This window comes from Phocoena phocoena, chromosome 1, assembly GCF_963924675.1.
Source record: "Phocoena phocoena chromosome 1, mPhoPho1.1, whole genome shotgun sequence".
NCBI classification, from domain to species: domain Eukaryota; kingdom Metazoa; phylum Chordata; class Mammalia; order Artiodactyla; family Phocoenidae; genus Phocoena; species Phocoena phocoena.
In genome coordinates, this window is record NC_089219.1 from 125,763,186 (window position 1) to 125,835,274 (window position 72,089).

The 72,089-nt window shown below is 40.4% G+C and overlaps 1 protein-coding gene and 1 pseudogene across 1 annotated transcript; both read right to left on the reverse strand.

Annotated features, from left to right (window-relative positions):
- Nucleotides 1-14,083: 14,083 nt before the first annotated feature.
- LOC136136714 (riboflavin kinase pseudogene) lies at nt 14,084-14,549 on the reverse strand (annotated as a pseudogene).
- A 5,890-nt stretch (nt 14,550-20,439) lies between these two features.
- Nucleotides 20,440-59,870, reverse strand: DPT (dermatopontin). Its single transcript, XM_065885161.1, has 4 exons — nt 59,464-59,870; nt 37,405-37,530; nt 25,186-25,293; nt 20,440-21,590 (listed from the first exon to the last, which is right to left on the reverse strand). The coding sequence occupies exons 1-4, from the start codon at nt 59,766-59,768 to the stop codon at nt 21,524-21,526; spliced, it is 606 nt and encodes a 201-aa protein (XP_065741233.1). The 5' UTR covers nt 59,769-59,870; the 3' UTR covers nt 20,440-21,523.
- Between the last annotated feature and the right edge of the window lie 12,219 nt (nt 59,871-72,089).

A 72,089-nucleotide genomic window follows, 5' to 3' on the forward strand; every position in this document is an offset into this window, starting at 1 on the left:
TGTGAACATTTAGTAATTATGTAATGCTCAAGTCATAGCAATAATAACACATTCAGCAGTGTATTAAAAATTAAACAAATAATAGGGTATTGTGTGAGAGTATAGAGATATGAAAGAAACCAGAAGAGACTAATGTGAATATTTTTGAGTAGCCAAAGTGAATTTTTTTAGAACCTCTAATCGCCAAAATTCAGTTTTAATGAGGGCATGGTGCTGTTTACAAACAGGAATCCAGCGTATTGTATGTCATAACACTGAAAGAATGAGGTAATACAAAGCTTGGCCAAAAACTATGGTTTTGTTTCACTCTTAAATGGTTTAACCATTGTGCTTAAATCACCCAGTTAAATAAATCAGATATATCGTTTGTTTCTTCATTGCCCTGATTGGTTGCTTGATGGAACAGTTCAGTCATAATGGCTGAATTATGGCAGAATTGGTGCCCATAAATACGGTCTAGAGAGGATTATATACTTTTTAGATTGGAAAACACAGTATAGATTTCCTTGTCCAATGTTTGTAATCAACTCTACTTTTACAAGTATCATCTATAAAATCTCATGCTGGAAGGAATTTGGAAGGACCAATGATACTTTTGGGAAAAATTTGACATTTGCCTCTTGCACAATGCTGGAAAGAGCTTGGGCTTTGGAATCAGAAGTCTTGAGTTCAAGTCTTAGTCCTATCTCATGTAACTATGTAAACTCAGTCAAGTCACAATCTCTGGGTGTCTACTTCCTCATTTGTAAAATAGGGGCAATAATACCTACCACACAGGTCTGTAGAAGAGCTATATGGTTGTTATTTTTTTCATTTGTATTATTTTTAGATTCCACATATAAATAATATCATTTAGAAATGATATGTATTAGTGATACATATCACTAAATGATTTAGTATTTATCTTTTTCTGTCTGACTTACTTCACTAAGTATAATATTCCCTAGGTCCATTCATGCTGCTGCAAAAGGCAATATTTCATTCCTTTTTATGGCTGAATAATATTCAATTATATATATATATATATATATAGTGCTGCTATGAACACTGGGGTACATGTACATTTTTGAATTAAAGTTTTTGTTTTCTTCTGGGTATATACCCAGGAGTGGAATTGCTGGATCATATGATAGGTCTATTTTTAGTTTTTAAAGGAACCTCCCTCCTTTTTTCCATAGTGGCTGCACCAATTTACATTCCTACTAGCAGTGTAGGAGGGTTCACTTTTCTCCACACCCTCCCCAGAATTTATTGTTTGTAGACTTTTTGATGATGGCCATTCTGACAGGTGTGAGGTGACACCTCATTGTGGTTTTGATTTGCGTTTCTCTAATAATTAGTGATGTTGAGCATCTTTTCATGTACCTGTTGGCCATCTGTATGTCTTCTTTGGAAAAGTGTCTATTTAGGTCTTCTGACCATTTTTTGATTGGGTTCTTTGTTTTTTTGATATTGAGTTATATGATGTGTTTGTATATTTTGGAGATTAATCCCTTGTTGGCTGCATCATTTGCAAATATTTTCTCCCATTCCATAGATTGTCTTTTCGTTTTGTTGATGGTTTCCTTTGCTGTCCAAAAGCTTTTAAGTTTGATTATGTCCCATTTGTTTATTTTTGCTTTTATTTCTTTTGCCTTGGGAGGCTGATCTAAGTAAATATTGCTATGATTTATGTCAGAGAATATTTTGCCTATGCTCTCTTCTAGAAGTTTTATGGTGTCATGTCTTATATATAGGTCTTTAAATCATTTTGAGTTTATCTTTGTATATGGTGGGAGAGAATGTTCTAATTTCATTGATTTACATGTAGCTGTCCAGGTTATTTGTTATGTTTGCATTCTTTGGTAATAAGCATGAATAGAATAGACATGACTGGGACCGAACTAGCCCTTGGATCTGGAGATGAATTTGCACTGGACTCTTAGTTTCAATGCATACTTGATAGATGAATAAAGAGAGAAACCAATGAAGCATATATTGACTCTCAAATCCTGTAAGAGCTGTTTTTTCTATTCCAAATTATCCAAATCCTTTCCATTTCCTCCTTAAGCTTTCAGTGATTGCCTCCTTTCATCAGATCTGCAGTGGTCAGCTTCTGCATTTTGAATTTATATATTATCTTTTATTGCTATTGGGTATCTTTTTTCTATCGAAATACTGCTTGAGTGCTGTTATTTCATTATTCCCCCACTGCAACCAAAAAGGTGCTGTCCCCACAAGATGTTTTTAATAAATACGTGCTGACCAATTGACTGGAAGCTTACCTGATGATGGGGGACATTGTGTGGTGGCAAACAGTGGCACAGAGCATGTAATGGAATGCAATCCACTGCTGTGCATACTAACTGATAAGTGCAATGATGTTAATGTTACATGTGGTTATTTTGAAAATGCATATTAAAAACTTCTTGCTTTATAAAATTCATTGAATTTTATGAAGATTACCTGTACTTTTATGGTATGATCAAATTTCAATTTGTACCAGAGTATTGTCTTCAGTTGAAAACTTTGGTGAGAAATACAAGTCCCCTACCATTCTGGGATACATTAAATTTAAAGTCTCCTGGAAGGCCTGATCTTTGTTCAAAAGTTTGCTTTCTTTTGCAACACTTTTCCTGCCTTCTAACTACTCTGTCTCTTGTCAGATAATATTAATTCAACACCCATTGGTGAACACCTGCTATAGGTCATAAACTGTAGTAGCTACCAAGGATTCAGAGATAAATATGACACAATCCCTGTCCTCAAGGATTTTACTGTCTGAGGGTGGGAATATCATTTTAAATAGTTACCATAAAGCATAGTGGCAAAGGCAGTGATGGTTCTGTACACAGTATTGTATGATGTCCCATGAAGGCCTCCTAACCAGCCTGGGAGAGATCAAGGAAGGCAAGGAATGGGGAGACAAGAAGCAGAGGACAATCCCATGGAAGACAGTGATGCTTTATTAGGAAATGGAACTTAAACCCATGAACTATAGGGAGCATAGAAAGTAAGAGTTAAAGATCACTATAGATCACTCTCCCAGCCATGAGTAAGTGGAATTTGAAGGAGGCAAGTCAGAATGGAGATAAGGAGACCAAATAGAAAAATGTTGCAGTAGCTTGGAAAAGAGATGATGAGTTCTACTTGTAGTTATTTTTCATGGAACTGTAGACTGTCTGGTGTCGGAAGGTACTTCTTTCATAGTTTAAATATTTATATAGTTAATAGTTAATAAATACCTACTGTATGTGGGACAGTGGGTACAAAGGGACAAAGAGAACATTTAGTCTTTGTCAAAATAGGAAAAATGCAAAAGTATGACAAATGCTGTGAAGTCGGTATAGTTAGGTATTATGGCAGCACCAGTGAAGGACTACTGATTCACCCTGGGGAATCAGGGGTACAGCACTGTGAGACAGCCAGGGAAAGAAGGTGCAGGTACAGAGGCATCCGGGAAATATAGGAATGGGAAATAATATATAAAAGACACAAAGTCATAGAGGGACATGTCATGTTCTCTTCAGGGAAATGTGAATAATTCTGCATGGCTGGAGCAGAATTATACCCGAGGGGCACAGTGTCATAGAATATATGTCACTGGTAGGAATATGTTTAGGAATCATGTGAAGATTTTAAGCAAGGACAAAACATATTAGATTTATGTTTAGAAAAATCTTCTTCCAGCAGATGGGTAGATTTCAAAAGAAAACTGTAGCTAAGGAGACTGTGAGGCAATGATAAGGGTTTAAATAAATGTAGTAGTTGGAGATTAAATAAAATAGGTCAAATCCAAGAATTGCTCAGGAGGCAAAAATTATAACTGATGATTCCATAGTACTGGGAGCAAATGTGAATGTATGGCCCCCATTCAAGAGGAATGCAGGGAAAACCAGGAGTTACTGAAAACAAGGAGGAGGCGAGGTATGAGTCTATGAAAATGATGGAAAATGTATGTTTATTTATTTTATTTTTTTGAGCCATGGGATAGAAGTTCTAAGAGCTTAGGTAGTAAAAACATTTGGGGATGTGAGAATGAAAGCAATAGTGAGATAATATGATTGGAAGAATATGAATAAAGAGTATGGGAGAGAAGGTATAAATAAAGGGGCTGCCACTGAGGGCATTAGCCAAGAATAATCAACTGAGTAAGCCATTCATTCACTCAACAAATACGTTTTGATCTCCTATAATGTACTAAGTACTCTGCTAGGTGTTGGGAATACAGTAATGGGCCATGTTTACCAGGGGAAGACTGACTGGCTTTATAGTTTCAGATGTTGAGTTGATTTGGTACTCTTGCTGGCTGAGGCCTCAAGTGGGGAGAGAAAGAATGAAATTAGCGGTCCACAGCATCACCTACAAAGAGCAGCATAGTGCAGTCTACATTACAATACTCATGCACTGGACTCAGTCAGGTCTGAGTCAGCTCTGCTGTGTAGGGTATGTGGCCTTGAAAAAGTAATTCAATTTCTCTGTTGTTTTTCTTGTTTATAGAATGAGAATAATGATAGTCACCTTGTAAGTCTACTATAAGTATTCAAATGAGGTGCATTTAAGGGCTAAGTACCCGGCTCAGAGTATGTACAAAATAATTTTATCATCATCACAATTTGGTACCTATATTTAGAGCCACATGTAAATCAAAGACCTGGTTACCTCAGGACATGGAGACGGACGCTGAATTCACTGAGGCCTGTGTGGGCTGAAGTGACACGTAAGGTCAAAGGCAGCTTCTTTAAGGACGACTGACTTCATGTGCAAGGACCTCAAAATTGCCACTACTGTTAACTTGCTTGTTTTCTGCTTTTCTTTTAGCAAGTGAGATCTTTACAATGTTTGATGGAGCTGGGACACTTTATTCTACTTGTTTAGATTAGGGGTCCAAATTCCTTCACTGGGATTAAAGCTAATAAAGAAAATAATTTATATTTTTATTGAATAGGTTGTGATTACCAAATTCTAGTGATCAATTTGGTTTATGATGCAGGTAACCTTCATCCCTCAAGATAATGTTGGAAAAGAGCCTCATGATAATGTTGGAAAGAACCTCTCTTCTCATGGAAAAAGAGCCTCATGAGAAGAGCTTTGATATCAGCCCAACACAGTTATCAGTCTGCTAACACACTGGGTATCCTGGGGTTTAATCAACTGAAGAGAACAGTAGTACTTATTAAGCATGATGATTCTCTAGGCAGAAATCTTCCCAGGGCACATGTGGTAAAGAAAAATGAGGCTGTGACTCTGTGTGGAGCTGAAATAATTGGGGAGGCTGGGGGACCGAGCAAAGATAATTATTGTCTCAGTTGTCAGAATAATCCTGCTTACTTGGGTTAGATTCAGCTTATGGAATTGAAGGTTTGTGATGTAGGAGTCATTTTAGAAGGCAGGCAACAAAGAGTTATTGTAACTACAGGAGATGTTGAATCTGTTCCTGATTTTACTATGATGCGTAAAGTCTACAGTAATATGAAAAAGTAGAGTAGTAATGCTATGATTTTCAGACCACTCATCTGGCTTTTTAGACCTCCAACAACATTCTTCCACTTACTGTACAATGTATCTCTCTGTCCAAGGGTAATATGTAAAATATTGGAATACATCTCTAAATCTTTTCTTTATATTGTACAACATTCAGCTATGGAAAAATAAAACACAGAGTCTAAAAACTTTCTGTCTCCTTACTCTCACTGGAAACCCTTGACTCCAAGTTGATACAGCAGAGAGAAACTGGGTTTTGCAAACAGCCTGACTTGGGTTCCAAGTCCACTCTCACTAGCTGTGTGACCTTGGGCAAGTTACATTCTATTTCAGAAACCCTTGAACCCATCTAAAAAATGACAGTAAGCAAGCCTACCTAGAGTAGCTGCAAGTGTTAAATAGGAAAGCCTGTTAGAGAGGAAAGCCTGTTAGAGCACAGAGTTCAAGGGCCTAAATCACCCTTTCATTTAACCTCACTAAACTACTGAACAGGGACCTGGGAGTGTACATAACCAAGCTAATATCCCAGAGCCTTGAATTCTAGATCCAACTTTGCCACTTATTCATGGGGTGTCCTTGAGCAAGTCGTTTACCTCAGTGGGTTCCAGCCTTCCATGGGTAAGAGGTAAGAATTGGACTAATGGGCCCCAGGGTTTCCCTCAGCTCCTTGAGAAGCACCTCACTTCCATAGGTATGCCCAGACAATCTCCACTACTGGCATGACTCTTATTCTTTTTTCACTTGTCCCAATGTCTTCTATTTCATCAGCCCATAGTGATCCTCCTACCTCTGCAATAGCATGAGATTTCCTGGGTGTATCACTCACCGTACCTTTGATTGTCACTCACTGGACACTTGATCATAAGCAGCCTTCTTTTAATTTTTAACCTTTCTTGAATTTTAGATCTTGGCTCCTTATCTAGAACAAAAATCTTCCTGATGAAAGGAGCCTGTGTGTGTGTGTGTGTTTTGCTTTTTTGTTTTTTTAATAACATCATTTGGTCAAGATTAACTTCAAGGCCTGAAAATATTGACTAATCAAAAATGGCCCTACTGCAATTTCTTATAATATATAAATACTTAATAAAAAACTTAAAAAAATGTAGACACTATTAACTAATTCCTAAACCACACACTATAGGTTTTTCAAAAAGCAATAGTAATTTAACAAAATGTAAGGTGACAACACAATATCAAAGAATTTTCACACTTAATGAGGACAGGATCAGCAGCAAGGTACTCGAACAAACACAGATATGTTTTACACTTTCCATGTTCGTTTTTAACTTTGTTTCATAGAGCCACTGATAATTGAGGCTTCTTTCAAGTATAGGATTTCTAACATTAAATTACATTTTCTAAGTATTTCTATAGGGGATAAATGAAAAGAACACAAACTACATTGTTTGCTGTAAATTCACACACCAAAAATTCAAAGTAATCCAGCTGAATTTATTGCTGCTTCCCCCTTCTCCAACATTAGCTTTAGATGGTTTTCTAATTATTATATAAACTGTTTTGTTAAAATCAGTTCTCTCATTTATATGGATTAGGGGAAAATGGTTTTATAAAGAGTTACCTTTAAAATTAGCTTCTAGATAGCACTCTTTAGCCTTAAATTAATTGTGCACACACAACTACAACAGTTCGCATTTGCTCAGGAACATATAACCACATTAAAAACAAATAACTTTGTATTTCAGAGTCTCGTTGGCTCTTCAATAGTTTTCCTAAGGGGGAAACAAGTATTTTGTGTTGTTTAAGAGACTGGTATATATAAATGAACTGCTAGGTGCTCGTTTAAACTTTGAGGAAACCTAAACATGAAGTTTTAGGTGTTTTTTCTAAAATGTAAGAGATATGCACTTGAGTGCTGCCAGAGGTCTGCGGAGAGAAAGATGCTGCTGTGTGGAGGTGAAGGGAATGACAACCACATGCATAGAAAGATAGACAAAATGAAAAGGTGGAGGACTATGTACCAGATGAAGGAACAAGATAAAACCCCAGAAAAAACAACTAAATGAAGTGGAGATAGGCAACCTTCCAGAAAAATAATTCAGAATAATGATAGTGAAGATGATCCAGGACCTTGGAAAAAGAATGGACACAAAGATTGAGAAGATGCAATAAATGTTTAACAAAGACCTAGAGGATTAAAGAACAAACACCTAGAAGAATTAAAGAACAAACAAACAGAGATGAACAATACAATAACTGAAAAGAAAAATACACTAGAAGTGATCAATAGCAGAATAACTGAGGCAGAAGAAGGATAAGTGACTTGGAATACAGGATGGTGGAATTCACTGCTGCAGAACAGAACAAACAGAAAAGAATGAAAAGAAATGAAAACAGAATAAGAGACCTCTGGGACAATATTAAATGAAAAAAAATTCGCATTATAGGGGTCCCAGAAGGAGAAGGGAGAGAAAGGACCTGAGAAAATATATAAAGAGGTTATAGTCGAAAACTTCCCGAACATGGGAAACAAAATACCCACACAAGTCCAGGAAGCACAGAGAGTCCCAGGCAGGATAAACCCAAGGATAAACATGCTGATTACTATAAACGCATGTTGATAGTAACCAAATTAACAAAAATTAAAGACAAAGAAAAATTATTGAAAGCAACAAGGGAAAAACGACAAATAACAGACCAGGGAACTCCCATAAGGTTAATAGATGATTTCTCAGCAGAAAGCCAGAAGGGAGAGGCACCATATATTTAAAGTGATGAAAGGGAAGAACCTACAACCAAGATTACTCTACTCGGCAAGGATCTCATTCAGATTAGATGTAGAAATCAAAAGCTTTACAGACAAGCAAAAGCTAAGAGAATTCAGCACCACCAAACTAGCTCTACAACAAATGCTAAAGGAACTTCTCTAAGTGGGAAACACAAGAGAAGAAAAGGAAATACAAAAACAAACCCATAACAATTAAGAAAATGGGAATAGGTACATACGTATTGATAACTACCTTAAACGTGAATGGATTAAATGCTCCAACCAAAAGACAAAGGCTCACTGAATGAATGCAAAAACAAGACCCATATATATGCTGTCTACAAGAGACCCACTTCAAACCTAGGGACACATACAGATTGAAAGTGAGGGGATGGAAAAAGATATTCTATGCAAATGGAAATCAAAAGAAGGCTGGAGTAGCAATACTCATATCAGACAAAATGACTTTAAAATAAAGAATGTTACAAGAGTCAAGGAAGGACACTACATAATGATCAAGGGATCAATCCAAGAAGAAGATATAACAATTATAAATACATATGCACCCAACATAGGAGCACCTCAATATATAAGGCAAATGCTAACAGCTATAAAAGAGGAAATTAAAGATAACACAATAATAGTGGGGGACTTTAACACCTCACTTATACCTATGGACAGATCATCCAGACAGAAAATTAATAAGGAAACACAGGCTTTAAATGATACAACAGACCAGATAGATTTAATTGGTATTTATAGGACATTCCATCCAAAAACAACAGATTACACCTCCTTCTCAAGGGCACACAGATCATTCTCCAGGATAGATCACATGTTGGGTCACAAATCAGGCCTCGGTAAATTTAAGAAATGTGAAATCATATCAAGCATCTTTTCTAAATGCAACACTATGAGATTAGAAATCAATTACAGGGAAAAAAATGTAAAAAGTACAAACACATGGAGGATAAACAATACATTACTAAATAACCAAGAGATCACTGAAGAAATCAAAGAGGAAATCAAAAAATACTTACAGACAAATGACAATGAAAACATGATGATCCAAAATCTATGGGATACAGCAAAAGCACTTCTACGAGAGAAGTTTAGAGCAATACAATCCTACCTCAAGAAACAAGAAAAATCTCAAATAAACAGTCTAAACTTGCACCTAACAGAATTAGAGAAAGAAGAACAAACAAAACCCAGAGTTAGTAGAAGGAAAGAAATCATACAGATCAGAGCAGAAATAAATGAAACAGAAGCAATGGCAAAGATCAATGAAACTAAAAGCTGGTTCTTTGAGAAGATAAACAAAATTGATAAACCTTTAGCCAGACTCATCAAGGAAAAGAGGGACAGGACTCAAGTCAATAAAACTAGAAATAAAAAGGAGAAGTTACAACGGATACCACAGAAATACAAAGCATCATAAGAGACTACTACAAGCAACTCTCTGCCAATAAAATGGATAATCTGGAAGAAATGGACAAATTCTTAGAGAGGTATAATCTTTCAAGACTGAACCAGGAAGAAATAGAAAATATGAACAGAAGAATCACAAGTAATGAAATTGAAACTGTGATTTAAAATCTTCCAAGAAACAAAAGTCAAGGACCAGATGGCTTCACAGGTGAATTATATCAAACATTTAGAGAAGAGCTAACACCCATCCTTCTCAAAATCTTCCCAAAAACTGCAGAGGGAATAACACTCCCAAACTCCTTCTATGAGGCCACCATCACCTTGATACCAATACCAGAGAAAGATACTACAAAAAAAGAAAATTACAGACCAATGACGCTGATGAGTATAGATGCAAAAATCCTCAACAAAATACTAGCAAACATAATCCAACAACACATTAAAAGGATCATAAATTATGATCAAGTGGGGTTTATCCTAGGAATGCAAGGATTCTTCAATATATGCAAATCAATCAATGTGATACACCATATTAACAAATTGAAGAATAAAAACTATATGATCATCTCAATAGATGCAGAAAAAGCTTTTGACAAAATTCAACACCGATTTATGAAAAAAACTCTTCAGAAAGTGGGCATAGAGGGAACCTACCTCAACATAATAAAGGCCATATATGACAAACCACCAGCAAACATCATTCTCAATGGTGAAAAACTGAAAGCATTTCCTCTAAGATCAGGAATGAGACAAGGATGTCCACTCTCACCACTATTATTCAACATAGTTTTGGAAGTCTTAGCCATGGAAAACAGAGAAGAAAAATAAATAAAAGGAATACAAACTGGAAAAGAAGAAGTAAAACTGTCACTGTTTTCCAATGATATGATACTATACATAGAGAAACCTAAAGATGCCCCAGAAAACTACTAGAGCTAATCAATGAATTTGGTAAAGTATCAGGAAACAAAATTAATGCACAGAAATCTCTTGCATTCCTATACACTAACAACAAAAGATCAGAAAGAGAAATTAAGGAAACAGTCCCATTCACCATTGCAACTAAAAGAATAAAATACCTAGGAATAAACCTAGCTAAGAAGGTAAACGACCTGTACTCAGAAAAATATAAGACACTGATGAAAGAAATCAAAGATGACACAAACAGATGGAGAGATATACCATGTTCTTGGATTGGAAGAATCAATATTGTGAAAATGACTCTACTACTCAAAGCAATCTACAGATTCAATGCAATCCCTATCAAATTGCCAGTGGCATTTTTTACAGAATAGAACAAAAAAATCTTAAAATTTGTATGGAGACACAAAAGACCCCGAATAGCAAAAGCTGCCTTGAGGGAAAAGAACAGAGCTGGAAGAATCAGACTCCCTGACTTTAGATTATACTACAAAGCTACAGTAATCAAGACAATATGGCACTGGCACAAAAACAGAAATATAGATCATTGGAACAGGATAGAAAGCCCAACGATAAACCCACACACCTCTCGTCAACTAATCTATGACAAAGGAGGCAAGGATATACAATGGAGAAAAGACAGTTTCTTCAATAAGTGGTGCTGGGAGAACAGGACAGCTACATGTACAAGAATGAAATTAGAACACTCCTTAACACCATACACAAAAATAAACTCAAAATGGATTAGAGACCTAAATGTAACACCGGACACTATAAAACTCTTAGAGGAAAACATAGGAAGGAGACATTTTGTCATAAATCACAGCAAGATCTTTTTTGACCCACCTCCTAGAGTAATGGAAATAAAAGCAATAATAAACAAACGGGACCTAATGAAACTTAAAAGCTTTTGGAAAGCAAAGGCAACTATAAACAAGATGAAAAGACAACCCTCATAATAGGAGAAAATATTTGCAAATGAATCAATGGAGAATGGTTAATCTCCAAAATATATAAACAGCTCATGCAGCTCAATATTAAAAAAACAAACAACCCAATCCAAAAATGGGCAGAAGACCTAAATAGACGTTTCTCCAAAGAAGACATACAGATGGCCAAGAAGCACATGAAAAACTGCTCAACATCACTAATTATTAGAGAAATTCAAATCAAAACGACAATGAGGTATCACCTCACACCAGGCAGAATGGGCAGCATCAGAAAATCTACAAACAACAAATGCTGGAGAGGGTGTGGAGAAAAGGGAACCCTCTTGCACTGTTGGTGGGAATGTAAATTGATACAGCCACTATGGAGAACAGTATGGAGGTTCCTTAAAAACTAAAAATAGAACTACCATATGATCCAGCAATCCCACTACTGGGCATATACCCTGAGAAAAGCATAATTCAAAAAGAGTCATGTACCAAAATGTTCATTGCAGCTCTATTTACAATAGCCAGGACATGGAAGCAACCTAAGTGTTCATCATTGGATGAATGGATAAAGAAGATGTGGCACATATATACAATGGAATATTACTCAGCCATAAAAAGAAACAAAATTGAGTTATTTGTAGTGAGGTGGTTGGACCTAGAGTCTGTCATACAGAGTGAAGTAAGTCAGAAAGAGAAAAACAAATACCATATGCTGACACATATATATAGAATCTAAAAAAAAAAAAAAAAAGGTTATGAAGTACCTAGGGGTAAGACGGGAATAAAGACACAGACCTACTGGAGCATGGACTTGAGGATATGGGGAGGGGGAAGGGTAAGCTATGACAAAGTGAGAGAGTGACATGGACATATATACACTACCAAATGTAAAATAGATAGCTAGTGGGAAGCAGCCGCATAGCACAGGAAGATCAGCTAGGTGGTTTGTGACCACTTAGAGGGGTGGGATAGGAAGTGGGGGAGGGAGGGAGACGCAAGAGGGAAGAGATATTGGAACATATAACTGATTCAGTTTGTTATAAAGCAGAAACTAACATGCCATTGTAAAGCAATTATACTCCAACAAAGATGTTAAAAACAACAATAACAAAAAAAACAAAAAGACACATGCACCCCAATGTTCATTGCAGCACTATTTACAACAACCAGGTCATGGAAGCAACCTAAATGCCTATCAACAGACGAATGGATAAAGAAGATGTGGTATGTACATACAATGGAATATTACTCAGACATAAAAAGGAATGAAATTGGGTCATTTGTAGAGACATGGATGCATCTAGAGACTGTCATACAGAGTGAAGTAAGTCAGAAAGAGAAAAACAAATACCGTATATTAACGCATATATGTGGAACTTAGAAAAATGATACAGATGAACCGGTTTGCAGGGTAGAAATAGAGACACAGATGTAGAAAACAAACATAAGGACACCAAGGGGGGAAAGTGGAGGGGGGGTGGTGGTGGGATGAACTGGGAGTTTGGGACTGACATATATACACTAATATATATAAAATAGATAACTAATAAGAACTTGCTGTATAAAAAAATAAATAAAATAAAATTCACACACAAAAAAAGTGAAAAGATTCTGAGAATGGGACAGGACCCAATCCCTTAATGGCTAAATAAATTATGATTCTCAAAGTAATTAATTAATAAAAATGGATGTGAAATCTACAAAAAAGAGAGATATGCACTTAATCGCTGTTTATATAGTGAAGGGATGGGATGGCACATACAGACTCAGATGAAACTACATTTTGTAAATGTAGAGTTGTAGGATATTCTAAACGGAAAAACTAACACTGACAATCATTTACCGGAAGCAAAGGTTAAGAAAAATGTTGAAGAATATCTACTCTTAAAAAGAGAGAAGTGTTATACAACACAAAAATGAGATCTAGAGATTCGAAAAACGCTCGTTTTACTGTTTTAAAAGAAAAACAAAAAAATAATAGGCACAGACTGTAGACCAATTAAAACTGAGGCAGCTGTAACAAAGATGGAACACAGTACAGTGATTTGAGCCCTTAAAGGAAATGACTAATTAAAATGAAATTTCGCAAGTCTTCGTGTCTATAATAATATATAAATGCACAAAATATCAAAAATACGAAGTCTGGATTTTTCCCCTTAGGTTTGTAATAAACTGTCAAACTTCTGCTTAATATAGTTGCTTTTATAAGCCTTCTGATTAGCAAAGCATGCTATGCAGGTACATGCATGCTAGAATTTTACCATGAGAATTATAGTTCTCATCTCAAACTAATGACTTGCCTGTTACCCATATTTATATATATTTCATTTCCATTATAAAACACTTAAGACCTTTCTAGTGGTACATTTTAATCAACATACATAAAATAGAATCTTGATTTTTAAAATGAAGCTTTTTAGTACTGTAACATGATGGGTTTAATTGAACAGTTGGAACATAGTATGGTAACTACATTAAACTGTTTAAACTAATTCACAGCTGTAGGAAAATGTTTGATTTTTAAAATATAACCAAGATGAGACTGTAGAGTTATGAGCAGTAAAATATTAGAGAATAGTGAATGAATAAATAAAATGCTTTTCCATTAGTGGCCATTCATTATTTTGCTTTTAGGAACCGGGAAGAAATTGTCTTCTTTGAGTTTCAAATGTTCTGGTAACTAGTCATTTCTTGGCTTCCTCAATATCACCTTGAATTGCTGAAATAAGTGACTCTAAAGAATCAAAGTTCTTTTCTGGTCTGAGGTAGCCAAAAATGGCCACATTAAGAATTTCCCCATAGAAGTCCTCTTAGAAAGTATGCATGATATGAGTTTCCCTGGACTTTTTTGTATTCTTGTAGTATGGGTTCCATCCTATGCTCACCACCGTCTTACGGACGTCTCCACTTCCAACACTGGCCCAACCATAATAAATGCCAGTGGATACATCAGCTGGAATATTATCTACTACTTGTTCAGGAAACTTAGCTGTAGGGATGCCCGGCTGCTTGGAGCCGCGACCGAAGCCCCGCACCACTTGGCCGCTGCAGACGTATGGCAGGTGCCTCATGACGTCGTCCGCTCGGGGTGCGGGCTGCGGTCCAGTCCGCGCGTTCGGCGGCGCCGCCGTCGAGGCGGTGCCCGGACCCGCCGGACCAGCCGGGGGATACGGGCTGGAGCTGCGCCGGCCGGCCGGCCCGGCGAGCACACGGGCTCACAACCGGCCGAGCCGCGCGGACTACACGCTGCGGCGAGACCCTCACGCCGCTGACCGAACAGAAGGTGCCGGGCGACGCAGAGGCTGCGTCTGGGCTCCGGAACGCCGGCGATCGCGGAAGTAAGTCAGGAGTGTGTTTTATGCTTTGTGGCTTCCTTCAGTTTGTTCCAGGAACAAAGTAGGCGATTAATGATACCTTGTTGAAGTAACAGTCAACATTAAATGTACAACAGCACAGATGTGTGAGATTATGGATTTAGAACAAGCAATGGCGCCATTCTGGGAAGGGCTGAGCCTGATGCCCTGCCCCAATAATCCACTCATCCACATCTTTCCATCTTTTTCTATCCGTCTGCAAGGACTTTTATCAAGGCTTACCTACGCATGTGGAGAACTAAGCCTGCCTTCTCTCTGAATTTCTGGGAAGTCCTTCTCCAACTTGAACTGTGCTGTTTTACACTGTGAGAGATTTTCAATTCCTTTTTCCTGGGAGCAATGGGCAGAACTAATTTGCATGACATTCTACTGTCTCGGTAGGGGACAGGCAGGTATGACTCAGAGCCTGTTTGATTTCCAAAACGTCTTTCCAAGGGCTTAGGGCTAATGAGCTCACCTTTGAGTCTGCCAACAAAAGAGGCCCAAGGAGACACCCAGGTCAGTTGAAATCCACCAGTCTCAGAGAGGGAAGATGTGGCACACCAGCATGGCTTATGAATGCCTGCCAGGCAACCTTATAAACAGGAAACCCTGACTCTGAGAAGCTAGCTTCACTGCTTCAGTCCAGTTTATCATCAGCTAATCCCACAAGTAACTCTTAGTGGGAATAACCAGGAAAAACAAGGGTCATAAAGTCTGTATTCATGAAATTTTAATCTGTGTTAGCGTTAGTCTTAGGGCTCTACCTTTATTTATTCATCAAATATTTGTTGTATCGGGGATGCATCAAACAAAATTCACTGCCCTCCCACCCCCCTGGAACTCATATGCTGTTATAAGACTCAAAAAGCATCCAAATTCATACAGAGTTACACCAGTTTACCAACCTGAGCCCCTTTGCCCCTCAGCCCCAAGTCTCTTCAGGTCTTAGTTAACTAGGCTCTATCTCATGTGCAACAAATACCTAGCCCTGTCCTTGCTGCTCAGATATTGATTTCAATATAGTTGAAAAGGTCATAAAAACACCAAAATTCACATTCTGGTCATTACTGTGGTAACACACTTTCTGAACATGTGACAATTGTGACTGGTGTGTTTTCCAACTCCCTCATCATTAGTGAGTAGGTCTGCAAAGGATGAAGTTAGTGATTACCTAGTGATGCTGGGGAAAGAGCAGGAGATGGCATTAACCCCCCGCAAAACCACAGCAGCAACATATACCACCACGCCTCTTAATAGAACTACACAATTTTCAAAGTACCTTTACTCATGTTTTCAATTACTGATTGCTTAGAGCTTTGGTAGGTTTTCCCAATAAAAACTGAAAACCAACTAGAAATCCAGATTAATTTTAAAACATATGTCTTGGATGCCCACTATGTGTAAAACATCTTGCCAGGCGCTAAAAACCTACAAATGAACCAGAGAGGCAGGACCCCTGCCTTCATGAGAGTGAAAACAAAGACGTGGAGTACTGGGGGAGCCAGGGAGGGACCCTGAACCAGTCTTAGAAAGCACTGGAAGTTTTCTGGGGAAGCTGAGCCCATGCTTGGCCCTGAAGGGCAAGTTAGACTTTGGCGAGTGGAGGAGTTTAAAATATTCGTTTCTCATTGGCCGTATGACAGAATGAACATCTGTTCCATTGTCTCTGGGGATGGTGAGAGACGTTGGAAAGAGCAGGTAATTCTTCATATTAAATTATAATTCACTAGGTGGCCGGTTAGATGAAAGAGTCTGGTTTTATAATCTTTCTTTCCATGAAGTCACCATATGCTCACCTTTCAGCTGGAACACGGTCCTGGGGCTGAAATGCTTGGCAGCTGGTGACCGTTTTTGTTCCATAAGATTAAAATACTTTTTTAAAAAAATTATAAACACAATCAATGGTAATTGTTTTTTAAAGTTGGGAAAAGCAGAAAAGTATAAAAAAGAACAGAGAAATAAACAGTAATGCTACAATTCGGAGAATTCAGAGAATATAGGAATTTACATTTTTTAAAAGATATTTCTATTCAAGATTTTTCACTGATACAGATACTCATTCATTCACACAGACACCTGGGCTCCTTCTGGGTGCATTGGGGAGAGGAGAAGAAGGAGGTCACAAATGGTACATTTCCAGTACTTAGCAAGGCACAGCAGAATCTAATAAATAGGTTTTAAAATACATAGGTAGTGTTGGTTGGTTTTTAGTTTTTAGGAGATTGTGGTTATTTCAGCCTGCGAAAAGTTTAAGTTCCATGAAAATCTGTGCTATGCCTGAATACATTATTATTTAAAATGACTTTTTTTTTTTTTTTTTAAACATCTTTATTGGGGCATAATTGCTTTACAATGGTGTGTTAGTTTCTGCTTTATAACAAAGTGAATCAGCTATACATATACATATGTTCCCATATGTCTTCCCTCTTGCGTAAAATGACTTTTTGAGGTAGGTGTGTTTTCTTATCCTTGCTTTACAAAGGAATTAGTTGATAAAATATATTCATTTCACTTACCTAAATGACTCTGGCTTCCAGAACGGTAACTAGGCTCTGGTACTACTTCTTAACACAGTGGTTTAACTTCAGAGAGCTAAACAGAAGCGCTAAAACAGGTTTAATTAAAATTGACGGAAGCTTTGTAAGATTTTCTTTTTTTCTTTTCTTTGATTTTCTTTGTAAGAGTGGACTCTATTGACTCTATGGCCTTTGCTTGTGTTGGCCACCTTGATATGCATCCCTGTTTGGATGCGGTATTGAGCAACCTTTTCCTTCATTAATAGGGGGAGAAGAATCTGGAAGTGTAAGAAGAGAATCAAGTAGGTTGGAAGCTAGATGGAGGACCAGCTAGAGAGAGGGAAAACCCCTGACTACATGATGGGCAATAAAAAAAAAAAAACATGGCAGAAGGAAATGTCTAAATTTTTAAGTTTTTTTTGTTTTGTTTGAGTTTGTACATTCATTAATGCTTTTATGAGAATACATTCCTCTGAAGGGACTAAAAAAAAATGTTGAGTTTCTGGTCTGGGTCAAAGCCGTTGATGGTAAAGATAATATATGTGGATGAACACCCAGGATGGAGAGAAAGCTTCCCAGGCCCTGGTATTGTGCATATGAGAAGAATGGAGGAGCAGAGACGGGAGTTGATAAATTCCCTCTCCCTAGATTTCTAGGAGGCTCCAGCTGCAATCTGAGTTCTAGATAGATATAAAAATTGCAGTTAATATGCATAAATAGTTTATGGTGCTGATGTGAGCACATCCTTAGGGTGTACAGTACATCCTTAGGGCATTATGACTGCATGTGTGCCTCCCAGACACCTTGGTGACATCAGCGTTTCCCAGGGAACCTTTCCTAAGCGTATACATCTTTTTATGCCTTCCATGATGTTGTTTCTATTGCCTGAAATGCCACTTTCCCTTTTCCCACCCTAACCTTTCACCACTCTCTATTGAAATGATACCTATTCTTGACTTGTCAATCTGGACTGTAATGATTTGTTTGCTTGTCTGACTCCCTTCGTTTATAATTCTCTGGAATGTAGGAACTGTGCCTAGTACAGGGGTTAATATATAATAAGAACTTAATAATTTATTGATTCCGTGACTGAATATGAATAAACAAATAAATAAATGAATGAGAGCAAAACTTAAGTCCCACCTCTTTTGTGAATTTTCCTATTCTTTATCTCTACTAATATCCAGCTTACCTGAGGAACATTTTTTCTAATATATACTAATAATATTCCATTCCTCTTACTACATTTATTGGGTACTTATTATGTATAATGAGTAAGTACATATAATAAATATAATAAGACACTGTGAGATTGCATTTAATCCTTACAACAACCCCAAGATGTGGGTACTATTATTGTCTTTACTGGTAAGGAAATAGAGTCTCAGGGAAGGTAGGTGACTGAGCCAAGGTCATGCAGCTGATAAGGGACAGAACCAGGATTTGTGCCCAAACAGTTGGACTCCAGAGCCCACACTTTTCCCACTCACCTCACAAGTTCTCCTGGTCCTTCAGGGCTAACCATAGGCTTGGCTTCCTCAGGAAACTTTGCAGCACTTGTGTCTCCATTGTCTATTTTCTCATCTCTCCCTACCAGACTGTAGACCCTGTGAGGCAGGAATCATGTCTCTTTTCTTCCCATTTTATGTGATCACCATCTTGTGAACTTATTGGAAAAGGGATCCCTGTTCGTACCAGGCAGATGAAGAAAAGGTGGGCCCGGGGATTTGTCTAGCATCGCACAGCCACTTTCTGTCAGAGCCAAGGGTAGGACCTAGGTTTTCAACTCTCATCCCAGGCTTCTTCTCTGGAAGAAAATGCCTTAGCAAAGCCCTTTGTAAACAATTTGGGGCAGATGATAGCATTTACGGAATTCTAGGATTGCAAGAAAACACAATGATTACCTAGATAAATGTCCTCCTAGAGTGGAGAGGTAGCTCATCCAAGGTTGTGGACAAATAAGTAGAAAGATTGGAGTAATGAGAGCACAGAGAGAGAACTTGCAGTCAAAAGATCTGGGATTTAGCCCCAGTCTGACACCCAGTTCTTACTGACTGACATGATAGAAAGTATAAATTATTCAGGTTTGAACCAAGTTGATAATGCTTTTACTGTTATTGTCCTTGGCCTATATGCAAAAACAGCTTCTCTCATAGTGTTTCTCTCCATGTATTCTACTTGGCACAGACACTTATTGGATTGCTTTATTATTTTTTTTCCTCGACTTGTGCTGTCTGGCAGTCTTCTGGACTGCTTCTCCCAGCTGCATCTCTCCAACCTCAGCCCTGGTGAGGTGCAACACCCCCTACACACCTTTGGTTTTCATCATAGCTGCTAAGTCAGCCCATCTGTGTTGCTTGCCTCCCTTCCAGCTGTGTTCCACACACCCAACTAAGTCCATTTCCTGGCTGCCATCCCGACCCAGAGCTGCAATTGCTAAAGTATTAATGATGCCCATTTACTTTACAGCCCATTACTTGCTGTAAAGTAAAATTGCCAGAGAGGTGGAAACAATGAAATGGAAGAAATAAAGCAAAACCATAATATGAAAAAGGGCCTCAGCATTAAGGCGAAGGAGGACATATCCTTAGCTCTGCCTTCCTCTTCCTAATACCAGGATCTCACTGTGGGAAATGCAGCATCACTGGCTGAGATTCACTATCTTGGCCACCTAGATGGCTTGCATGACAAGGTGGGTGACCCCTGTGGTTTTGCTTGGCTGCCTGCTCTCCTGGGTCCCCTAAGAGAGAAAAGAAGGGAAGGGCAGCATAGAACTGAAAAGAAAAGGCCAACTGTACGGGTAAAGGAAATAGGGGCTCCCTGTGGTTAAAAAGCATTGGTGTGAGGAGGATTTAAAGGCAAAGAAATGTGATTCCACCCTTTGTCCAATCCTTAATGGAAGCACTTAGCACTTTATATTTTATGTATTGGATTTCTTAACCATATTCTGTCATTATCGTTATTGTATTCCTGGTGCCATGCATGGTACTTGGCACAAATCACAATGCTAAGCTATATTTTCTGAATGGAAGGATGAATAATCAGAAAGGGGACGTGAAGAGAGAAAAAAGCTGACCCTTAACATTTGTAGCATAGTAAATGTTAATATTTTTATTCCTTTTGTGACGAAGAGAGTGAAAAGGGCTGGGGACGGAGATATCACAGGAGGAGGAAAGATAATGCCACCTCTGCAAAAGACACTCCTAAACTACACATAGCAGAGAAGTAGACCCCCCAGGACAGGCCTTCCCATCCAGAATATTGAGACCAATCCAAGTGAGTTTTCCAGAGCTCTCACAGCTACAGGGCATATGCCAGCCTTTCCAGGTGCCAGTGAGTCAAACCCCTTTTTCAGTTTTCCAAAGCACCCTGACCACACTCCCTTTCCAAGTTCCTAATTTGAGTTCCATTCTCTGACCTCTCTCTTCTTTCTTGTTTTTGTCTTACTTGAGACTGATTCCCACAGGTTCCTCTGGTTCCGATGCTCATTTTCATTACTGGGTGTGCTAGTAGTCTTCTTCCAATTTAGGAAATTCTTCTAATCCTCAGTGTTTCAGCCCCCAAACTCTTCCACCTCCCCGTTTCACCTCACAGTCTCCTCCGTCCTGGAGCACAGAGCTCTGCAGGTGAACTTCTAGGCAACCATGGCTCACGTGGTGGGGGAGAGTGGAAGCATGTCCCCTGAAGGCAGAAGGTCTGTTCTAGGTGAGGACCCTAGGTTTCCTTCAGACAGTCATAGCTGCAGACCTTCCTCCCCCTTCCTCAATTTCTGCCCCTTCACTCCACTACTGAACCTGTTCACAGACACTGCTCAGCAACAGGCAGCTTATTGGGTAGTAAAAGCAGCAGCAAGCCTGTGACAGGTGCTCCAGCAGCCAGGCATTTTTTCAGGCTGTGAACATGCACACAGAATATACGGTGTGCTACAGAGCCATCGTCACTCATATAAAATGGTTGCTATGGAACATGTTGAAAGTGAGAAACTGGATTTTATTATATGTGTGATACTAGTCAGAAGGGCCCAGATAGCTGGCATAGCAACTATCAACCAGCTCAGGGAGAAGAAAAGAGAGCAGTAGAAACCATTTAGGAGTCCCAACTGATGTCAACATAAGTGGACATCCTCAGGTCTCCTGGCCCCTTTCCCTTCACCCAGATTGGTAGGTTGCAAATCTAAACATTTGCAAATTCGCAGTCGTAGTCAGTCATCCGGCACATTATGAACTTCCACTGGCGATCCCTGTGGGGAGAGAGTCAGAGAGCTAACGTCAGTGAGAAAGGACACCTTAGGAAAAATCACTGCTAAGAGAAAAGGAGTGAAAAACCTTTGGAGAATTTAGGGCCAACTAGTTTCACTTTCCTCTCAGAAGACACATCTATGAAGTCACTAGAAAACCTACAAGTAATCGTCTATGAGGTCAGGAGTCCCGGACACCGCCTCACCTAGTTCAAGTTGCACCTAGGAGGGGACTAGCTAGGTCACTGGCGTGTTGAGGTCCTGTTTATCACCAGTGATCAGTTCACCACTGCTCTGTCTCAAAGGGACCTCTTGGACATATAGGTTAACAACTTGTAATAAAAGCATTTATTCAACATTGTCTCCATTTCATGGTAAAGAATCTTCTCTTACCTAGGCCATCCATCTGCTCATTCTTTCTTCTCCTAAATACCTATCATGTGCTAGGCTCCATGCTATACCCTGTGTGTTCCCCTTCAGAAGACACTATCATAGGGAAATGAAGGCAGGGGAAACAACTCTAAAACCCATAAAGTGAAAAAGAAAATGCCTGCCATTCTTGTATAACAAATTGAATTGAGTATTTGTTTAAATGGTCAGGCATGGGTATGAGAGGACATAGAATTGCTCAGTTTTGAAAAAACATGGTGTGGATACATTTCAAGGAATGTTCTTTGCTAAGGGCTAGCCTAAGTTCTTTGTTCACCCATTTAACGAAAAGTTTTTGAGATCCTACTCTGCACAGCACTTTTCTGGTCTGATTTTGTTTAACAATGATAACGGTGATGGTATTGACAATTGTAACTACTATTTGCTGAGTCCTCCAATATATCCAGCATTGCACTAGATGTTTTACGTATTTTTTCATTTAATTCTCGTGATAAGTCATTGTTAAGGTGAAGAAGCAGACTCAGAGAAATAAGTGACCTTCATTAACATAATTAGGTGACAATTTCAGGTTCCAAGTTTGTTGAACTCAAATCTTCCTCTTTATCTTATATCAGAATGCCTCCATAACTTGATACCCGTAATCCCATCGAGGACTTGGGCTGTCACATCCTTTGCAAAGTCTTGATGAAGGGCAAAAAGAAAGAGTCATTCCATATACGATCACACAAATGCTTCCCAAGCGCAGTGAGGCCATTCAACCTTAGAATATCCTTCTTCCTTTTCAATCTGAAAGGCCTCTTCCCAGATCAGTTTCTCTAAAACACCAACAGTGGTAAGATCTTCGTCCGTCTGGAAGGTGGGGCTGACTACTCTCAGTTCTGGGAGATAACAGCAGCTATGGTACATGCTGCTCAAACAGCCTAAGGCAGGCTTTATAATTTGAGTCTGCTGCTCCAGCCTGTTTGTTTAGAGTTACTGGGCATAGGGTCCTCCAGTACAGATCTTTAAGAGCCTGGATAACCAACTATTTATTAGTATTTATTCCTGCAGTTGTCAACAGAGGACATGGCTTGTTTTAGATGGAGGTTAGAAAATTGGTAGCATGCATATTTATCAAATGAATTTTATTACTGTAGACAAGTCTAATTTATCTCTGTGCCAACGGACACAGGTAAATAAGATCTTCAGCCAGGCACTCACACTACTCTTGTAGCTTTTAATTGATGCTAAGCAAAATGTAGACTACTTGGTTGTAAAAGAATCAAGGTACTCAAATCAGGCTTAGTCGCTGATTTCTTTCCTGGACAGTGGTACTCAAGCAGGGGCAGTTTTGCTCCCCAGGGTTCGTTGTTGCTGTTGTCACAACTATGGACGGGGGTTGCTACTGCCAGGTAGTGTGTAGGGGCCAGATGCTGCTGTACATCTAGACTGCACAGGAAAGGCTCCTGCAACAAAGAAGTATCTGGCCCCAGCTGTCGGGAGTGCCCCAGATGAGCAACTCCATTCCAGGAGGAAACCACTATGATTTGCATGTAGAGGAAAAGCTCCTGCCCAGTGAGTCCTGTGCACTGACAATATTTATCCAAGGTAGTGGCCTCAGCCTCTTTTAGCAGAGTGGAAGAAATCCAAGTTGTGGACCTTTAAGCCACTGATTGTTAGCGACAGCAGCAAAATCACATGGGTATATTCATTTTAAACAAATGCATGACATAGTATCTCAGTTTTCCAAGATTTTGAGTTAAACCACATAACTGAAAATTTCCAAGCCAAGCAGTTGGACATTTTAACTGCCAAAATGTATTTATTTGGTGGAAATTTTGGATGGCATGCTTTCTTTACTGTATTCCTTCCTGCCTTCTTAAGGAGGAAATGCAGAACTAATTTACATGATGACTTGGAGACATCATTAGGAATATTGAGCTCTCTGCTATAACGTTATCCAGTGCTGCCCGTTGGGGATACACACTCCTGCTAAATGTCACCAGGCTTCCGTAGTCTTTGAGTTCTTAGGTCTTTCCTTTTCTTTCTTTCTTTTTCTTAAGTATGTTTTTGTGTGTGTCACATCATTCAGCTATTTCTTCTCACTGGTGAAGTGAGTCTCATTCTAAGTAATATCTTCCCTCTTTATTTTTTAATTTGCCCCTTCTAGAAAATAGTAACTAAGCTAGATAAAAACATATCTAAAATACAAATAATTAATGTGTGAGAACTAAGAAGTTCTCCTATGAGCAAATGTAAGGGTTTTTGTTCATGGAGCCGGCAACACGTATTGTGTCTTTTCAGAGCTACTTCATGGGATTTTTTTTGTTTTATTTTTCTTTTTTTAAATTAAGGATTGTATTAAATAAGTTACTTCAGTTAGATGTGATATCATTGCACTCAAAAGCATAAATATACACAAAAGATAAGTCACACTCAAATTTGTCAATCTATTATTTAATGAGTTAATGAGTTAGGTTTTGTCCTATTTGAAAAATGTTTATTGCTAACTTTTTAGGAATTCATTTGCTGTGTAAAGTGATGATCACCTGACTAAAAGTAGACAGATCAAACTTTTAACACCTGAATTTATTCATATCTCTTTATTAGTAGGGAGGAGAATTTTTATTCTCTTCTTGTTTTGTTTTGATGTATTCAATATTTGTGATAAGATTGGGAGCTGATCGTGAGAGCAAACAGATTTTAAAACTTAGTGTCGTTTTCTTTTCCGTTATTTAAATTCTCCTTTTTTATTTCTAAATAAGGTTGGTAAGCTTTGTGTGTTTCTCCCCTCCAGCCCCCTCTCCTTCTTTTCTCTCTCCCTTCCCACAACCCAAAGTGGGACCATATGGAGAAATAGCATTGGAGAGGGTTCATTTTGACAGTGGGTACTCTTTCAACCATTTTTGTGCTCTCTTCCTAACGTTTGGTAAGGAAAAATGCTCTTTGAAATTGAATAAAGGGAAGAGCTTAGAACATCATGGAATACCAAGTTGGGAATTTCCTGCTCTGAGCAAGGTGGAACACAACCTCATCTCCAAGGGTGAGCTGCTCCATGAAATGTGTTCAATTCCCATTGCTTTCCACTGTCCCATCAATCTCTCAGTTAATCTTAGACCAGGTAGGAAACTCAAATAGGGAAAACCCCAGATCCACGTTCCTGCAGGCATGATCCTTGTGTGGAGCTAATTCCTGACCTCGCTAACCCTAGCCCATGGTGAAGGCTCACCTTTCCACTGGAGAGAAAGTGGTTGTTGCTCCTCGTATATAGTAATCATAATTGTAGGAAATCATGTCCATTTCCTCACCATAGTGGCCTGGATATTCTGTTGTCAGCCTATGTGGGAAGAACAAAAGGTTAGAGGGAAAAGGTAAAACTATTATTGCTGGGGGCAAACAGGAGCAAACAAGAGACACACTATAAAGGAGAGATGGAGTCTGAACATTATGGGAGACCCAAACCAGAGTTGGATGGCCTCCACCAAGCTATTCCAGGCTGCAAAATGATGGACAGCTTCCTTGCACTTCTCATATTCCTTCTTGCCGTTAAACTGTACACTGAAAAAGATGTAGATAACTCCTCAGGCCTCGAGGAAATATTGATTAATATCAATATTAATCCATTCCATTCAAGTCCACTAGAGCCATGTTTTCAAACTGTGGATTGTGACTTAGTTGCAGATCATGAAATCACTTTAATTGGTTAGTACCAGATGAACTTTAAAAAAAGAAGAAATAGAATAGAAAATATCAGAGACTGCATTGTACACACTAAAGATAAGTTCTTGGGTGTGTGTGTAAAAACTTTGTTTCAAGTATATACGCATGTTTGTATTTATATGATGTTTGTATTGTGTAATAGTTTAATATGCATTGTTTATTGTGAGTCATGATCAAAAAGGTATTTGAAAAATATTAAAGTAAACGGTAAGCTGTACAAGGGTAGTCTTTACCTAGTCTGCCATTGTTTCTTTGGCACCTAAAACAGTTCCTGGTACCTAGTAAGTATTTGCTGAATAAATAAATAGCCTTGGGAGAGTCATTTAATCTCAGTTTCCTGGTCTATAGAAGAACGAAAGCTACCTTATAGGTTTGTCATTGGCACTAATACAAATATGTGTGACACGTGGTAGGAGTTGAATTATTAGGAGAAATTTTGTTTCTTCTTCCTCCTTCTCCTTTCCTTCTTTCTCCAAAATTACGTCAATCCTGGGCCTCTCTCTGAAGAGGTTCGTTGTGGTCCACCCTGGAATAAATCTAGAATTTCCTGGTTCTTATAAGGCTAAACCACTGGGGCTCTTCAGGACCAAAATAGTCCTTTCAGTATGATACAGGTTCCCCAAAGTCTTCATCTGCACCCCCAAGGCTGCTTGGGAAACAAATAGTGAGTGTTAGTAATTTAATGTGATTTGGGGTCACAGATCATTGTATGTTGATGATAGAAAGATCTCTCCCTGTGTAGTCATGATACTGCAAGATTGTCATGAAATCTTAAAAATATTGATTTGTAAACTGGAAGGTCTCCCAAGAGAATCTCAGTGCTTAGATGCAACAAGATCAATGGTTAGCTCAGGGTAACCTGGGTTAGCCAGAGCCCTAAAAATTCACTGTCTTTGTTCATAACCATCCCTTTTCCCACATTATGCAGTTGTCCTTGTTCTCTGATTTTTCTCTTCTTAAGACATGAGTATGCTCTATCAGGATGCCAGACCCAACATGTATATGAAAGGAAATAAGGCTAATGCAGAAGTCTATTTTGTGCTTCTAAAGAGACCCAGAACAGGGGCTTTATCTTTCTAATGAAAATGTTAAATGACTCATAAGTGGACCTAATAGGTTGTCATTTGGATTCCATTGGTTTATGATCCCTGAGGATCCTAACAAGTGCTAGATTCAAGTTTACCCAAAGAAAGAGGGATTGGTTGAGAATGTGGATAATGCAAATTAGGATTAAAAGAGATGGAGTAGGAGGTGTTTTTCTTGCATCAGGAAGCACAAAGTATTTTCCAGAACTTTTAGAGCATTCTTTAGATACAGTGTATAAAAGTTAATTGCCAAACATTTTAATACCTGCTGAGGCAAAATCTACATAAGGTAATACTGCATTAGGTTAAATCCAATTGCCAAAACTATTGGAAATAATTAGGCTAGACTTTTATTTAAGTCTTTACTGATCTACCTTCAGATGATTTGGATAGTTAAATACATTTGGAATAAGTGGGAAAGAGGCTTGCATTTTAAAAAAATCATGACATTTTAAGCTTCAAAGGGGGACAAAAGTCATCCAACGCTTTCTTCAACGAGCATTCCCTATTGCTTCATTTTTGGAGGTGATCAGACCAAAGGGCCTGCTGTTCAACTGGGAGATTTCTCTGTGGGGGACTGCTATTCAGTGAATTTCTAGAATGCCCTGGCGAAGGTATTATGCATGCTTATTTGTGTATTTCCATCTTGATCCCAGGCAAGTTTTTGTTTTTGCTTGATTTCTGGGGTTTTGTGTTGTTTTGTTTTTGTTATAAAATCATGAGATAAAGTTTAGACTGTCTTACAGAATCCTAGATTAAAGGGGCTAGGGAAGGAGTTTGGATATTGATAGAAATTATCCCTACTTTATGAAACTGAAAATACAGAAGGAGAAAGGCCCCTTTCCTCCCCTTTGGGAGGAAAGTGAACCTCCCAAACACCATTCATAGAGGGAGCTGCTGTTTCAATACGGTCCAGGATTCTGAATTTTAGAACCAGATAGATGTGTCTCTGTTTAGTTTGTGATGACATCATGCACACACAAAATATTCTAATAAATGAAAGCCCTAGTAATGGCTCCTCAGAAGAAAAAAAGAATTTAAACTTTCAGAACTAGGTATTGGGACAAGGGCATAGGGACTTGTCAGGAAATTAAGAGACTACAGGGAAGCAGAAGATCAGGGTTTCATAAGCTATGGCAATGAGCTTCCAGAGGGAGAGAAGGGGAGAGTTCAGTGTGGTTCCAGATTCCTTGTGAATTACCAGGTCACTTCAGGCAGCTTTTTGGCAAAGCACACTTCATACTGAGCATTGCCATACATTCCTAGGCCAATTACAACAATCAAACAAGCCTTCAGCTTGGCAAGATGAAAGGAAAGTTCAGTCAGAAACGTGTCTTTATTCAATTTACTGAAATGAGTCTATTACCGAAGCTCTTCTATCAGGAGCCTTACATACCCCTTTACAAAGAAGTACGTATGTGTGTGTATGTGTTCCTCCTATCGCTTTTAGATGAGTGACTATTGGGGTACAATTCCTCGCTTTACATTACTTTTTATGCCCTATGCAGGCAAGATGAGACAGACAGAAAGTTGTTCCAAAGCTAAGTGAGAACTTGATAACATAGAACCACTTGTACAGCTTCTTGTATTAGATAAGGTTGAAGGAGATGGAAAGAAATTAGTTATGAACTGAAGAGAGCCCATACAAATGGAAAGGATTTTTAAGACTGATATAGGATTTTCTCGTCTAAGGTTATTAAAGCTCTGAAATTATCAGTAGATCCAACTAGAATCAATAAATGATTTCTCTCCAATACGTTACCACAAACTGAACTGCAGCTGATAGATGGCCTTCTCCTTTGCTGTGAGACTAGGACATATCACAGAGCTTACTCATATATATGTTATCACATTCATTTTAAAAAGGGGAGTAGAGATAGAATTTAGTTAGATAAAGAGGACATTTTTACTTTTTGTCGGGGGTTTGCTTAAGAAATTATGCAGTTTTTAATAGTTAAAGGGTTTTGATTCTATTCTTTAACAGAAAGTGACTCAGTATAAGATTTTAACAAACGTCACCTTTATTATTGATTACTGAGACTTGAACATAAAGTCAGACTTCATAGCACCAGCATCTAGCTGTTACATGTCTGACCTGCTGGTAGGTAGGACGGCTGGATTATTTGGGGTCATCCTAGAGGCTCCACTTTCAGGCCATGCACCCCACTGTAGTGCACATGAACAAATGGGGCCATGTCTCATGACCCAAAGTCAGCTAGTGTCACATCCTTAACCTTATCCCACTTTGTGAAATGCCAGAGAGGCACACACTACAGACTTCTACTGTAAAAACTGGAAGAAAACTCAGCACTTACAAGTTAACAAACCAAAAGGGGGTACCTGAGGAAGCCATACTTCAGCATTTTTAAAGACAAGAGTAAACAATGTTTTCCATCCCATTTTTAAGAGCTCAGCCCATGCTCAAACAGCATTTCAGAGAAGCTTCTTCTGGTCAGTCCAATCTCTAGTTCTGTTTTGCTCCTATTTTCTCCACTTCCCAATTAACACCTTATTTAAAATATCATATTCTAATGTTCTATTACTTGTTAGCACCACATATTTAGCATCTGATTAAAAACAGAATACTGTATAGCATCTTGTTTCACGATGATGATCAATACAGTGAACTCTTTGAGGGGTCATTGGTACATGGAAGTCATATACACCTTTGTGATCTAGTTCAGCAGTTGGCATGGAGGAGAAATTCAACATTTATAGACTTGATGTGTTGAAGCTGGCCTACATTCTGCATTCAGCCAAAAAGAGGATGCCCCTTTCTGACAGGAAAATCATTGAGAAATGTCTTAAATAAACAGAATCTCTTTGTGATCAATCCTCTTGCATAATAAATGCTTTTCTAGGTAAGCTACAAGAAATGAGAAAACTTTAGGTTAGGCTAATTTGCCAGTGGTCTGGCACCCCCAATAGGTGCTGTACCAGAACCTGTTTGAATTATTTTTGCAAGAATGCGAAAAGTAAAACGCAGTTGCAATTATGCATAAAGGAAAGCAACCTCAAGGGAACAGTCACCCTGGCTTCTACTGCAAAGAGCTGGGGAAAGTGGTCAAGTGAGACTAAATGACTCTGTAGTCACCAAAGTGCCCTTCTCTGCAGAGAGACCCTGAACTCTGGGGGTATGAGAAAGAATGCAGCATGTTCATGTCTGTCCGCTTGTGGCGGATTTTGGAGATCTATATATCAAACAGTTCAAGTATGTATCACAACATGGGGAACACAGTTCCAGAGATATCTGTGACTTAAATTAGAAGAGGAAAGTCCCTAAGTATTTTCCAAATTATTCTCTTAGAACTGAGTTTCCAGCTTGCTGTCCAAGCTCAGGGCTGGTCAGCAAACACATTTGTTTTGATTCATGCTGCCTTTCACTGGCCAACTTACATCATGGTTGCCATGGTCCTGCAATCAGTGGGGGCAACTCCATCTGCAATATCTCCCCTTCAGCAAAAATAACCACTTTCTTCTCTGTTTTCACTACTGGGTGCCTACTCTATTGTTACCTAATACTTCACCTGTCCAGGTCTTATTTCCTTATCAACACTCAGAGAGCTCAGTTCTCTGCAAAGAACATGGGATTGGGAAGCAGATAGACCTGTTGGAATTGAGTTCAGTACTTTGAACAAGTCGCAATTTCTGCACCTCTATTCTCTGATCTGTGTCATAGTATCATGAGTCACATGTATAAGAAGTAAACGAGGCACAAGCCTCTTAGATAGCCTCATCCACCAGAGGGCAGCCAGCAGAAGCAAGGAGAATTACATTCCTGCAGCCTGTGGAAGGAAAACCACATTCACAAAAGATACACAAAGTTAAAAGGCAGAGGACTATGTACCAGAGGAAGGAACAAGATAAAACCCCAGAAAAACAACTAAATGAAGTGGAGACAAGCAACCTTCCAGAAAAAAAATTCAGAATAATGATAGTGAAGATTATCCAGGACCTCGGAAAAAGAATGGAGGCAAAGATAGAGAAGATGCAAGGTGTGTTTAAAAAAGACCTAGAAGGATTAAAGAATAAACACCTAGAAAGAATTAAAGAACAAACAAGCAGAGATGAACAATCCAATAACTGAAATGAAAAATACACTCTAATGAATCAATAGCAGAATAACTGAGGCAGAAGAACGGATAAGTAACCTAGAAGACAGAATGGTGGAATTCACTGCTGTGGAACAGAATAAAGAAAAAAGAATGAAAAGAAATGAAGACAGAATAAGAGACCTCTGGGACAACATTAAACACACCAACATTTGCATTATAGGGGTCCCAGAAAGACAAGAAAGAGAGAAAGGACCTGAGGAAATATTTGAAGGGATTATAGTCAAAAACTTCCCTAACAGGAGAAAGGAAATAGCCATCCAAGTCCAGGTAGTGCAGAGAGTCCCAGGGAGGATAAACTCAAGCAGAAACATGCCAAGACACATGGTAATCAAATTGACAAAAATTAAAGACAAAGAAAAATTATTGAAAGCAACAAGGGAAAAACGACAAATAACATACAAGGGAACTCCCATAAGGTTAATAGCTGATTTTTCAGCAGAAACTCTACAAGCCAGAGGGGGGTGCCACGATATATTTAAAGTGATGAAAAGGAAGAACCTACAACCAAGATTACTCTACTTGGCAAGGATCACATTCAGATTCAACAGAGAAGTCAAAAGCGTTGAAGGCAAGCAAAAGCTATGAGAATTCAGCACCACGAAACCAGCTCTACAACAAATGATAAAGGAACTTCTCTAAGTGGGAAACAAGGAGAAGAAAAGGACCTACAAAAACAAACCCATAACAATTAAGAAAATGGTAATAGGCATATACATATCAATAATTACCTTAAACGTGAATGGATTAACTGCTCCAACCAAAAGACACAGGCTCACTGAATGGATACAAAAACAAGACCCATATATATGCTGTCTACAAGAGTCCCACTTCAGACCTAGGGACACATACAGACTGAAAGTGAAGGAATGGAAAAGATATTCCATGCAAATGGAAATCAAAAGAAAGCTGGAGTAGCAATACTCATATCAGATAAAATAGACTTTAAAGTAAAGAATGTCACAAGAGACAAGGAAGGACACAACAGAATGACCAAGGGATCAATCCAAGAAGATATAACAATTATAAATATATATGCACCCAACATAGGAGCACCTCAATACATAAGGCAACTGTTAACAGCTATAAAAGAGGAAATCGACAGTAATACAATAATAGTGGGGGACTTTAACACCTCACTTACACCAACGGACAGATCATCCAGACAGAAAATTAATAAGGAAACACAGGCTTTAAATGACACAATAGACCAGATATATTTAATTGATATTTATAGGACATTCCATCCAAAAACAGCAGATTATACTTTCTTCTCAAGTGCAAATGGAACATTCTCCAGGAGAGATCACATCTTGGGTCACAGATCAAGCTTCAGTAAATTAATTGAAATCATATCAAGCATTTTTTCCGACCAGCACACTATGAGATTAGATATAAATTACAGGGAAAAAAAAGGAAAACCCCCACAAACACATGGAGGCTAAACAATACGTTACTAAATAACCAAGAGATCACTGAATATATCAAAAAGAAAATTAAAAAATACCTAGAGACAAATGACAACAGAAACACGACGATCCAAAACCTATGGGATGCAGCAAAAGCAGTTCTAAGAGGGAAGTTTATAGCAATCCCATCCTACCTCAAGAAACGAGAAAAATCTCAAATAAAAAGCCTACTCTTATACCTAATAGAACTAGAGGTAGAAGAACAAACAAAACCCAAAGTTAGTAGAAGGAAAGAAATCATAAAGATCAGAGCAAAAATAAATGAAACAGAAACAAAGAAAACAGTAGCAAAGATCAATAAAACTAAAAACTGGTTCTTTGAAAAGATAAAGAAAATTGATAAACCTTTAGCCAGACTCATCAAGAAAAAGAGGGAGAGGACTCAAATCAATAAAATTAGAAATGAAAAAGGAGAAGTTACAACAGACACCGCAGAAATACAAAGCATCCTAAGAGACTACTATAAGCAGCGGTATGACAATAAAATGGCCAAGAGGCACATGACAAGCTGCTCAACATCACTAATTATTAGAGAAATGCAAATCAAAACTACAGTGAGGTATCACATCACACCAGTTAGAATGGGCATCATCAGAAAATCTACAAACAACAAATGCTGGAGAGGGTGTGGAGAAAAGGGAACCCTCTTCCACTATTGGTGGGAATGTAAATTGATACAGTCACTATGGAAAACAGTATGGAGGTTCCCTAAAAAACTAAAAATAGAATTACCATATGATCCAGCAATCCCACTACTGGGCATATACCCAGCGAAAACCATAATTCAAAAAGACACATGCACCCTACACTTCATTGCAGCTCTATTTACAATAGCTAGGTCATGAAAACAACCTAAATCCCCATCTACAGATGAATGGATAAAGAAGAAGTGGTACATATATACAATGGAATATTACTCAGCCATAAACAGGAACGAAATTGGGTCATTTGCAGAGACGTGGATGGACCTATAGACTGTCATACAGAGTGAAGTAAGTCAGAAAGAGAAAAACAAATATCGTATATTAACGCATATATGTGGAACCTAGAAAAATGATACAGATGAACCAGTTTGCAGGGTATAGAGACAAAGATGTAGAGAACAAATGTATGGACACCAAGGTGGAAAGCGGGGGTGGTGGCGGTGGCGGGATGAATTGGGAGATTGGGATTGACATATATACACTAATATTTATAAAACAGATAACTGATAAAAGCCTTCTGTAGTAAAAAATAAAATATAATTTAAAAAAAAGTAAATGGGTTCACATGGTAAGTGCTCAATAAATAACAATCATCATTATCATCATCATCGTGATCAACAGGAACTGAGTCAAAGTCTATGAGTTGTACTTATTTTATATTCATTTATATTCAGTCTGATTAAATGAATTCATGAATAGAAGAATGAATGATTATTTCTAGAAAACAGTAAAGGAGAGCAGTCTAGAGAGAACAAAATGACAAATTTGGTCTCAAATTGCGAGGTTCACTTTGTTCTAAGGTAGCAAGTAGGGCCTGGCCTCCGTTACTCAATACTTACTAGACAACCAGCGACATCTCTGAAATTTCTGCTCTTGAAGTTTGTGCATAAGAAGGGAGGCAGCACTGATATGCATGCAGCAAACACATTTCTGTATTATAAATATGGCAGAGTAATTACGATGGCCACCCCAACTGATGAAAGGTATGACTGATTTTGCTCAAGCTCAGAGGGGCCATTGTCTCCCGAATGAGTGCTTTGTGCATCATGCAATGCCAGGCAACGGTTGGTCCAGGGCACCGAAGCATCTAAACTCAATGCAAGCTGCTTTAAATATTAACGTTCAGTCCTATTTCTCAAAGTGTGGGTGTCTCCATCTCTATAATAACAGCTTCCCACCAGCTCAGAAGAACCAGTGTAGAAGCTGCCCTTCCCACCAGACCTCTGGGAACAGTGCCGCAGCAGGCATTTGAGCTGGGGTGGGGGTGACAGACGCCACAGTGGAGGTGCCTATGAGGTCATTCTTGTGTCTGCCACGATTTCATGGGGAACAGTCATGCAGAGACTATCCATCTTGTATTAAAATCTGAATAATGAGAGTAGAAGTTAAAGATTAGCTTTGATGGAGTACTTTGGGGTAGACAGAGGAGAATATTATGATGAACTGATTTTCTTGTTGTTGTTAGCTAGAGCTATCTAGGAATTAAGAAGAAAAATTCTGTGGCTATGACTTGAGCAGGGGAGAGGGGGACCAGGCAGCAGAAAATAGAATGCAACATCTGAGAGTCATAGAAACTCAAGGCTGAAGGAAAACTAATGGGTTATCTATGTTAATTCTGAGGAAGGCCATTATTTTTTTGGTCAAAACATATTATCCAGTGAACCTGATGTAAGGTCACGAATCTGGAGAAGAACCATTTAGGAAAGGAAACACACGCTCAATTCAAAACTGTCGGTTCCTGGGACATATTCTCCACATGGACAGCCTTAGCATGCTGATGGGGGACAGCCTGGTGCATGGCATGCAGCCGCTGGAGCTGTTTGGAGACTGAGGAATTATTTCAAACAGTCTGTGAAAGGTTGTGGCTTCCTCAGTGACGTGTTTGTGGTTTGCAGATGAATGGACTAAGAATTAATTCTCACATATAAATAAATATGTGTAATGTTTACATATGTATCCAATCCCAGTGGGGACCGGTGAGTGACGCCATGTCTGCATCTGTCAGGAATTCGCTTTCTTGCCAGAGTTCAGTGATGCTGTATTATCTCATGAGAAACTGCAGAGGCTGAAATGGGAGCAGCACCTTGGTTCCCACCAAACAAATAAATCGCGCACTTATGTGGGAGTTGGTTGGATGATTTTTTTTTTTCCTGTGCAGAGTGGTGCTATTCCTGAATCCCTAAAAGCTTGCAAGCAGAGAGAGGATAGATGCTCACTTCTCAGTGTCAGGCTCAATGCTGCAGAATGGACTTCAAAGTGGGAAGAGAAAAATGTCCCCACCTACACATGTCCAGTTCCCTGGGAGGTGATTCAAGCTAGTTAAAGTGATGTAAGGGAAGGTTTCAAATAAGAGAGTTATCAGGAGTTTTCACTGTGGGAAGGTGTGGGAAAACAGTTCTCACTCCAAAGAGCTGTTAAAAGGATCACATAAAATGATGCTCGTGAATGAAGTCTTTTTCCACTATAAAACATCATCCTATCAATGTCAGGTTTCACCACTGTTACAGTTCCTATGCACCTCTGATGTTCTGTTATTCATCCGAGAAATTTATTAAGGGCCCACTTTGTGCCAGGCAATATGCTTAGATCCTGAAGAACTCTGACCTAATTCGTGCCCTAGAGGTTTCATTCAATTTAGAAAAACATATACCGTCATGACTCCGGAAATTTAAAGATGCCACTAAAATGTCTAGACACACCAGTGGGATAGTGAGTCATGATCTGCTTACCATGGTGATATGGCAGTCTCATTCTGCTGCTGCTCCAAGGGTCCCTTTGAAAAAGTACCATTTCCTTGACAACTGTGGTCGCTCTCAGCTCTAACACCGTGCAACCAGAAAGAGGTACAGCCAAGTGAAGCCTTCCTTAGAGGGACCGCTTCTAAGTTGACTTGCTGTGTCTTTCTGAGTAATTCTCTCCTCTCTCCCCCCACCCTTTGGTTCTACCAACCATCAGTGACATGTCTGGGTGATGTAGTGGGATGAGGAAGGGGCAGGGTAGGGTGGTGAAGGAAGATGGGCAGACCGTTGTAAACCAAAGCCAAGGATAAATGCTGCTACCAGAGATTTGAATGTCTTGGGCAACTTAAGAAAAGTTGCACATCTCTATTTGTCAGTCTTTGATATCAAGACTTTGTGCCTACCTACATAGTTCCATGTTCATTAATTTCCTAGCATCTTAATGATTGGTGGGCTCCTTCTTCTCTACCCCAGAATGTGAAGCCCCTTTGGCCTTGGATTCAGGACCTTTCACAGTTATATTCTACACCCTAGCCATGCCTGTTTGCCTGCTGTGGTGGAGTCAGAACAGCTTTATGGAGGCATTTTGGAAAGCTGGACGAGGTCCCTGCCCCATCAGCTAGCTACTGATATCAGCTGACCTTGATCTCTGAAGTTACCATTTATCATTGCTTCAAACAGAAAAATGTTAAGAGTTTTGAGATGCATATCCCTAGAGACATTGTGCCCCACGTGGGCATCTGTGGAATAATGCTCTCTGGTTGCAGAGAATAAGCATAACCCACAAGGTTGTTCTTCCAAGCCTCACACAGTGGAGAGATACATCATTTGAGTCAGCCAACCTTCAAATGTTGACTTTTGGATTCCTTTGTCCAAAGCAGAAATGTCTGACTTGTTTGCAGACTGAAGAACTTGGGACAAGTTACGTTGTCAACATCCAGTGTAAGTTATCAGGATAAATAAATATACACACATTCTCCTAGTCAACCCAAAGTCTAGGTCAGGGGATATTTGGCATCAGCCCAGGGAGCCGGAAAGGAACAAAATTTCACAGACTGGAATTACATAGTTATCTAGAAAGCACTAGCCTCCTTTTTCAGTCTGTAATTATATACTATGTTTGCCACTCTGACCTGGAACAGGGTTGGCTTCTTCCAAAGAAGTCCCGTGGGAAAACATAAGTTCCCAGATGGGTTCAGCAGCCTTGGATGTGATGAGTAGTTATTGTGATAGAGGGAAAAGAGCACTAAAACGGGAGTCAGTACGCTTCAGCTTAGAAGTGAACCCCCATGAAATAGCTGGGTGGCTTCTGGCAAGTCACATCCTTGCTCTATTCTGTTTGTTTCCTTTTCTGCCAAAAGAGGGATATAGGAGCAGTGGGTTGATGACCTGTAAGTTCTCTCCCAGTGTGAGTATTATTCTGACATTTTCTTCCACTCATCTATCCATCCATCCATCCATCCCCTTCTATAGGCTAGATGCTATAATTAAAACTTGTTTGTGACAGCCCAGGCTTATTTGAAGCCAGAAGCCTGGACCAGAGCACCGCCCCCCACCACCCCGCAAGCTCCCCTCCAGCCCCAGAAGCAGTGAGGAGTTGCGTTTGGCTGCTAAACTCACCAGCAGGAATATGGGCATCTCTTGCTGTAGCGACAACAGTAAAATTGCCACTCCCGATCCAGCACTGACTCGAAGTAGCGGCTCTGGAACCCTGCCACCAGTCCATTGTTGGAGCACGTCTGGTACCTGAAGAGAAGAGAACAAGTCCAAGTAAACCAACCACAATGATGCACAAGTAGAGCCCCCCTTTCCAAGATCCCAGCTCCCTCAGTTATTGAGTCATGACACTCTTTCAATGACCTAGATTCCTTACAATTTATTCTACTTTTATGCAAATCATAAAAAACCTTTGTTTTACTGGTAGGAATGATGTATACTCGCCATTAAAATTCAAATGATTCACAGTCTTTCAACCGAAGGAAAATTGGGAAACTCTGCTCTTGTTAGACCTCTATGAATATATTGTTAGATGGAAGAATGCATAAATGAATGGATATAGAGGCATCTAGAATTTTTACAAATGCAATATTATATTGTTCATGCCATTTAAAATAAAAGATAATATAATTCACATTACTTGAATTAAAATAAAAAGAATACAAAGAGAAGCTTTCACAAGACCTTCTTAGAAGCATAAGCCTGGAGACTGAGCACAAGGATACTCTGCAGGCAAAGCCCAGATGGGCACAGCGATTTGTACAGGGTGACCCAGTACAAGCTGTGGGGAGCTGGGACCACAACCCCAAGTTTTCACAACTTATCCAGGAATCTTTCTATTGCCCACTAGACAGCAAGCTCTACGTGGTCAGGGAGTGTTTGGTCAAAATTCTATCCCCAGTGCCCACTGTGGGTCCTGGCATATGGAGGCAGTCCTTACAGAGTGGTGACGGGCCACCTGAACTCCTCAAACATCCTCTAAGGGTCCCTTTCCTGTCTAAGCTGCTCAGTTCTAATTCTTCTAGTCTACAGACCCTCCCTGCAGTCACATGAATTTTCACTGTTTCATTCTATCTGGGCTGCTGTTGGTCTAGGAATCAGCCTGTTTCATCTTCACAGCACCTTGCTAGCTAAGCGTTGGCTTAGAACAGTGTAATCATTTCTCCCTTTGTTCCATCTCCTGTCCCACTTTCTCCCACTCCTTCCCCATATCCCACCGGTGCCTTAAGGCTTGCTCCTTTTGCTGTGTTGATGAGGTTGCTGTTCTCCACCTGGCCACAGTGGGCTCCCACCTTGCGCAGAGTGAGAGCTTTCATAAAACCTTCCAAAGGAGGTCTTTAGCTACCTCTGCTTCTTTGTATTTTTACCCACCTGGCCATTGATCATGTTCCCTCTTATGAGTAAGCAGAGAAGGCAGTTGTCTCTGAGTCACAACCTGACAGCTGCTGGAATACAACCCTGCTTTTCAAGGAAAGGTAAGTTTCCAGAAAATATAATAGATAAGGTAAGAATAAGTACCTGATGCTGATAGGTGAGAGGGACCTTGCTGACACACAAACTATAAAACCATCAGTGACTGGATTTCATTTCATTCTTTTTAATTATTGGAAATGATCTTCTGGGTCTGACAAAACTAGATATTAAATATATTTCGTGTCTGGTCAGAAAGCATCTGTACTTTTCATCATTTATTATTCATTTATTCATTTATGCTTATATATATTCAAACATGTGTTGATTTATCCATTCATTCATTCATTCATTCATTCAACAAACTTGTACTCCCTCACTATTCTGTTTCAATCACAGTGCTTCTGTGTGGAAAGAAGAATTGAGAGATGGGCTTGGTACTCGGTCACCATACAAACTGGCTTGAATTCCCTGTTCCCAGGACCTGTAAGAAGTTCTGGGAGACCTTAGAAAGCTCAACTGTAGGAGATCAATAGTGCAATTTATGACGTAAATTGAGACCTGTGCCCTTTGATGATCTAGTCTTCTTTGCTCTCCCAGTACTCGCATCTCATCAGGAGTATTACCGCCTTGGAAAACACCTGGTATGTATCAGGAAGCCACACACTTGGAATGGACAACCAAGGTCTGAAGGGTAGCCTTGGGGGCTGATCTTCCAGCATGGTCTTATTCTATCCTAATCCTAGCAATGCGAGTGAAAGCCAACTTCAACAGAAAGCTCTAAGAGTTGTAAACAAAGCTCATATGTGTCCAAAGAGAGACGGTGCATCAGACTGGTGCTCTCTGTGAGCTTCCTCCTTACCATCACTAAAATTCTGCCTTCCTCTAAAACAGCCCTTTCAGAACTGAGCCAGGCTGTGGTTTCCCTGGAGCTGCTGTTCCATTGTCTTGGTTTGTCCTGTGCACTCAGACTATCACGGGGATAGCATTCCCAGGGTGGTGAGTTCCCATAAGCAAAAATAAATGTAGCAAGATAAGCTGAATGGTTTCACAGGGTACCAGTTCTGAAGGCTATCCAAGTTCCATGAATTCTCCGCCGGCTGCCAGCCAGGCAGCTGACCCCATAGTCCTGTATGGGAAGTGTGTGTGTGTCACTCTTTCACACACCACCTCAGATAACACTGCCCTGTGAAGATTATTTGGACATTACAGGCCCAGGGCCTAAGAACATATGATGAAAGTTAGACAACCAAAGAGAGCTCACCTCCCCCAGCTTCTGTCCCATTGCACTCACATTTTAGTAGAGTGAGCCTGCACTGGAGTTTGGCAGTACATGAGGCCAACACAATGAAATTATTCCTTCTAGAATTGGAGTTTTGTAAGGGTACACTTTCACACTCATGTGGGAGCAGTATAGCAAGGTGGTTAAGAGCATAGGCTATGTTGCTGGACTGGTGCTCCAACCACTTCTGACTGTGTCACCTTTGACAGGCTTCAGACCCTCTAATGGTCTCAGTTTCCTCATCTGTAAAATGGGCATAATAACAGTATGTACTTATTAAAGTTATTGTGAAGACCAAATAAGGCGATGTATGTACAACTCTGGGGATAGTGTCTATTAATGATTAATAAATTACTTACTATTGTCATCATACTTTCATTTAGTCCACACGGCACTTGTGAGTATACTCTGTGAAATCTGCCCTTGGCTTCCCAGTCTCCATCAGTGGAAAGCTGGTGGACTCATATGTGTTCCTTGAGCTGCTGTTTCCCTAAAACAAAGCTCACAGCAGTCGACTGTCTTAGTCACTGACACACCCACTTTGCAGCATAGATAATTGAGTATGACTTATTGCCCCCAATAGATGGTAAAGTCCTTGAAGGAGAAAGATCACTTAATCTTCAATTTGAATTCCCCACAGTGCCTGACAATGGGGTCTAACAAATGTTTGATGGAAGAATGATGAACAAATGAATGATCAGGGCATCTTCCATTATCAGAGGCAGAATGGACTTTAAAAAGCCTGTCATTCAAATCCAGGAAGGGCCCTGAAACTCCCTCCAAGTAGTTCTCAGGAACTCACATTGAGCAATCCATCTTCCCACTTCCACCTTCTCTTTCAGGAACAAAGCCTACTCCAGGACGAGGGTGAAAAATGAATATCGCTTTAGGCGTTTCTCTCCCTTTCAATCACCTTTTTAAAAAGTACCTTATTTAATAAGACTCAGTTAAACATTTGGCCACAAACTGCAGGATTGCAAACACAGGAACCAGGCAGGTGAGAAAGGGAGTGAGGGCAGCCTGTCAATGGGAGTGGCGGGGGAAGTTGGAGAAAACTTGAATCATTAAAGTGATTTAGATTCAATTTTTTTTTAAAGAGTTTTATTAGCAACTAATCAAGATGCTTTTTTTTTTTTTTTTTTTGTGGGGTATGCGGGCCTTTCACTGTTGTGGCCTCTCCCGTTGCGGAGCACAGGCTCCGGACGTGCAGGCTCAGCGGCCATGGCTCACGGGCCCAGCCGCTCTGCGGCATGTGGGATCCTCCCAGTCCGGGGCATGAACCCATGTCCCCTGCATCGGCAGGCGGACTTTCAACCACTGCACCACCAGGGAAGCCCCAGATTCAATTTTTAAAAAAGGTTGATGGTGAAAAGACATTCTTGAGGATCTGCTTTACTTCCCAGAACTTGGTTGTTGCTCCTGAATGGTCCACAGAAGAGTTTGAGCCCAAGACTGTAGCTTTCCTGGTGTACAGTGATAGGACCCCAGCTGAGCCCTAGGCACAGACTCCCTGAGAACATTCCCTCAGAGTCTCAGGACCCTGGGGTGCCCTCATTCAGGACTCTCTCCTCTCCATTTGAAAAGCCATATTTTCTTTCTTATCATCTCTTTGAAGCCTGGAGGCTCAGTTTCACAAACTGGAGCACTGTTAGCTGTGCTCCATCTGACACTAGAAACTTTCTAGAAGGAAAATCAGCAGGCAGTTACTCCTCCTCTGACAATAGTCATGGACCTTTTCTGAGAAAGTTGTCTTTCTGAAAGTGGTTTCTCTCAGGGCCTTCACCCTAAAAGCAAAGACAAAGCCTTCTCCTGTGTCCACAATAACAAAACATAGAAGTGATAGGATGCAGGGGAAAGAGCCCTTGTTGAGGAATCAGCAGCATGAGTTCTGGTCCTAGCCCTGACTTTCACATGCTGTGTGGAGCCTCATCTAAGTCACTGTGAGGATGAAATAAAATGATGCCTGCAAAAATCTTGGCGAAGATAGAAACAGGAAGATCCAGGATCCAAACTCAGATTTTTCTGAGGCCAAAACTCCTGGTCATGAACTTTCAGGGAGCACAAACTGCTGCTCCAGGATTGTCATTCTGCTTCTGGTCCAATCTTCGGCCAGGCTTTCTCACTGTTTTTTTGTGTTCTTCATTGGATCCAGGGCTGTTGGTCAGGCCCAATGATGGAGGCCAGGACTGGAAGGTGTGCACGTGTCTGGTTTTGCTGGTGAACTCCTCTGTGAAGTTTTAGTCTCTCCTTCCAGTCTCTGCTGGTCTCAGTCCCAACTCAAAGAAAGTCCAAACTCTTAGCAACTTGGGGGTGGCATTGGGTTGAGTGGAGAACAGGGTAAAGGAAAGCAGCACTATCTTGGTTAAGAGCTTTTACAGTCCCATCGAATGGGTGGGCTGGTTGTGCTGGTAGCTTTTTTCCAGCTCTATAAACATACAGACGTGTTTCCAGGACTGCTATCCAGTCTTCAGCTTCACGGCAAATATGAAATAAGAGCAGCTTTGATCATCATCCAGGCTGGTGGCCACTCCATGTGACCGGGAGACCATGTGGCAAAGCTCTTACTCCCCAGTGTTTCTCTCCCAACCCAGCTTGATGAGGGTTTAAATTCCACCAAGGGAGACTCATTCTTTTAGAGTAAAGTTTGACTCCTGTAAATTCTATTTTCCCCAGAATAATCCTTTGAGTTGCTATCAGACATTTATAACATGGGTCACAGAGTTTCAGAATGTTTGTTAAGTTTTTCAACAAATAGTCATTAGAACCTACTCTATGTCAGGTGCTGTACTTGGTCTGCAATCCTTTCCAGACAACTGTGCTAATAAGAGACACCACAACAATACAGATATTGGAGAGAAGAAGTAGATTTGTACTAAAGACAGAAAAGAGAAACAAGAGACTGGCTTGGGATGGTGGGGCAGTGAAATGGCAAGGGGCAGAGGCAAACCAATTTGGGAGCACGTTTACCTACTTAAAGGAGCTTTAAAAGTTCTGGATTTCTCTCTTAAACCCCAACAGAATGACTCCATTCCCCATCTTGTCCTTTCTGCTGACATTTATACCTACTTCCACAAAATGGGGATGACAATTTCTACCCTGATAGTATTACATGAAGATTAAAGAGAAGCTATATGTCAAGTGTCTACCCCAGAGCATAGCACAAAGTTTATTATGAAAGGGCAGGAAAGGAGCTCTCCCAGAGATCTCCATCTCAAAGTTAAGACTGAGCTCCACCCAACAGCAAGCAAACTCCAGTGCTGGAAGCCCAATGCCGAACAATTAGCAAGATGGAAGCACAACCCCACCCATTAGCAGAGAGGCTGCCTAAAATCACAATAAGGTCACAGACTCCCCAAAACACACCACAAGATACAGTCTTGCCCACCAGAAAGACAAGATCCAGCCTCATCCACAAGAACACAGGCACCAGTCCCCTCCACCAGCAAGCCTACACAACCTACTGAACCAACCTTGGCCACTAGGGGCAGACACCAAAAACAACAGGAACTATGAACCTACAGCCTGTGAAAAGGAGACCCCAAATACATTAGGTTAAACAAAATGAGAAGAAAGAGAAATATGCAGCAGATGAAGGAGCAAGATAAAAATCCACCAGACCAAATAAATGAAGAGGAAATAGGCAGTCTACCTGAAAAAGATTTCAGAGTAATGATAGTAAACATGCTCCAAAATCTTGGAAATAGAATGGAGAAAATACAAGACATGTTGAACAAGGACCTAGAAGAACTAAAGAGCAAACAAACAATGATGAACAACACAACAAATGAAATTTTAAAATCTCTAGAAGGAATCAATAGCAGAATAACTGAGGCAGATCAATGGATAAGGGACCTGGAAGATAAAATAGTGGAAATAACTACTGCAGAGCAGAATAAAGAAAAAAGAATGAAAAGAATTAAGGACAGTCTCAGAGACCTTGGGGACAATATTAAACACACCAACATTCAAATTATAGGGGTTCCAGAAGAAGAAGAGAAATAGAAAGTGTCTGAGAAAATATTTGAAGAGATCATAGTTGAAAACTTCCCTAACATGGGAAAGGAAATAGTCACCCAAGTCCAGAAAGCACAGAGAGTTCCCATACAGGATAAATCCAAGGAGAAACATGCCAAGACACATAAAATCAAACTATCAAAAATTAAATACAAAGAAAAAATAGTAAAGGCACCAAGGGAAAAGAAACAAATAACATACAGGGGAATCCCCATAAGGTTAACAGCTGACCTTTCAGCAGAAACTCTGCAAGCCAGAAGGGAATGGCAGGACATATTTAAAGTGATGAAAGGGAAATACCTACAACCAAGATTACTCTACCCAGCAAGGATCTCATTCAGATTCAACAGAGAAAATAAAACGTTTAGAGACAAGCAAAAGCTAAGAGAATTCAGCACCATCAAACCAGCTTTACAACAAATGCTAAAGGAACTTCTCTAGGCAGGAAACACAAGAGAAGGAACAGACCTACAAAAACAAACCTAAAACAATTAAGAAAATGGTAATAGGAACATACATATTGATAATTACCTTAAATGTAAATGGATTAAATGCTCCAACAAAAAGACATAGACTGGCTGAATGGATACAAAAATAAGACCTGTATATATGCTGTTTACAAGAGACCCACTTCAGACCTAGGGACACATACAGACTGAAAGTGATGGGATGGAAAAAGATATTCCATGCAAATGGAAATCGAAAGTAAGCTGGCATAGCAATTCTCATATCAGACAAAATAGACTTAAAAAAAAAAAAGACTATTACAAGAGACAAAGAAGGACTCTACATAATGATCAAGGAGTCAATCCAAGAAGAAGATATAAAAATTGTAAATATTTATGCACCCAATATAGGAGCATCTCAATGCATAAGGCAAATGCTAACAGCCATAAAAGGGGAAATCAACAGTAACACAATAATAGTAGGGGACTTTAACACCCCACTTTCACAAATGGACAGATCATCCAAAATGAAAATAAATATGGAAACACACGCTTTAAATCACACATTAAACAAGATGGACTTAATTAATATTTATAGGATATTCCATCCAGAAACAACAGAATACACTTTCTTCTCAAGTGCTCATGGAACATTCTCCAGGATAGATCATATATTGGATCACAAATCAAGCCTCAGTAAATGTAAGAAAACTGAAATTGTATCAAGCATTTTTTCTGACCACAATGCTATGAGACTAGATATCAATTACAGGGAAAAAAATGTAAAAAAATACAAACAGATATAAGCTAAAAAATACAATACTAAATAACCAAGAAATCACTGAAGAAAGGAAAGAGGAAATAAAAAAATACTTAGAAACAAATGACAATGAAAACACGGCAACCCAAAACCTATGAGATGCAGCAAAAGCAGTTCTAAGAGGGAAGTTTTTAGCATTACAATCCTACCTCAAGAAACAATAAAAATCTCAAATAAACAATGTAACCTTTCACCTAAAGCAATTAGAGAAAGAAGAGCAAAGAACTCCCCAAAGTTAGCAGAAGTAAAGAAATCATAAAGATCAGATAAGAAATAAATGAAAACTAAATGAAGGAAGCAATAACAAAGATCAATAAAACTGAAAGCTGGTTCTTTGAGAAGATAAACAAAATTGATAAACCATTAGCCAGACTCATCATGAAAAAGAGGGAGAAGGCTCAAATCAACAGATTTAGAAATGAAAAAGAAGTAACAACTGACACTGCAGAAATAGAAAGGATCATGAGAGATTAGTAAATGCAACTATATGCTAATAAAATGGACAACCTGGAAGAAATGGACAAATTCTTAGAAAAGCACAACCTTCTGAGACTGAACCAGGAAGAAATAGAAAATATAAACAGACCAATCACAAGCACTGAAATTGAAACTGTTATTAAAAATCTTCCAACAAACAAAAGCCCGGGACCAGCTGGCTTCACAGGCGATTCTATCAGACATTTAGAGAAAAGCTAACACCTATCCTTCTCAAACTCTTCCAAAATATAGAGGAGGGAGGAAGACTCCCAAACTCATTCTATGAGGCCACCATCACCCTGATACCGAAACCAGACAAAGTTGTCACAATAAAAGAAAACTACAGGCCAATATCACTGATGAACATAGATGCAATAATCCTCAACAAAATACTAGCAAACAGAATCCAATAGTACATTAACAGGATCATACACCATTGTCAAGTGAGATTTATCCCAGGAATGCAAGGATTCTTCAATATATGCAAATCAACAATGTAATAAACCATATTAACAAGCTGAAAGGTAAAAACCATATGATAATCTCAATAGATGCAGAAAAAGCTTTCAACAAAATTCAACACCCATTTATGATAAAAACTCTCTAGATAGGAGGCAGAGAGGGAACCTACCTCAACATAATAAAGGCCATATATGACAAACCCACAGCCAACATCATTCTCAATGGTGAAAAACTGAAACCATTTTCTCTAAGATCAGGAACAAGACAAAGTTGCCCACTCTCCCCACTATTATTCCACATGTTTTGGAAGTTTTAGCCACAGCAATCAGAGAAGAAAAAGAAATAAAAGGAATCAAAATCAGAAAAGATGAAGTAAAGCTGTCACTGTTTGCAGATGACATGACACTATACATAGATAATCCTAAAGATGCTACCAGAAAACTACTAGAGCTAATCAATGAATTTGGTAAAGTAGCATGATACAAAATTAATGCACAGAAATCTCTTATATTCCTATACACTAATGTTGAAAAATGTGAAAGAGAAATTAAGGAAACACTCCCATTTACTATTGCAACAAAAAGAATAAAATACCTAGGAATAAACCTACCTAAGGAGACAAAAGACTTGTATGCAGAAAACTATAAGACACTGATGAAAGAAATTAAAGATGATACAAACAGATGGAGTGATATACCATGTTCTTGGATTGGAAGAATCAACATTATGAAAATGACTCTACTACCCCAAGCAATCTACAGATTCAATGCAATCCCTATCAAATTACCAATGGCATTTTTTACAGAACTAGAACCAAAAATGTTAAAATTTGTATGGAGACACAAAAGACCCTGGATAGCCAAAGCAATCTTGAGAAAGAAAAATGCAGCTGGAAGAATCAGGTTTCCTGACTTCAGACTATACTACAAAGCTACAGTAATCAAGCCAGTATGGTACTGGCATAAAAACAGAAATATAGATCAATGGAACAGGATAGAAAGCCCAGAGATAAACCCATTCACATATGGTCACCTTATCTTTGATAAAGGAGGCAAGTATATACAATGGAGAAATGACAGCCTCTTCAATAAGTGGTGCTGGGAAAACTGGACAGCTACATGTAAAAGAATGAAATTAGAACACTTCCTAACACCATACACAAAAATAAACTCAAAATGGATTAAAGTCCAAAATATAAAGCCAGACACTATAAAACTCTTAGAGGAAAACATAGGCAGAACACTCTATGACATACATCACAGCAAGATCCTTTTTGACCCACCTCCTAGAGAAATGGAAATAAAAACAAAAATAAACAAATGGGACCTCATGAAAGTTAAAAGCTTTTGCACAGCAAAGGAAACCATAAACAAGACAAAAAGACAACCCTCAGAATGGGAGAAAATATTTGCAAATGAAGCAACCGACAAAGGATTTTTCTCCAAAATTTACAAGCAGCGCATGCAGCTCAATATCACAAAAACAAAAAACACAATCCAAAAATGGCCAGAAGACCTAAATAGACATTTCTCTAAAGAAGATATAAAGGTAGCCAACAAACACATGAAAGTGTTCAACATCACTAATCATTAGAGAAATTCAAATCAAAACTACAATGAGGTATCACCTCACAGTGGTCAGAATGGCCATGATCAAAAAACCTACAAACAATAAATGCTGGAGAGGGTGTGGAGAAAAGGCAACCCTGTTGCATTGTTGGTGGGAATGTAAATTGGTACAGCCACTATGGAGAACAGTATGGAGTTTCCTTAAAAAACTGAAAATAGAGCTACTCTTTGGTCCAGAAATTCCACTAGTGGGCATATACCCTGAGAAAACCATAATTCAAAAAGAGTCATGTAGCACAATGTTCATTTTAGCACTATTTACAATAGCCAGGACATGGATCCAACCTTAGTGTCCATCGACAGATGAATGGATAAAGATGACGTGACACATATATACAAAGAAATATTACTCAGCCATAAAAAGAACCGAAATTGAGTTATTTGTAGTGAGGTGGATGGAGCCTGTCATACAGAGTGAAGTAAGTCAGAAAGAGAAAAGAAATACTGTATGCTAACACATATATATGGAATCTTTTAAAAAATTGGTTCTGATGAACCTAGGGGCAGGACAGGAATAAAGATTCGATGTAGAAAATGGACTTGAGGACACGGAGAGGGGGATGGTAAGCTGGGACAAAGTGAGAGAGTGGCATGGACGTATATACACTACCAAATGTAAAATAGATAGCCAGTGGGAAGCTATCATAGCACAGGGAGATCAGCTCGGTGCTTTGTGACTACCTAGAGGGGTGGGATAGGAATGGTGGGAGGGAGATACAAGAGGGAGGGGATATTGGGTATACGTATACATATAGCTGGTTCACTTTGTTATACAGCAGAAACTAACACAACAGTGTAAAGCAATTATACTCTAATAAAGATGTTTGAAAAAAAATGCAGGAAGGCAGGAAAGGTAGTAGTTGTTATTATCACTATTATCATAAATATTTGCAATTAAATGGAAAGAAGCTACATTTTAGTCTCCACAAAACACTTTCTGTTGGAGCCTACATTAGGAATTATCAAGGTTGAACCCTTCCAGTGGGGCAGTAAGATTAGCCTCAGAAAGTAGATGATAAAACATAATTTGAAGCTCACCTGCTCCAAGAAATCTTCCTTTCTTGACAATTGTAACTCTTGCTGATTTTTCTTCCTCATGATACATTGATGTCACCATCACACATTTCACCTAACATGTACTATCTCTGAACCATCTCATCGTGGGATAGTGCACGGGTTTTGAAGGTAAACACTGTACCACTGATTACTGGTCCCCCTGCCACAATGATGGGGATATGAACAGTCTCTTTAAATAATGCTGAGTTATATGCTGTCTGCTCTCTTCCTGCCCACATCTGGGTAAGAGTTCTGCTATCTTCTCCATGTCGGGTTCTAATTCTGCTAGTATGTAGCAGGTTTCAAGATGGTGAATCAGAAATGAACGCTGAACAGCTTCTCTGGATAGAAAGCCATAGGACAGGACAAGGGAGAAATACTTCCCAAAACACAAACTCCTGCCCTGTTTTAGAAAAATACAAGCAGTAGAGGCTAACCCAAAGGCCTCTGAGAAGATCCAGGTTATATTATGAGATGCATTTGTGTCCTGAGATCACTTTTGGCCTGAGAACAGTTCCAGATCACGCAGGGATTTCAGGCTTAATTAACCACAGGAGCTCCTGAAGTCAATTATTTACAATATTTGTTAACCAAGAGATCTAATACTACCACTGTGTTATCTGAAATGTGAAAAATATTTGACACTCATATTGTTCACTTAATATGTATACTGATTTATATGTTCCCAAAACGAAATGTTACCTATCAGTGGTCTTTGTAATCTAGCAATTTGTGTATTTCAACTCCAGCTTTATAATTTACCAACTGTGTGACGTTTATCTCTTTGAGTTTCAGTTTCCAGGGAGTAGTCATTATAGGAAGGATAAATAACTCTTATATAGGACTTACCATGTGCCAGCCATTGTGTTAAGCACTATACCTGCATTATTTATTTTAATCATGAAAACAATCCCGTGAAATGGGCTTGGATAATCAGTTCCCCACCACCACCGCCATTTGATGGATAAGGAAACTCAGGTTTAGAGAGGTTAAGTAATGCCCCAAAGGACACACAGCCAATAATACATATATATTATCTCATTTAATTCTCACAACAATTCTGGGGCATTGTCTTTGTAGAAGTAGAAGCTGAGGCTTAGAAAGTTGACATGACTTGCCTAAAGTTAGTAGTGGGGCTGCATTTTGAGAACTGTTCTGTTTGTCTCCAAAGTCCATATTCTTTCAATTACTTCAAGATACCTTGAAGAAACACACACATACACAGAGAGAGAGAGGAGAGAGAAAGGTATCCTAATTCTGTGGAAACCTCTTATTCATTAGGAATATTATGTCTGACAAGTATGCAGACAGAAGCAAATCTGGGAGGAGTGAACGTTTACCATCCTGTGAGCACAGCCAAGAGCCATTTTGCAAAGCCCAAGTTCCCTCAGACAACTGATTCCTAGATCTCAGGACAATGACCAAGATGGAAAGTTGGCAAGAATCCTAGATCTGCTATAACTCTATTCTCCCACACTCAACCTTGTTTCCCTCAGAGGTCAATCTTACATAGGTGTGATATCTTCTTTAGCCCAGAAATGACTACAACTTTATTCAAGACCAAAAATACCACCAACATTTAATATTCACCGGCAGCACTGTGGCATCAGCACTGTGGCTTGGGTTCCACCTCTGCACTAGCTATGAACAGGCAAGTCTCCTAATGCTTCTGAACCACGTTCCTTCATGTATAAAATGGGGGAAATAGTAACGCTGCCTTGCAGTATTATTGTGAAGATCAAATAAGATTAGACCATGAGTAGCACAAGGGCATAGACTGTATGTTATTTATCTTCATAATCTTGGAGTCTGGCAAAGTTTGTGATAATAAACATTGGTAGTGAATGAATAAGCAAATGAATGTATGACTGAGGAATACTTTATAAACTATAAAGCACCATATCAATTAGGATTAAGATAATAGCACTTATACTTAATGTACTTGTTTCACTGCTTTTTCAATTGCTTCACTCTTGGCTTTAATTCCTAATCTATGATGTAGGGAGGTTGTTCTGGATTTTACATGAGATCCCTCCCAGTGCTGAGATTTTGTGATTCGGTTACACTCTGCCTTTTAAACTCCCAATATGTACTCTACCAGCCTGCACCCTTATTTTTTAATCTTTTAATTCTGAAATAATTTTTGAGATACAGAAGATTTGTAAAGATAATACATAGGATTCATGTATGCCCTTCACCTAGATTACCCTAAAGTTACCTTTCATCACTCTGGTGCCTTTATGAACACTAAGAAATTAACATTGTACATCACTAAACTCCAGACTTCATTTAGGTTTTACCAGGTTTTCCATTAATGTACTTTTTCTGTTACAGGATCCAAACCAGGATACCATGTAGCATTTAGCCTGTGTGGCTTTTGCAATAAAAAGTTTTGCTATTGTATTTTTAAAAGCATATTGGGACATTAAGATTTGTGGGATAATGGAAACCTAATAAAGAATGTATCCTGAGCTAACAAGTGTGTCAGCCATCCTCTGCACATGGTTTAGAGAACTTCAGGAAGTCAAAAAAGACCATCCTGCATGGTGGTGAATGCAAGAAGCCAAAATGAGATGTGTACAATAAAATTGAGCCCCATATTATAGACACTGGAATATTGAGAATCAAAAATGTAAGCATAAGTTTGTTTTTGAAGTCTGTGAGTCTGTTTGTAAATAAGTTCATTTGTATCAATAGATTCCACATATCAGTGATATCATATGGTATTTGTCTTTCTCTGTCTTATTTCACTTAGTATGATAATCTCTAGGTCCATCCATGTTGCTGCAAATGGCATTATTTCATTCATTTTTATGACTCAGTAGTATTCCCCTGTATATATGTACTGGGGGGGAGGGATAAATTAGGAGTTTGGGATTAACATCTACACACTACTATATGGAAAATAATCAACAAGGACTTACTATACAGCACAAGGAACTCTACTCAACATTCTGTAATAACCTATATAGGAAAAGAATTTGAAAAAGAATGGATATATGTATATGTATAATTGAATCACTTTGCTGTACACCTGAGACTAACACAATATTGTAAATCAACTGTACTCCAATATAAAATAAAAAATTAAATTAAAAAATGTAAGCAAAATGGTTTCCCTTGCAGGAAGATCTCAGGCTTCTTTGTTGAGGGCACCGTGAGCTGCTCGATGCACTAACTAGTCTTACTTGGTCTTTTGCTACATATTTAGTGGGGCCCACTATGTGCCAGCATTATTCTAGTGCTGGGCAATATTCTATACAGTGGTGAATGAGACAAAGTCCCTACATTCATGAAGCTTATAATCTGAAGGGGACAAACTATAAATACAAATCATGTAATGACAAGAGCACTGCGGGAAACGTAACGCAGTTTGGGGAGTAGAGTGTGAGAGACGTTGGTTTAGAGGAGGTGGTCTGGGAAAACTTCTCTGAAGAGGTGAGCACTGTGTTTACTGAATGATCAGAATAATGAATCAGGACGGATTGCTCTAGACAGAACCTTGGTCTCAGTTAGAATCAGATTATGGAAAACTGAGTTCCTACTGCAAAAAATTAATAAGCAGAAACCTCAATTAGAGTCAGGAGACCGGAAAGGGGTGCTCTCATACCCTTCAAACATAGCAGAGCCCAATAGAAGAAGAAAGATTTCCTCTTCTTGCCTGGCAAGAGCTCAGCCCATGAGAGATCGTCATAACGCAACCAATGAAAAGCCATGAACTTTGTTTAATATAGGCCCCCCAACTTCCTTTTCCCCTCTATAAAAGAGTTTTCTCCTCTCCATTTTGTGGGGGACTTGTGCATGCCTCACTATAGTTGTAGACCCTAAATTGCAATTCTTTGCTCCTCCAAATAAACCCATTTCTTTCTGGAGTTATAACTGGCTGTCTATTTGTTTTAGGTCAACATTTTGTTGTTCCATATGTGGGTCCAGTGAAGACCCCTGATTACTCTGAGGCTTGTAAGCAAACAGGTGTGGTACTACATTGAGCTCATTGTTGCTCACTGCTTTTCTAACTTACCCTGGGGTTTGAGGGCAAGTCTTTCTCCTGGATCTGAGCTTCATCCTCTTTGCATTTTGAAGCTCTCCAGGTTTTATTTGGGATCTGTTTTAAGGTTTCATCTTTTGTGGTTAAGACCTTGTTCTGTATGCGTCTACTCATTTGGCACTTTGGCCTGATTTTTGAAATCAGACTTATCCAGCTTGAACTGGCTAGCCACCAGCCCATTCCTTCAGGAATAGGGGCTGTTCTATTGGAACTGTGCTGAGCAGCTTCCTGCCTGGCTCTTCCAGGACTAGACTGTTCCCTTAGAACTGGCTGCTATTAGGCCTGCAGGCTGTTTGAGCTATTTGAGCTGCTTAAGTTGTTTGAAAAGAATTATTTTACTCTACAGAAAAAGCTCTGAGAAATAGGATCCCAGTTATCTAAATATTTTGAGGGTTCCCCTTTCCTACAGGGATCCTGGCCCATTTTATGTTTGAAAACCAAGGTCCTTCTTCATGTGCATGTCTAACCAAACTGGACTGACCTGACAGCAATTTAGAATATCAATGACCATTATGAGGAATTTTGAAATCCCTAAACGTTCTTTTCTTAAAACCAAATTGGACAACCATAGCTCTAAAATTTCCAAAACTAAATGGAATGCCTATTTCGATTGGTATTTTTAGGCTTCCAAACATTATCAGCAGCCTAAAATTGGATCTTTGCAAAATAAGATTTTAAGATGAACTAAGGTAAACAGTTAAAGAAAGGTAACATGGCTCCCAAAGCCTCAGGCTCCTCTTCCTTGGCTTCTCTGTCTCAGGCTCCATCTCCAGCACCATCTTGTCTCACTCCTACTCCTGCTCAAGTCCCACCTCCAGTGCCAGCTTCCCCCTTCCCTTCTTTTTGCCTGCCTACAGCTCCCTTACATCCCCAGTTCCCCAATACTAATTCTCTTGCCAGACTTCCCCTTTTCTCTGAAACTCTCCCCACTCCCTTTTCCTCTGAACTTATCAGAACCTATCCCTTTAAAATTAAGCCTTTGGGGGATCCAGAGGACAAACCCTTAACTTCTTATATTTCCTGGACGAGTGCTGAACTGCGAGTCAAGGTCAGAGATTCTTCCAAAGTAACTGGAGATCCTCACAGATTTGCTGAATTAATATAGTCATTCAGATTTATCAACCTGGTTTCTAAGACTTAACATCAGCTTGTTCATATGCTTGTAGATGAAGGCCGGGCCCAGCATTGAATGAAAACTGTTAGTAGAGGAAAGCCCGACAGTCCTCTAGAATTACAATCATGAGACCAGCCCACTAACTTATTATATGATCAGACTCAGGCAATCAATAAGTGACTTCGTTGAGGAATTCCTAGGGCTTTTCCAAAGACTGTTGCGTTGAATGGAACAAAATTCAGGCTTGCACACAAAAATCTGATGAACCTGTTTATGACTATTACAATAGATTTCATATTATTTTTAAAGCAAATTCTGGTCTTTCTTCAGATGTTGATTCCACCCATATAGCTTGTAACTCTATGTTTAGTCATAGGCTGACCCAGAACATCTCCCTTCTGGTAAAAAGGACCAGGACAGAACAGGAAAATTTGTCCACTCCAGGTTTAGTTAATCTGATAAACCAGGTCTCTCATACTTTAAATGAGTCACCTAAAAGGAAGACTGACAAAATTCTTAACCTTCAACTCCAGCAAGTGAAGGCCCCTAAATGATCCTCCACCCGCCCCGAGTTTCTGCTATTATTGCAAAAAGCCAGGACATTGGAAAAGAATTTGCTACAAATTTAAGTGCTTTAGGTGCCTTCAGCCCTCTAATCAGCCTTTTCCAACATCCTCCCGGTTCTCAGTGACTAAGCTCCTGGGAACTATAGGAACTCTTCCCAATCCTCCCTCTTAACCGACTTGAAGAACGTTTCTCCAGATCGGGGATAAATCTCTTCCAGACCTCACTGACACTGGAGCCACACTCCTGCTACTCAACCCCTCTACTGTCAATCACCCCTTGCCTTGTAGCGCTAAAACAATTCAAATAGTAGGGATCTCTAATAAACCTCAAGAGGTTTCTGTCCTTGGACGTATTCCCTTTTGTTTAGGCCCTTTGAAAGACACATACCCCTTTCTCCTTAGTTTCTCTGCCCATCCATTTATTAGGTCAAGACTTCTTAGAGAAGTATATAGAACTTTCTTTCTCCCAAAAGGAGAAAGCAATTCTAGAATTGACAGTAGTTATCCAAGCAGCCAACCAGGTGAGTTAAATGACTCTTTGACATCTTTTATTTGCTTTGTTTTTGATGGTACTAGAGTTTATTCTGGAAACACTGATCATCTACCCCTATTGAATCAACTACCACCCTCCTCATGGGCAAAATCTACAGCTGATATTGGCAAAATTCACAGGCCACCTCCCATCAAGACTCAGATAGATCTCTTAAAACCTCTTCCCAGAATTAATCAACATCCTGTAAGTAAAGAAGTCCTTCAAGGCATAAAAACCATCTTAGAAGATTACAAGGCTCAAGGCCTCACTGTCCCTTAACTAGTCCCTGTAATGCTCTTATTTTACTGGTGAGAAAACCTAAGGACTTAGAGTTGAGGTTTGTCCAGGACCATTTCACCATTTCAGTAGAAGCTCTCCTGAAAATTCTCATCACACTCAACATTTCTCAGCTGCCTCACTTCATAAGAAGTCCTCTTGTTAGCTGTTCCTCACATCACTCTTTTATGCTGTAATAATCTTAATTCTGCTACTCTTCTCCCCTCTGTCACTGATGAAGTTCCTCTTGACTGCCTAACACTGATGGATCACCTACTGACCCCTTGTAAATGATCTGTAGGAAATTCTTTGGGGCATGTTGACTATTCATGGTTCGCTAGTAGTTCTTATTTAAAAGGTGACAATGGCGAATGTTGTGCCGAGTATGCTATTGCAACTTCTTTTGATATTGTTGAGGCAGTACCTTCATCTATGGCTACTTCAGCCTAACAGGCTGAATTATATGCTCTTATGTGGGCTTGCACCTTAGCCAAGGATAAAACCGCCAAAATTTGGAGTAGCTCATGCTTTTGGAATGTTGTGGAAGTAACATGGCTTCCTCTTCTCTATCATGCGACTTATCTTTGGTAAATTCAAATAATTAGCTCTAAAACAAGCTACCATTTTGAAATATCTTCTTGGGAATTCTTTGAAGCCCTGGGGAAAAAGCAGATGCCAATATACTGAATGCTCTTCTTCTGAATTCAGACTCCATGTAAAGCTGGTTTACCTCAAATTAGCCTCGTCAAATTTCAGATTCACAAAATCTTTATTGACTGTCCATGATGTGCCAAGAATTTGTTTTAGATTTAGATTTGTTTTAGAGTTCTCCTACACTTTCTCCTGTAAGCATCACGGTAACACCCTCTAACAGCTTGTGAGGTGGGTGTCACACTCTTTTCTTTTTTTCCAGAATGAGAAACTGAATGCCCAAGACCACAGAGCTCAGATATGATAGAAACAGGAGCTGCAAGTCAAAGTTTCCTGATTCTAAGACCAGAGCCCCTTCCACCACACTCCAGCTCAGCCTCACTACAAAATTCCAGTTTCATCCTATTCCACACAGGACCCACATGTCCTGCAGCCTGGGCCAACCCAGGTTTGAGAAGACTCCCCAAGAAAAACTGAGGCATGCTCTGAGATGGCAAAATGCCACTCATGGAACCCAGGTAAAGCCTCCAAGCAGTTGTTAGTGAGGGACAAGCATGCACACTTCAGAATCTGCCAACTGAAGAAGTGATTTTCAACAGAGAAACCCTAGCCAAACAGCAGTGTTACAAGTCACTCAGCCACGGCGGAAGCACTTTTTAAAGACTGTGCTCCAATTAGCAAGTGTCTTTAGCAGACCCTATGTACTGTTGTCACATCAGTGTTCAAGATTCCTCGTCCCCTTTTAAAATAAGCCTGCAACTAATGTAGTTATACAAGGCAGCCAAATTGCACAAAACTGTCAACTCTTCCTCCGGAACAGATTAAGACCCTGCAGCCAACGGGAAGATATAACTGTTCCCCAGTTTATGAGCAATTTCTTTCCTTCCAGATTTTTCACTGAGACTGGAGTCTAAACTCAAAGCAATAATCATCCAACAAAAATGCCTCTGGAATAATTGAGATCAGTCCTGGGACAGCTGAGTCCTACTGTTTTTCATGTTTGTACATTTTTTACTCTGTGATTAATGGAGGAGGAGATGAGAAAACAGAGGGTGGAAAGGGAGAAAGAAAAAAATATCACTTGACTCTGCATACTCAAAAATGTGGAAGAAGAGAAGGTGGAAGAGAGATTGTGCCTGTCAGTTTCTCATTTGACTTGCATTGGTCAAACAAAATCATATACTTTCTACTCCCTCTCATACTTTTCTTCAAACAGTTTGGGAGTTAATGACAAACCAGTCACACTCTGGCAAGTTTGAAACTAAACATAATTTGCCTTCTCTCCCTAGCAGGGGTAAACACAAGAATCAACAGAATGAAAGAAAAATCCAACTGTCTTTTCAGAGCCAAGCAGAGGAAAGAGAACTGGAGCCATGGAACCTTGTGAGATCATGCAGTCTGACTGCTCGCTTTCCAAATGTGGTGGGAGCCTAGAGAGCTGAACCCGTGGTTCAAGGTCACCCAGCAAGTTGTCTTTAGAACCAGGATCTAAATCCAGGCCTCCTGATTCAGAGCCCAGGGCTCTTCCTTTGGGGCTTAAGAAATCATCTGAGTGTGTTTTGCTGTGGCTCTACAAGGGGAACATTAGAAAGGGGCCCCACCCATATAATAGCCCCCTGAGTTGGAGGACTAGACAGACAGTTGTAATTTGGGCATCCCCATGCTCTGTGCCAGGCAACTGGCCTGGCTACAGAGAACCACTGGAGACTGTCAGTCATTGAGGTGAGGCTGGATTCGGAGTCAGCCATCTGTCAGAAGGGGGTTTGGATAATTAAATCTGCTCACTAGAGGCAGTGAGGGGGATGAGAAAGGTCCAATAATGGGACCCCTGACCTGAAGCTGCCTGTGTGACCCTATTCCCATCCCTTCCACAGGCTGGCTGAGCCCCTCCTCAGTCATGGTAGTAAACAAGTTCGTCCAATCCCTCCAGGGCTGGCTTCTGCTGTGATTTGCAGAGCCCTCCATCCTCAGGATGAAGAACTGCCCTGAGTCCAGTCCTGTGGCCCTGGCTGTGCTGACTGAGCCCACAATGGGCAGAGGGAGCAGACTCTCAAGTCTGTCTCACCCATCACCAGGGCTAAGCACATACACTTTGGAGCTGAGACTCACTGAATCCCAATCCTTGCTCTACCACTTCCCAGCTGAGGAAACCCCTGATCTCTAGACTGCGTTCTATCTACCTATAAAATGACTTAGAGATTTGTTTTGAGCATTAAATGAGATAGTCCATAGAAATCACCCAGCATGGTGCTTGCTCAGGGTAAGCACTCAATCAATGGCCGCTGTTTTTATTACTGAGAGGTCCCCTCCACCTCTTGATCAGTCTTTTCCTCTTGATCTCCCATCATTGTTCTGTGTGCTGCTGGAGTGATCCTCAGAGTTTTGTGCTTGACCATCCCTAACCCCCATTACACCACATACATGCTGGGAGTCCTCAAAGAATCTTCTCTCTACAGTTACCATAACAGCAGCCTGCCAGTTGGGCTTCCTCTTCCCCAGGCCAGCCTTCCACAGGGTCTGCTTCCACCCATTCCCCCGACCCACCCAGTGGTGCTGCTTTCATCCTGGCTGCTGTGATTAACTGGCCTCACAGACCATAGCTCCTAGGATGGGTTCTGACCAAGTACTAGGGTGAGACAGTCACACCCCACAATGAAGACACAGGCTCAGACCATTTCCATGTCATTAACCATGGCAGAGCCCAGTCAGAAGAGAACAGTCCTTCTCCCCAAAAGACTTTAGTAAACTATTTCCCAGCAGTGAAACCCATTTTAAATTCAGACAGAGAGAAGGACCTTGGTACTCAAAACTGAGAGAGCACATTTAATCGGGGCAGGAGAGAGCTATTTAATTTCACTTCTCTTTGCCTAAGCTTCTTTGACCCCTCTCCCCATTCGTTTGTTCTATATCAATATTTCTCAAACTGTCTGTGGTGAACGTCCCATTGTTTATTTTCCCCAAACTATTGGGTACCAATACTTTTGTAAAACAGTCAAAATAAATTATTACCAAACTAAAATGTCACTTGGATGTCACAATAATGTTAAATTGCTATAAAGTTCCATAAATACTTTGAATTTCTGTACTTAACTTTTGGCGAACTGGTAAACGTTTCGCAGACTCCTACTAGTCCTGGACCAAACTGAGAGTAGGGCTGCTTCTGGAAGGAACAGAACCACAGAAGAGTCCATCTGCCATGGACACCCTCCCATTCTGGGTTTTTGTCCTGTAATGCGGTCTGCTCAGCAGTGACCCTGCCCCACCCGGAGCATGCAATGGAAAGGTTCCTGGTAGAACTTGCCCAGACTCTAGTAAGTGCTATTCCCTGAGCATCAAGCATCCCCCAGTGAGAGGGATATGCTGCAATAATACCGGCCATGTGCTGCCCGCTGGCTCTTACCATTCCATTCCAGCCCTGTTGATCTCCTCCCACCAGCATTCTGTAGGCTCCCCCAGGCTCTGAGGCGTGGGCATGCAGGCGTAGTTCCACTGTCTGTCAGAACCTTCCTTCTTGTTGAAGATGCTCCTCACGGCCACCACCACCTGCCCATGGGGACACTGGTAGCTGAAGCCCTGCCGGTTCAAATTCACCCACCCATCATCACTATAATCTTGGTACTGCTGATATGGGTACCCGTAGTCTCCATACTGTCCCCAGGTCACAGTGACCAGTGGCAGAAGCACCCACAGAAGAGTGAGGTCCATGCTGTCTGGGTTTCTGGCAAAAAATGTCACCCTATGTCTGCTGGGCTGCTGGTTTTATACAGCTGCTGCTGACATGTGGCTTCCAGATGTGGGCGAGCAAGCAGGCTCCAACTGCAGTGTGTCATCGTTTAAGCAAAACTTTTCAGCGCTGAGATATTGGCCATAAGTACATTCAGTTTGTTTTAAGGTGGAATTCTAAGAAAACGTAAGGAACATGCAAATGGAAGAAACTCCCTAGAGGAGGAACAACTTAGCAGATAGATTATAAAAGCAAATGGCTTCACACACCTCAGAAACATTCACTTGAAAAAAGGAGCAAATTTGTCCCTCATCTCTTAGCACTTCACTTCTCTCTTCCCTACCCCCCCCCAACCCCACCACTAGCAAACCCCTGTATTTGTTCTCCAAACCAGCCTTCCAGGACCACACAAATACGCAGAAAGTGATTTCAAAACACCAAAATAATAGGTTGAAGGGTCAGAGTTATTCACATTTCTGCAAGGCTAGATACCTACTTTAAGTTCTCAGCCCAACATCTTTTAACCCTGAGTTATGAGCATGGAATGCCAGTTTGCAGGCTACTCTGAGAATTTTTAAGTCACATAGGGAAGTACTATGGGCCCCTGGAGAGAAAAGTTGGGCATTATCGCTACATTTAAACATCCTTCTGAGCTGCTGAAATTGGACCCATCTACACCTAGAAACTGTGCTGGGCTGACAAATACGTCATGAGTTTAATTTGAATAAAGCCACTTTTTATCCTTTGGTGGTTTTCCCCTCTGTGTTGAGTTTTCTTTTTAATGAGGTATAACTTACATATAATAAAATTCATCTCTTCTAATGTTCAGCATACAGTCGTTCAACCAGTACCATAATCAAGACACAGAACAGTTCCCTCAACCCTCTAGTCCCCTTATGCCCTTTGGTAGTCAAATCCTTCCCAATACTCAGCCCCTGGTAACCACTGATCTACTTTCCGTCACTGTAGTTTTGCCTTTTCCAGGATGTCAAATGGATGGAATCATACAATATGTTGCCTTTTGTCTGACTCCTTTCACTAGGAAAAATGCTTTCTGGATCCATCCATATTGTTGTGTGTTAGTGTCAATAGTTCATTCCTTTACACTGTTGAGTGGTATTCTATGGTATGACTCTACTACAGACTGCTTATACATTTACCAGTTGAAAGACATTTGTTTTTTTTTCCCAGTGTTTGGTAGTTATGAATAAAACTACTATAAACGTCCATGAATAGGTTTTTGTGAGAAGAAATTTTTATTTCATTTGGGCAAATACCTAGGAGTGAGAGTACTGGATTAAGTGTATATTTAACTTTGTAAGAAACTACCTGATTTCTCAAGTGCTGAACTATAGTGCATCCCTCCCAGAAAAATTGCAGTTTCTTTTATTTTAACCATTTTAACAAGTTACTAGGTTTCCAGTAGTATTTCAGTGAGGTTTTGATTTGCATTTCCATAATGACTAATGATTTTGAGCATCTTTTCATGTGTTTATTGGTCATCTGTCTGTTTTCTTTGGTGATTTAGCTGTTCAAATTTCTTGAGTCCTTTGGGCATCTCCTAAGTGGGTAGTATTTCCCATTTTTCATCAGGGCTGTCCCTCAGGAAGTTTCTTAAAATTGTGGTTGTAGACCAATGATTTCTCAAGCTCCTGTGAAGATTGTTAAAATGCAGATTCCTGGGCTCCAGACCTATTAAATCATAACCTCACAGGTGATGCCCAGGTATCTACACTAAAAAATGCTTCCACGTGATTCTTATTCACACCAAAGTTTAAGCACCACTTTCCTAAAGGAATGTGGATCCAGGGGAAAAAAATCACACTATAGAGTCCACCCCTTGTCAATTTATAGCATATTTACCAGATGGCATTCAGGCTAAATTAAGGTAACCTTGAAGGAGAAAGTTACACATGGGAGGAAAGCAAACATGTGTGTATATTTGTGTGTGTGTCGAGCGTGTAATTTGCTCTGAGGATGTAGTTATCAAAGGGAGGGGAAGAGGCTCTGGGGTGAATAGGCATGAGTCCCAGTTTGTTTTAGTACCACCTTCTCCAATAACAGGGGTCCCCAACCCCTGGGCTGCGGACTGTACTGGTCTGCAGCCTGTTAGGAACCTGGCCACACAGCAGGAGGTGAATGGCGGGTGAGTGAGCGAAGATTCATCTGTGTTTACAGCTGCTTCTCATTGCTCTCATTACCACCTGAGCTCCACCTCCTGTCAGCATTATGGTGAGTTGTATACTTATTTCATTATATATTACAATGTAATAATAATAGAAATAAAGTACACAATAAATATAAAGCACTTGAATCATCCCGAAACCATTCCCAGCTCCCCCGCTCCCCTCCCCCGCCGGTCCGTGGAAAACCTGCCTTCCTTGAAACCGGTCCCTGGTGCCAAAAAGATTAGGGACCACTGTCCTATCACTCCTATCCCTAAGTAACTCCCCAGTGCTGGCAACTGGAGTCCTCTAAGCTCAGGGCAACCACTTGGGTTTATGATACGCTGGAGCAATTATTCTCAACCCTGTCAGCACTTAAGAATTACCTGGGGAACTTTTGAAAGACACCAGTGTCTGAGCCTCACCCCAGATCCATCAGATCAGAAGCTTTTGAACCAGGCCCAGACAAGAGTATCCTTTAAAACCTTCCTGTATGATTTGCATGTACAGCCAAGGTTGAGAACCACTACTGTAGAGGTTTTAAAACGGATCGTTCTGATGCTCATGAGTTATATCCTGCATTCTGGATATGTCTTAAGATTTAAAGAGCTCCAAGAGACAATGCAAATCATTGTAAGCACTCATCTTTATCACACACTCATTTCCCAACAATTTCCAGGCCCTTCCTCTTCCCCATTCTCTGCAGACCTCTTTTATCTTACAGTTTACAGCTTCCATGGCTAGACCCCCTAAAGTAAACATCTTTAGAGCTTAGTCTAGTTTGGGTATAGATTCTTGTTACTTAGAGTTGATAGCATCCTAACTCATCCAGTGTCTCAGGGGATTCTAGAAACTGAGGACTTGCAGCCCATTGCTGGAGGTTTCCCAGAGACTGGTTGTCCTGAACAGACATTAAGAATGTATGTTTAACGCATATGCAATTTGCCATGCATTTTCAACTGGGTTATCATATTATCTTTCCCACAGCCTTGTATATATTAGTGAGGCATTATTGGGATTTGTTTTTCACAGGTGAGGAAACTGTGGTCTTTTTGGTTCAAATTCCTAGGGCCGGAAGGGCATGACCCCCAGGTCTTCTGATTCCTAGACTGTGATTCCTTTCATCATTTCATCAAAACTGCAGTCCACTAATTATATATCAACATTTAGAAATAATTGCCGGGCTTCCCTGGTGGCACAGTGGTTGAGAGTCCGCCTGCCGATGCAGGGGACATGGGTTCGTGCCCTGGTCTGGGAAGGTCCCACATGCCGCGGAGCGGCTGGGCCTGTAAGCCATGGCCGCTGAGCCTGTGCGTCCGGAGCCTGTGCTCCGCAACGGAAGAGGTCACACAGTGAGAGGCCCGTGTACTGCCAAAAAAAAAATATAATAATAATCGCCAAATAAAATATTGATAAAGTTATTAATATTAAATCACACATACTAATTAATTTGCACTATGAATTTCTGCTGTTGTTGGCAAAGTATGCTCAGTAGGCCCTGGGGAACGTCAAGAACTCAGTATTAGATCAGTAGTTTTCAAAGTGTGGTTCTAGGGCCCGCAGCATCAGCATCACCTGAGAACTTGTTAGAAACTCAAATTCTCTGGCCCGACCCCAGACCTACTGAATCAGGCATTCTGGGGTGCCGCCCAGCAATATTCATTTTTACAAGCCCTCCAGGTGACCTGATGCATGCTGTAGAACCACTACACACAAGTTATATCAGAAAACTCTACCTAAATTTCAGGAGTCACTTGGTAAGGAGTAACACAGTCATGCTAACGCCTATCTGACCCCAGCTCAATCATACTTATTCCAGAGCCCACAGCATAATCGCTGGACTGTCTCACTTCCTAGTAGTAATGAACTTGAGATGTTTTGGAGAGACTCTGCCAATGAGTATCCCAATGCCTTGATGATTCTTCTTCCTTTTCCTTTTTGTCTCCTTTTCTTTCTTCTCCTTCTCCTCCTTCTAATAGCTTTATTGAGATATACTTCATACACCATACAATTCACCATTGAAGGTATATAATTCGATGACTTTTGCTATATTCATAGAGTTCTACCAGCATCACCACAATCAATTTTAGAACATTTTTATCATCCAACAAGAAATTCTGTACCCATTAGCAATCACTCTCCATTTTTCCTCAACCTTTAGCCCTAGGTAACCACAAAATTACTTTCTGTCTCTATGGATTTGTCTATTCTGGATATTTCATACAAAAGGAATCATTCAGTATGTGGTCTTTTGTGATGGTTTTTTTAGTTAGCATTTTTTCAAGGTTCTTCCATGTTATAGCAGGTGTCAGTACTTCATTTATTTTATTGCCAAACAATATTCCACTGTATGGACATACTGCATGATATTTATCCATCATAAATTGATGGACATTTGAGTTGTTTCCACCTTTTGGCTATGAACAATGTTGCTATGAACATTTACATGCAAGTTTTTGTGTGGCCGTATGTTTTCATTGCCCTTGGATGTGTACCTAAGAGTGGAGTTTTGGACCTATATGGTAACTCTGTTTTTAACTTTTTGAGGAACTGCTAGGCTGCTTTCCAAAGCAGCTGCACCGTTCTACATTCCTACCAGCTGGGTGTGAGTGTTTCAATTTCTCTACATCCTCACCCATACTTGCTATTAGGCCTAAGTTCTTCGGAAAGCTATGGAAAGCCACAGCTGCTCTGGTGAGACGTTTTAGAACCTGGATCCACTCCTACCTGGAAGCCTCCTCAGGCATATAATCCCTTCTTGAGAAATTCTGAATATGCTGTTTGGCCTGATTTCAACGGGGAGCCTCCACAAAGGCCTTCGAATCAACACATCCCTCTGAGTGAGTTACTTTAGGATTGGGGCAGATCCTGTTGTACATTGCTAGTTAAAACAGTATATACTCACGATGTCACTCTAGAGCAGATCTACATCTACTAGAGCAACCTGGATAAGACCTGTTGGCTCCGTGGACAAGCTATTGGAAAGGCAGAAGGCATGGCTCATCCTGGTGCCTGGGAGAAGGTGGTAGCCCCAGATGAACAGATACTTAACCTAAAATATTGACTGGAAATTATTGGAGGATTCCATTTGGGGGCACTTTCTTTTTTCCCTTTTAACTTCTGTGTATAATTAGGATTTGGCTGCAGAGCTATGTGGCCAAAATACAGGGTCTTTATATATGTACTCTCAGGAAAGATGGCAAGTGTCTGCTGAACTGTTCATATTTTCCCCCAAACAAGAATATTTGCCAGCTTCACCGTTTAGCTGAGGATCATCTTGAATAGCCCTGGTATACCCAGTCTGTCCTCCTCTTCCTCAAGCTTGCCTCTCTTTGTGTGATCCTTTTCTTTCCTATGATGGAACCCACATTTTTGCCATTTGAAGCTAAATGAGAGCTTGAGAGCTAAAATGTTAAATGTTAAAAATGCTCACACTGCGGGCAGCAGAGAAAGTTAAAGAAGTTCAGGAAGAGCTGAAGTTAAGAAGAGAGAGGAGAGAAGATTGGGAGGGGGAGAATAAAGTGCACCTACTGTGTGCTGGATACTCAACCATGTGCTTTACGTGTGACAGACCAGTTCATCTTCCAATAGTTCTAGGCTAACCATTTTATGGTTGAGGAAAATTAGGTTCAGAGAGAATTAATAACAACCATAATTTTCAAAGCTAGCACAAATCACCAAGGGAACTTCATGGAGCTCATCAGTCTTTTTCTCTTAATGAGGAGATGATATTAACCAAGGTAGTGGCAGGACCTGAAAGCCGTGGCACATGACGCTAAAAAGAGCAGGGGCTCCTGCACTCCAAATATCTGGGTTAGAATCCTGGTTCAACAAGTAAATGAAATGACATTAGACCAGAATATCTTGCTTGGCACTATTGATACTTTGAGCCAGATAATTCCTTGTTGTGGAGACTGTCCTGTACATTATAGGATGTTTAACAGCATCCCTGGCCTCTATCCACTAGATGCCAGTAGGTCTCCCCTCTCCAAAATGTGATAACCAAAAATACCTCCAGACATTGCCACACATTCCCTGGGGAATCAAATCATCTCTGGTTGAGAACCACTGAGTTAGACAAACCTGTGTTATTATCTGTGAAATGAGAGATAATAGCCACCGTGAGATGACTGCGGGAATCATATCCAATTGTGGTCTGGCAAAGCCTTTGTAAACCTTTGTAAATTACAATGCTGGACACAAACGTAGGTTGTCATTATCACCTCAGAGAAACACTAGACACTGGAGTGGAGGGGATCGTTAGGCAAATCGGTGTGATGAGCAGCCCAGGGCTCTGCAGGCAGCTGAGTATCCTTGTGCAGAGATGTGACTGGCGGAATTAGCCTGGGAATGAGCAAAACCGGGAGGGTGTTATTTCACCACCCTCAGGGGCTCCGTTAGTCCATGTGATGAGTGTGGATGGCAGAGGTCACTGAGGGTGAGTTTCAGGGCTGAGCAATGAAGGCAGAGAGTGAGGGAGGAGAATTTAGGAGTTCCGGAAGCAGCAGGCAGGAGGAAGTGCCTTCGTGGTGGAGAAGGAGGCCTTCACGTGCACTGGAACCAAGATTGTGAAGGGAGAGCCAAGCCATGTTTGTTCTGAGACGCTCATGGAAGGAAGCTGGTAGGTCTAAGTGCCGAATTAGTATTTGAGGATCTGTGAGGATGAATGAAGCCCAGAGACATGGAGGCTGTTGGAAATATCACTTCAGTAAATAGATTATGTGCTTGTAAGTGAAACAACATGTTGAAATCAGAATACATGTAATCAAGAGCTTATGATCTGCTAGAGAACACTGCTGAAAGGAATGTCCCGTTGGAAAGATATGGATACAGATGAGGAAAAAAAGAAAATAATTCATTCAGAAAGCACTGAAGTGGTGTCATTCCAAGTCAAATTTTCTAATTTGAAATCGGCCTTTTAAATGCTTAAAGCTATGTATATAATCCACATGATCTAGCAGCTAGTAAGCACTCAGTAAATATTTAGTCTCTTCCATTGGCAGGGCTGTAGCATGAAACAGTTCATCCTTGCGTTGATTGGAGGCGGGAAAGCTGGCCTTATTATTTCCACTTTACCAGTTTGGAAATGGAGGCCTTGAGAAGTAATGGCCCAACTTACAGACATATTGGGTGACAGGGTCTGGATATCAACCCATGTCTCCCACTTCCAAATTGAGGGTCTGAAGCACCCCACATTGCTCTGACAGTCAGTCCCATCACCCCTGCCGGGTTTCTCAGGGGTGTGGAGGACTTGGCATCGTGAGACTCGACGAATGTGTCCTGTAGCTCATGCACATTTAACAATCCTTTGCCTCTGACCATTCTGCAGCAGGCAGGGGCAGGAGCCTCCCTGAAGATGACTTTCCTCTCCAGGGAGACAGTATTTCCATTGTCTCTGCCAGTTGCTTCCCCAGTGCTGTCTGTCTGCCACTTCCTCTGATCTTGCCTGACTACCTTAACTAAGATTCACCCTCTTGCTCCCATTCCCGCAGGGACGCACTGGTACTTCCTTTGGGGTTGTACACTCACTTAACCTTTCTGGCCTTCAATGATGGACTTGGTCACCTAGGAAGCCTATTATCTCTCCCAACTCTAAAAACACATGACCACTCCAAATCAGCATTTCTCAAAGTGAGGTCCACAGACCACCTGCATCATATTCACAGAAAAATGTGCTAAAGGCAGATTCCTGGGGCCCCACCAACCCTACTGAAGTGCAATCCCTGGGGACGGGGCCCTGGAATCTGTGTTTTTAATGAGCTCCCCCACCCCCACTCCCACTGTGACTTTCATGCATAACAAAGTCTAGAACCACAGGGTTAGGTGCATGTTCATTCACTGAGAATGAATCTGATTTCATATCGTTCCCCGAGTGAGTGAGGCAGAACCACGCAAGGCTCCTCTGCCAACTACCCAGCTGCTGGTCCGGGTCCAGGTGTGTCCCTGGCTCCGTGGCACGCGGGCTGCGGTGAGGGCTTTGCACTATAATCCTGTTTTCACGGAGCCCACCCTGGCTTCCTGCTCACACACCGCTCATGCAGACAGTGACAGAGAAGAACTGAGAACCACAGCAAAGGCTGCAGCCCAACCTTCCTCCCCTCCCTGTCAACAGCCTGGAGCCAAGCACGCTGGACGCTAATGACTGCTATTTTCTAACCCAGCTTTTTAAAATGCTGCAATATTAACATCTACCAAAATAATTCAACCCTCTTGGACAGTGGGGTTGCTTCACCTAAGCAGAAGCACTGATCAAGTTGCCAAAGCCATGCAGGCTGTGTGTGTGTGTGTGTGTGAGTGTGTGTGCACGTGTGTGTGTGTATCTGTGTGCATGCACGGGTGTGCCCACATTCATGCACTCATACATATATGCACATACTTTACTTTTAATCTACACAAAATTAAATGAGACAGTGTGTAGAAAGTGCTTGAAGAGAGGCTGGTATTAAAAAAAATAATGAGTTATGGTTTTGCAAGGTGATGTGACGGCTATTCTTCATTTCACTTTCCAGAGTACTTCTCTTTCCTGCCCTGGGCCCTGAGAAGCGTAATGCACTGCGTGAAAGTGCCCTCCGCCCTCAGGTCCTCATTAGGCTTGGCCAGTGGGAGGCACCAGGGGAATATTAAAGGATGAGAAGAAAGGGGCAAAATAGTAATTTCCCTGCCAAGCCCTGGTAGGCAGTGACTGGGTTTCTCTCCATGAAGCCTCAGCTTCTGTTGGCTGTCCCCTCTTCTAAGACTAGGTTCCAGTACCATCACCCTTTCCCTGCCCCTTCAGGCCTGGGGGCAGTATTTCAACTGTTTCTAGTGTAGCTGACCTGGGTGTTCACCTTTAATCCTGCTCACACCTTTGCACATGGTTCTTTCATTTATTCTCTCCAGTCATCCCTCTTGAATATGTACCTGTTTCTTGCCGGGACCTGGCTGATATAAATGATAAGCGCCTGGATTCAATACAAGGGCAACTTTGAAACATGGTGACTGTCCTCAGCACTGGACATCTGTCTCCAGTTGCTTGTGGCCCTTAGCTACCCAGTGGGAGAAAAATGTTCCTTTCAGTTGCGGGATGTTGGGAAGCGTCAATGTGGTTCCTTCTTCAATGTGAAGCCAGCCCCACTTCTCCCCACCAACCTTCTACCCTCAGCGCTCATATCACTCCATCCAAATGCCCACGGCTGCAACTTGTTCCATTTGCGGAGAGAGCAAAGCTTTGTGTTCCACCAGACTTTAAAACAGATTATCTGCACCGGCTGAGTGACCTCGGGCAAGTTTCTTTCTCAGCATCAGTCACCCCCTTTGAAAAACTGGGAAAAGTTGTCCTTCAAAGAATGTAAACATGACATTCAAAATCATGAGTATAAAAGTGTGTGCCACAGTCAGACATACTGATGTAAGTGTGCAGGTCTGTGAGACGTCAGTTTTCTTTGCTCAGGAAGATCTCCAGGGACAGAGATTGCATGGCCTAGTGGAGAAGCCTGACTCACATACATCAGGACAAGTCAAAGGGATTCCCAATCTGTTTTCTGGACAAGATTTACCTTTGACTTCCTGAATGGAACAAGTTGCAAAGGTGGGAATTTGACACAACTGAAAGGAACATTTTTCTTTCCATATTTCCAAACTGGTATGAAATATGGGAATATGACACAACTGAAAGGAACATTTTTCTTTCCATATTTCCAAACTGGTAAAGTGGAAATAATAAGGCCAGCTTTACCTCCTCCAATCAACTCAAGGATGAACTTATTCATGCTATAGCCCTGCCAATGGAAGAGACTAAATATTTACTGAGTGCCTACTACCTGCTAGATCATGTGGATTATATACATAGCTTTAAGCATTTAAAAGGCCGATTTCAAATTAGGAAATTTGACTTGGAATGACACCACTTAAGTGTTTTCTGAATGAATTTTTTTCTTTCTATCTGCTAGATTATGTGGATTGTTACATATACATATAATACATCTGTAGTACAATGATGGAAAAGTACTGAAGGAGTAGAGTGTAAAGTACTAGTATCCCCATAGGAGTAATGTGTTTCTTCTAAGTACTTGGATACTGGGCAAGTGAGATTGCATAGTTCTGAAAGGAGGTCGTCCATATGCTGCAACCTTTGCCCTGTTAATTAGGAACCACACACACATACACACACACACACACACACACACACACACACACACACACACACACAGAGCTTTTGGCATCAGAAACAAATCCATGAGACAAAAAGGTGGCTTACAGGAAGCGCATGGTTTTAAACCACAGTAGTGAGGCGCGCTGCAGTGAGCCACGGAGAGCAGCAGGGAGGGTGAGGCTCCCTAAACCATGGAACTCCCAAAGCACTGCTCACTTTGGGAGTTGGAGCCCTGTGTAAACACCACCCCTCAGAAACAGCCTCCCAATCCCTGAGGCAAGTCCCTCCCTTGTTCCGGTCTCAGTCTGCTCTTCCAGTGCAGGGACTCTGCTCTCCTGGCCTGAGAATGATGAATTAGGCTGTCGGGGGTGGGGGGCAGTTACAAGGAAGAGCAATAATTTTCCTGAGCAATGAAAACTGACATTTTCCCATGGCTAATCAGAAAGGTACTAAGCACCATTATGTTAGTCAATCCCTTAAAGCTCCTGGGATGAGAGACATTATATAAGCCGTTAATTCTTATTGCAGTTGGAAGGAAGAAGAACTAATACAGTAAATATTTTTAAGGGCTGGAATGGAAGGCTTTGACTCAGGGATGACTTATGATGCCTTTGCTGCCCCTTTCGTTGAAGGCGTCATCACAGGGCTTACCTGTGCATCAGCTTGCTGGCTAGCTGTCAGGTTGCAGGACAGTAGTAAGGACAAGAACGTTTCCCCTGGAAGTGTTCTCTTAAAATGTACTTGGACTCATTGAAAGAGGGTATAACATATGAAAGTACCTTGTGTGTTAGAAGGAAAGGGTTCTTATCTCTTCCATTCTACCCTTCTGTGTAGACTGTACTATGGAATAGACAATTACCCTGAAAGGCTTGAACATTTAAGTGTCACTGATTTCTAGAATGATTTTGTTGGATTGTTTGTCAATAATCCTTTTGCCACTCTAATTGGAGCTGTATGAATGACATATCTGAATTGGGAAAACTTCACTTTGACAGTACTTTCTTCCCATCCAGGAATGTAATATACTTGTGCATTTATTAAAGCAAAATCATTTATTAAAGCTTGCTGAGACCTTGGATAAGTCATCAAACCTCTCTGAGCCTCATTTGTTAAAACAAGGGGATTGCATCAGATGAGGGGCCCTTTCCATCTCTAACATTTAGTAATTCTATATTTAAAATATATTCTTGAAAAAAGATACTCTTTTTAGTGTTGTCAAAGCTTCTGTCTCTGAAACCTCAAAGTCACTATTAAATTATTGGTTCTGGAAAAGAATCGATCATTGAGAAAGTTTAGGACCTGTCCTCTCATAGTCTACCCCCTGCTTCTTCACCAGAGCCATATTACCTTCAGATGTCTAGAAATATCATGATTTTCTTACTTCCTGGCCTTTGAGTGATCTTCCAACAGTGCAGGACACTTTCCAGGGCCTCTTCCCCTTTCACTGGGCTCACCTCAACCCACATGCAGACTTCCAATGAGACAGTACCTCTCCTGGGAAGCCTTCCCTGACCCTCCCATCTGGCTAGTGTTCACCTGTGCATTCCTGTTTAAGTGCCCCTATTATACCACCTCCCAAACTGGTGTGCTTACCTATTTATTTTTTAGAAACTTTCTCTAAATTGTAAGATCCCTGAAGATAGAAATTCTATGTTGTTCACCCTTACATCCTATTTCTAATGGAGTTTCTGGCCCATAATCGACGCTTGATAAATATTTATTGCTGCTATGATAGAATTGTAAACTCTGAGCCATCTACAATCTTCAACAGTTTAGTAACAATTTAGTACCTCTGAGTAACATTTTCACATTTGTCATTGTCAGTCAGCTCTTCTAAGTGCCCATTATCATGGAGAGCTGCTCCATAAATCACCAGCATGGTTAGGCTACCCAAAGGCATTTGAGTACTTACCCTATGACCATCTGAGAAACACGCTATTTTTACTTTTCTGGAATGGGAAGTACATTTCACAGTCTCCCTAGGATGCTGGAATCTTGGGATTCTC

Bases quoted from the DNA above. Each gene is read 5' to 3' on its own strand.
- DPT (XM_065885161.1), bottom strand. From the start codon at position 59,768: ATGGACCTCACTCTTCTGTGGGTGCTTCTGCCACTGGTCACTGTGACC. The intron at 37,531-59,463 runs GTAAGAGCCAGC...TCTTCTCTTCAG, and splicing joins AACAGGGCTGGAATGGAATG to GTACCAGACGTGCTCCAACA. The intron at 21,591-25,185 runs GTGAGCCTTCAC...CTCTCCCCACAG, and splicing joins ACTTTCTCTCCAGTGGAAAG to GGATCGCCAGTGGAAGTTCA.